At 44.9% G+C, this 71,765-nt stretch overlaps 1 protein-coding gene across 1 annotated transcript; it reads right to left on the bottom strand.

Moving 5' to 3' along the window:
- Positions 1–38,141: 38,141 nt before the first annotated feature.
- Positions 38,142–58,710, bottom strand: SCNN1G (sodium channel epithelial 1 subunit gamma). The gene is made up of 12 exons (XM_039234459.1): positions 58,369–58,710; positions 56,355–56,664; positions 54,518–54,708; positions 53,399–53,502; positions 50,432–50,595; positions 43,544–43,642; positions 41,794–41,911; positions 40,975–41,053; positions 40,835–40,892; positions 40,591–40,652; positions 38,792–38,867; positions 38,142–38,504 (listed from the first exon to the last, which is right to left on the bottom strand). The coding sequence occupies exons 1-12, from the start codon at positions 58,683–58,685 to the stop codon at positions 38,142–38,144; spliced, it is 1,941 nt and encodes a 646-aa protein (XP_039090390.1). The 5' UTR covers positions 58,686–58,710.
- Positions 58,711–71,765: the final 13,055 nt, after the last annotated feature.

Raw genomic sequence — 71,765 nt, 5'->3', positions numbered from 1 at the left:
CCTGCTGTTTCCAGGACTTGTGATAGAGTAAAATCTGTTTTCCCAAGCTTCTCCTGTGTTCCCTCTTGTGGCCACACCGGACTGACCCTCACGTAAGAGCTTTCTCCACGGGAGTGCATGCTCTAGTGCATGAGACGGATGTTGATAAGATAGGAATATGCCTGTAAATGTGAAATGATAGCCATGGTGCTCAGAGCAGTTCAACAGGGAGATCTGATCTAGGCCTGGGTGGGTCAGAGAAGGTCTCCTTGGGGAAGATCTGAAAGGATGATCAGTAGGAATTAACCAGAGGGAACAGCATGTATAGAGGCATAAGAGGACCTGGTGCGTAGGGTGACCAGCCATCTCACTTGTCTGAGATTGAGTGCGTTGGGGTGGGTTCTGGGCACCATATTTTCACTTTGAAAACTGGGACAGTTCTGGGCAAAGCATTCTAAGTCCCCAGAGATGGGGGGTGAGAGGTAAGGGAGGAAAGGTAGTTCCTGGAACACAGGACCCTCATAAGTGATACTGGGAAATCTGTGGGCAAACCAGGATGAGTTTATCACCTTGCAATGCACCTTCCAGAAACTTAAGAAGGTTCTTAGAGGGATTGCCCTCAGAAGCAGACCCTGAGAAGAGGAATCAGGTGCAAGTAGTTTATTTGGGAGGTGGAAGAGTAGGGGAATGGGGAAATGAGACAGGGGAGGGAAGGCAGCCAGTAAAGGATATACTCTTGTATCAATATTGTCCAGAGAAATGCAATCCGTAGGAAATAGATATATGGATACGTGACAGATAGATAGATAAGGAGATGGATAAGGAGGTGGGTATAGATGTACACAAAGGTATTCATTTCAAGGAATTTATTCAACACAAATATGAGACTAGCAAGTCCTAACTGTGTAGACTGGCAGGCTGCAGACTCAGGAAGGAACTCCTAGAGTCTTGAGGCCGAATTTCTCCTTTGGGAAACCTCAGTTTTGCCTTTTAGACCTTTAACTGATGAAAGCCCATTCATTATCATTGAGAACAACCTCCTTTCCTTGAAGTCAACTGATTGTAGATGTTAATCATACCTACCAAATACCTTCATAGCCACACTTCATTGTTTGATTGAATAACTGAGTACTACCACACAGGAAATTAACCATCACAACTCTCAAGCCAGTGACTCAATCCAGAGGTGGGCAACGGGTTTAATTCTGCTGGCACACATTGGGGGAACACACCTCAGAATATCCACCCAGGTGGGGACCTTGAGCATTTACACCCTGGCTCTCACCAGCCACTGTCTGAGGGCTTCTGGGGGTGGGAGACAGGTAGGCAAGCAGTATGAGAGACCCAGAGGAGGCACTCAGGCAACAAAAGAGCAAGCCCGTGGTTCAAAGTCAGCAGACACATGCTAGAGTGGGGAGGATGAGGGGAAGGATGGAGCATGTGCCACAGGACAGCCTCCCTGCATGAAGCACAGAGCACAAAGGAGAAACTCAACCATAAAGAGTCTTCCAGGCCATATGAAGACTTATGTTAAGCACCACTGAGGGCAGCTGGGTAGCTCGGTTGGTTGAGCATCCAGTTCTTGATTTCGGCTCAGGTCATAATCTCACAGTTCAAGAGGTTGAGCCCTGCATCGGGCTCTGTGCTGACAGTGTGGAACCTGCTTGGGATTGTCTCTCTCTCCCTCCATCTCTACACCTCCCCCTCATTGTGCATGCACACATACTCGCCATGCTCTCTCTCTCTCTCTCAAAATAAATAAATAAATATTAAATAAATAAATAAATAAATAAACATTTAAAACAAATAACAGTGGAAAGGCATTATATTGGGGAGGGGAAGGCCCATGAGCAGCTTTGTGTTTTGTGAAAACAATAGCAGTTGGAAAAGGGCGAAAAGGACGCCAGGATATTGGCTGGGAGGATCTTGCTGGAGTCCAGGTAGGATGGGGGTATCTGGGGGTAGGTGGACCATGGAGAGAAGACAAATGTAGGGCCATTTAGGCAACTAAAGCAGCAGGTCTTGGTTCCAGATCTAAAGTATTGGCAGTGGGGTAAAGGAGTGCATCAAAGCCAGTCCTGCTCTGGGATTTTTTTTTTTTTAATTTAAAAAACTTTACTTGTTTACTTACTCATTTTGATAGCTGGGGCTCCAGTGTGGACCAAACAGCCCGGAATTTGTCTGCAACCAGTTTGCTTATGAAAATGGCCTTAAGCTGACCTCACCTGCTTTCTGAGCTGTTTCCACATCCTAAGATGCTTATTGCACAACCAGAAACCTCCTGTTGAAAATACAGCTGGAAGCCAGTGTAAATGGAGGGTAACCGTGGCAAACATTCCTCTGGTCCCTCAGCGTGAGGGCACATCCCGTAATGAGACCAGTGGTGGCCTGAGAATGAGAAATCAGACACCCAGAGCCTGCCACCTTGAAATAGGTACCCTTAACCCTCTCACCTTCGTTGTCCCAAACACTGGATGTTCCTTAAAAACCACCGGTTTTCTGTGTCCTATTTTGTTTTGTCCACTGTGCAGAACAAAGGATGGATTTACCCACTCTCTGGTGGGGGAGTGGATGGGATGGGAAGAGCAATGTCACATTGGGACTTTCCCAGCTGTCCTTGGTTTTGTTCTGTTTTCTCATGTTTATTTAATGTTTTGAGAGAGAGACAGTGCAAGTGGGGAGGGACAGAGTGAGAGGGGGACAGAGAATCCAAAGCAGGCTCTGCGCCAACAGCTTTGGTGCTGACGGCAGTGAGCCCAATGTGGGGCTCAAACTCACAAACTGTGAGATCACCACCTGAGGCAAAGTCAGATGCTCAACTGACTGAGCCACCAGGTGCTCCCAGGTGTCCTTGGTTTTAAGATGGCAGGCATAATGAGAAAGCACCAGACGGTGGTGATGTAGTTGTCTGAAACTGGAACCCCTCCACTCCTATGTCTCGTGCCATGAAAATCTTCCTCTGGACAGGACCTTGGCCTAGCCAGCAAACAAGAGGATGGGATCAGAGAGCATTGTGAGCAGACCATACAAATTTCTAGAAAATGAAACTGAGCTTTAATTTCCATTGGCATCTGATCCAAGGACTGTAGTGTTTCTCATATCACCTCCAACCAAGGGGCTCAAGCTGGAAATCCAAGGGTGTGTGTGTAGAAGTCTCCCTATGATCCACACCTCCTGGTATTCATGTCCTAAAGTAGTCCTTTCCCACGTTGTACCATGATTGGTCTATAGACAGAACATGGCTTCCAAAGAGTTCATGTCTTCATCCCTGGGACCTGTGATTATGTTATGTGGCAAGGGGGAATTAAGGTTGAGGATCGAATTAAGGTTGCCAGTCAATTGCGGGAAACTGTAGAGTCAGAACCAGAGAGACCGCTTCATTGGAAAGATTCTACTGGCATGGCTGGCTTTGAACATGGAAGAAGGCATGAACCAAAAGATTCAGGCAGCCTCCAGAAGCTGGAAAGACAAGGAAATGGATTCTCCTCTCCACCTCCAGAATGAACACAGCCCTGCCCACACCTTGGCATTAGCTTGTTGAAACCTATTTCAGACTTATGACTTCAAAACTGTAAAATGATAAATCTCTGTTGTTTTAAGCCACCAAGTTTATGGTAATTTGTTACAGGAGCAACATATAACTTGGGAAAAGGAATAAAAATATACAGTGCATTCAATAAATATTTGTGAAACTGAATGAACGAAAAGTCTCCACTACATCCCCTGCTCTGTTTCACCTTAAGGTGAGTCAAAACCCCTTTAGGACCCTCATGACCCTTAGCCCACCATTCCAGCCTCATCAGCTCCCCCACTCCTGCAAGAATTCATTTGGATACCTTGCTTCACTCCAACTTGGCCACGCCCTTCTTGCGCTTGTGTGCATTTAAGTTTTCATATGCTGTTCCCTCTTCCGGGATCCTCACCCCCCCCACCCCCACACGCACTTGGGAACACCTCCTTACCCTTTAAGATTCAGTTCAAATGTCACCTCCAGATGACCTTCCCTAGCTACTCAGGTCAGAATTAGCACCCACCGTAACTTTCTGTATTATCTGTGTCCTGACATTCATTATCTTGTGCTGCATTAAGCATCCTGCCCATCTGTCTCCAACCACCTCATAGATGAAAACTCCACAGGTAGGGCTCGTATCCTAGTCACACTTGCATGTACTTGGGATAAGGAATCTAGGGACAGAACCACACTTTCAAAGACTACAATCCAGCCCAAGTATCCTCGTATTTCCTCCTTTGAACTCTCTCCCAGAGATTCAATTCATCCCTGAATCACTTTAAAAAAAAAAAAAAAGACAAATGTAAACAACATTTGCTTGATTATAATAGTAGTACCTGATCATTGTCTAGTGCTTAGGAATCACAGAAATCTACCCAGAGGAAGATAAATTCCCACTCAGACCACCACCATCATCCGTAAACCCGTCACCCATCAAAATGCATAGCTGATTTTTCTCTAGTTCTTACCATGCTGCCGGGCACCAGGCTGAGCACTCTGATGGGGAGGTTCCATCATCAACTCCATGTACAGATGAAGAAACTGAGGCTGGGGACATTCAGAAGGAGATTCCCAGTATATGTGCTTTACTCCTTCAGAGTCAGCACCTGATGTCATTAACAGGCACCAGGGGACTCTCTCTTTGTTATCCATACACTACATGTGGGGACTTTCATCCCTAATCATCAAGAGCTCCTAGCTCTGAAATTAGAAGCTTGAAAAGCAAAGATAAAGACTTGAAAGGAAGATTTATGTCACAGAAAGCAAACTCAGAGGACTCCAGGGGCCAGGCACACTCCTTAATTGGGGGAACTGGGATAAATAGTTTTCCTTAGTTTATAGCTGAGCTTTTAATAATGTTATGTTGGTGGTGGTGTTTTAACCATACATAAGTCTGAATTTTTATGACATCAAATCCATGGCTTTTTTCCCCCTCTTTTATGTTTTCTGGGTTTCCTTCTGGGCTTTGCAAGCCCTTCTTCACTCCCAGATTATAAGACTGCCCTTTTCCAGTGTCCTTGAGTTGTTCCACATTTTTTTATTTTTTTTTCACATTTTTTTCTTATGTACAAAATTCTTTGTACATAAATTTCTTATGTTTTTCTTATGTACAAAATTTTTAAAAATTTTTCAACGTTTATTCACTTTTGAGAGACAGAGAAAGACAGAGCATGAGTAGGGGAGGGGCAGAGAGAGAAAGACACAGAATCTGAAGTAGGCTTCAGGCTCCAAGCTGTCAGCACAGAGCCTGACATGGGGCTCGAACCCAGGAGCTGTGAGATCATGACCTGAGCCAAAGTTAGACACTCAACCAACTGAGCCACCCAGGTGCTCCTTGTGTACAAATTTTAAAGCTAAACCAATCTTTTAAAATACTTGAGGTGAGGGATGCCTGGGTAGCTCAGTTGGCTGAGCACCTGACTCGATTTCAGCTCAGGTCATAATCCCCAGATTGTGGAATTGAGCCCCTCATCAGGCTCTGAACTTAGAGTGGAGTCTGCCTGAGATTCTCTCTCTCGCTCCCTCTGACCCTCTACTGCTTGTGCTCTCTCACTCATGTGTGCTGTCTCTCATAAAATAAAATAAAATAAAATAAAATAATAAAATATTTGAGGTGAGATCTTATTTTTCCTAAGCAAAAAGTCAATGTCTCATGCTTTTGTTAGCACGTCACCATTGATCTGAAAAGCCATGTTTTTATTCTATTTTTATTTTAAAAAAATGTTCATGTATTTATTTTGAGAGAAAGAGAAAATGTTAGCAGGAGAGGAGCAGAAAAAGAGAATCCCAAACAGGCTCTGTGCATTGTCAGTGCACTACCCACTGTACTGCTTTGCTTATTTTATTTTAAAAATTATCACATGAGTAGGGGCTCCTGGGTAGCTCAGTGGGTTAAGCATCCGACTTTGACTCAGATCATGATCTCATAGTTTGTGGGTTCAAGCCCTGCGTTGGGCTCTGTGCTGACAGCTCAGAGCCTGGAGCCTGCTTCGAGTTCCAGGTCTCCCTCTCTCTTTGCCCCTCCCCCACTCATGCTCTGTGTCTCCCTCTCAAAAATAAATAAACATTGAAAAAATTTATTAATTAGCATATTTGTAAAATTTCCCTTTTTGAGTGCACAGTTCTATGAATTTTAACATATATATGTGTGTGTATAGATATATGTATGTATATGTATGCATATATATATGCATACATATATATATATACACATATATATATATATATTCGTGTAGCCATTACCACAAGTGAAAACACTTTCTTTGCCCTGGAAAACTCCCTCGGACCACTCCTCTCTAGTCTTTCCCTCACACTCACTAAGTGGCCACTGATGCCTCCTTCATCAACATAGTTTAGTCTTTTATGGAATGTTGTATACAGAGAATCATGTGGTTTGTAATCTCTGGAGACTGGCTTGAATCACTCAGCATATTGTCTTTGAGATTCATCTAAGTTGTCGTGGTTTTCAGCAGTGTGTCCTCCGCCGTTGCTGAGGGTGTCGCACTGGATGGCTGTCCCTCACTGAGATGCTACGCCACAGTTTTAAGTGGATTTTGAAGTCTGATTTGGTGTCTGCTTGGCAAGTTACCTACCCACCAACATTGTTCCCGTATTGTTTCCTCAGCATCTTGGCTATTCTAGATACTAATTCCTAGCTCTTCTGTGGTTTTGGTTGCTATCGTGAGTGACTCCTTCAGCCATTCCATTATCCAGACTAGGAAACTCAGAGATGTTCCAGGAACAAATTTAAAAACAGTGCAAAACTATTTTGAAGAAAACTAGAAAACTATACAGTCAGAGCTGAAGAAAGACTTTAATGCAGGATAAGACACATTTCTGGATGTGAAGACTCAGCTATTGAAAAGACATCCATTTTTCCAAATTAACTGAGGTGTTTTGTAACTCTAATGGATTTCCACCTTTTTCATAACTATTTTCAAATTAATGACATATAATAAGTGATTTTTTATTTTTAATTTTTTTGAGAGAGAGAGGGCACAGGTGAGCAAGGGACAGAGAAAGAGAGGGAGAGAGAGAGAGACAAGCGGAGCTCACCTGAAGCGGGACTCATGTTTACCCAATGTGGAGCATGAGCTCAGGAACCGTGACTTGAGCTGAAGTCAGATGCTTAACCAATGGAGCCACCTAGGTGCCCAGTGACTTTTTATTATTTATTTATTTAAAGTTTATTTATCTTTTTGAGAGAGACAGAGACAGGGTGAGTGGGGGAAGGAGAGAGAGAGAGAGGGAGAGAGAGAGAATTTGAAGTAGGCTCCAGGCTCTGAGCTGTCAGCACAGAGCTTGAATTTACTAAAATGAACCAATATTCATATTAACAGAAAACATACAAATTTACGTGTCCTGCTAGATTAGGTGCCGATGTTCCCAGAAACCCTTCTCTGTGTCTTCATATTCTGGCTCTTTTCTGTGTGTCTGTGGCTCTGATCCCCTCTTGTCCCAATGTTCAGATCCAGACCCGACTCATTCACCTTCCTGACCCTGCGTGGCCCGTCCTGGATTAATCACGAAGCAGAAACTTCTACTTGGTGTCACGAATGCCAGTCCGTTAGAACCCCCTGTGTCCAGTTGTGGTTTATATGCTCACCCTCTTCCTAAAACATCTGTCTAATCACAGCCAGCCATCTTAAAATCTTACCATTTACCCAACAGGGCAGAAAACGTCTTCCCTCTCAGCTTGGCTTTCTTTAACAACTTCAGTTTCCAGAGAGCCCTCTTCCTCCCATATGCTGTGCTCCAGCCACAGCAAACTACTCTCCATTTCAAAACTAACATGTACTTTTAACTTCTCTGCTTTGGACGTGTTCTTTTGCTGGGAATACCCTCTTTCCCCTTCCTTATTCTTTAAGATCCTAAGTCATGCCCAGGAATTACGGAGTAGCTTGTCCACTTCCTCCCTGGGCTCCAGACTGCCTCTGTGCTCACACTTCTCCAAAACCTGGACAGGACTGAATCCTGTTTATTCATTCAACAAACAATTGCTCCTTTTAATTTTTAATGCTTTATTTATTTCTGAGAGAGAAAGAGAGAGACAGTGTGAGCAGGGGAGGGTCAGAGAGAGAGGGAGACACAGAATCTGAAGCAGGCTCCAGGCTCTGAGCTAGCTCTCAGCACAGAGCCCGACGCGGGGCTTGAACCCACGAACCGCGAGATCATGACGTGAGCCGAAGTCGGACGCTTAACCGACTGAGCCACCCAGGCGCCCCAACAGTTGCTCCTTCAAGACATCAGGACTGGACCCCTGAGGGCTAAGGCTTCGCCTCACCACTTCCCATGCGGTGTCTAGAGTGTAAACGGGTGTTCCCTAAACGTCTGTTGACAGAACGTGTGGATGTGGTCAGCTGTCCACACCCTTTTGATTATTCGATGTTTTTGTGCACTATAGGTTCCTATGGGGTTTCAATCCCAACAGCCAGTACCTTCATCTCTTTGTTGAAGGGCAGCCCCTGAGGCTGCCAGAGCCTGCTTTTCCTGTGAGCTCTAAAGAACCAGAAATGCCTAAAAGTTTTCATGCCCTGGGGACAGCCCTTAATCAAAGATGGTGGGTGGGGCTGTGGAGATACTCCAGCTCTTGTATCCTCAAGTGACAATTATAAGTATGACCCACACTATCTCCAAAGCTCCCCTGAAGGGTTGAGCCATCTTTCAGCTCTGTGTGACTTTACTTGATTACACACCCTTGCTTCATCTCCTTCTCCTCCCCAGCCCAGGTCTCCCTTCCCCTCCCCATTTCCTCAGTGGGGGGGTGGTGATGGTGAGGGGCACACATCCTTATAAATCACCTACACACAAATCCTGGTTTCAGGTCTCCAGATCTGCTTCTGGGGAACCCAGCTTAAGACAGACACGATGAGTCAATGAAAGAAGGAGGAGAATAATGAATTCAGAAATCAGTAACTGTGTTGATCACTACTGCACGGAGGGAATGGAAGCAGGAGAGGACTCTCCCCTCCCTGGGATGTAGCTTCTTAAGGAAACAAGATTTACATGTATACAAAGAGAACCAAGACATAAAATGAAGAGTAGGTGGTGAAGAGTAGGCACGCATACGCTCAAGAAAAGAGGGATGGCTCTAGGCCTGGTGAGGAGGGATGTCTGAGGTTGCTCAGACTTCACAGGCAGAAGTAGGACTCAGTCTGAGCCTTAGAGGAAGATTTGATGGCACCAGCAAAGGCTTAGTGAAGTCAGGAGTGTGGCAAGATTAAAATGGTGAGACTTTATTTACTTAAAATTTTTTAAATGTTTTATTTATTTCTGAGAGAGAGAGACAGCATGAGCAGGGGAGGGTCAGAGAGAGGGGGAAATACAGAATCTGAAGCAGGCTCCAGGCTCTGAGCTAGCTGTCAGCACAGAGCCCGATGCAGGGCTTGAACCCACGAACTGTGAGATCATAACCTGAGCTGAAGTCGGACACTTAATCAACTGAGCCACCCAGGCACCCCAAAAAGGGTGAGACTTTAAAGCCAAAATGTGAAGACTTGGAATCCATTCAAATGAGTTTGGACTTTATCTCATAAGGTGATTGGGAAGGGGGGGGTCAACATTAATTTATTCATTCAACAAACATTTATGGAGTATAACATGTGGCACACCCAGACAGGAACATGGTGTACTGTAGGAGGGGTGTTCTTTGACTGAACTACCTGTTCTGGACACCAGAATCTTGACTATATTTATTAGTTGGCTCCACCTATAATTTCTAGGTAGATTTTTTTTCTTACGTAATTTTATCATGTGTGTATATGTTTTCCTGATCATAAAGCAAAACTTTATCATCATAAAAAAATTAAGCGTTTGAAAGACTGTGCATGGAAGGGAAAGAAGGAGCTTCTATTCAAGGAGAGGAGTGGAAGTTTGTTTGAGTGAAGTCCTCACCCCATGGAAGCTTGTTGAAAGGAGAAAGTCCTCACATTGGGTTTGGGCTTGAGGTCCCCAGAAAAAATTATGAGGAAGGACCTCAGTGGGCAACTTCCGGGCTGTGTTTCTGATTTTCCCCAAGCATTTTTATGTTTGGTTCAATATCTTCATTATGCCTTTTTTTTTTTTAATTTTTTTTATTTTTGAGAAAGAGAGAGAGAGAGAATGAGCAGGAGAGAGAGAATCTTAAGCAGGCTCCACACTCAGTGCAGAGCCTGACATAGGGCTCAATCTTACAACCCTGAGATTGTGAACTGGATCAAAATCAAGAGTTGAATGCTCAACCAACTGAGCTACTCTGGCGCCTCCCTTCACTGTGCTTTGAAAGAAGGTCGAAGTTAAGGTTAAGCCTGTGTCAGATTAAAATGGTGTGAGGACTACAAAACAGATGACCGAAGGTGAACTGTGAAGTCTTGAGTAGCAGCAGTTCACAGCAAGAGGAGCTGGGGGAAGTGGCCGGGGACATGGAGAGGAAGCTTCTAAGCATTCCTCGGAGACCTGGGATGGAGGTGAGGGAAGACTGCCCTTTCTGCTATCTGGGAGAGCCAGGGATTGTAGTTATCATATTATGAACATTTTCTAAATGTGACTTGATTTGGTAGGCATGGGTAAGTGATGTCTGGAGCACTCTTTCTTGTATAAGTTTTAAATTTTATTAGAATGTTCCACATAAGTTGTGTCTGTTTACAGAACCACCAACAGACAATCAGACCACTTGTTTCTCTACACCGTGGTTTTACCAGATTTTATTCTTTGCCAGTTCAATAGGTGAAATTGAACAAAATTATTGTCTTAACTTAAACCTATTCATTAAGGTTGAACATCTTTGGTATATTTTTTCATTTTTATTCCTTCTGGAACACCCTTATTTGTTTATACATTTCTTATTGATTTGTAAGAACTCTGTGTATAAATGATATTATCTACTTTGACTTATCTCGCAAGTGATGTTCCTAGTTGAATAGAAATTAAATAATTATCGTGAGGATGTTTCTTTCAAGATTCATAACAATAACTGTACTTTTCTTGGTAGTTATAATTATTAAGTCCTTACCTTTCATTCTCTTTAGACTTGGTTCTATGTTCATTCTCCACGCATTTGTTCTTCATTTTGGTTTATCTTCCAGTTGGCTGCATTTTGTGTCCTCAAGTAAATTTTTCCAGAATGAGTCACAGTATTCTAAGACCTGAGTTCTTCCATATCTGAAAATGTCTCTTGTTTTTATTTCCACATGAATAATATTCCAATGGGATATAGGATTTAAGACTCTGTTGATGTTGCTCTTGGCGTTCCAGGTAAAGGAGAAAAAGTGGGATTGAGTAAGGAGAATGGAGGATAGAAGGAGTGAATTATGTGAACCAGAAATGAACAAAAGATGGAGTTTGAGAGAGGCTGTAGCCAGCTTTTGAAGGCCCTTCAAAGCCAGGAGAGAGTGCACTGAAGGCATCTGATGGGAGGGAGAACACCCACACAGTCTGATTTTAAAAAGATTAACCAGGAAGAGATAATGGAAGGATTAGAGGGGGAGACAAAGGACTGTTTTGTTATGGGTTAGGGATAAATGTGGCTACAAGTCACAGAAAGTGATAAGTAGAAGTTGATTTACATCACATAACAAGGGGTCCAGAAGAGCAGAGACTAGTGGCGGTTTAGTTGCTCACTGATGTGGGGCTGAGGTCATTGCAGTTCTCTTGGCCTTTTCCTCATGGTGCCAAGATGCTGTTACAGCTCCCGTTTTCATTCAAGGCACAAGAGGGAGGGAAGAGGAGGTACAGTCACACCTGACTCATTTTATTAGAAAAGCAAAAACTTCCCAGAACACTCCCCCTCTCAGCAGATGTTTATATCCCAATGGCCAGAGCTCTGTCATTTGTTCATCTTATCTGCAAGGAAGGCTGAGAAGGGAAGTTTTTTAGCTGGGCTCATTTTACCAGAAAGATGGGGAATGGGTATTTACAAGTAACTGAAAAGGTCTGCCAGAACACAGAAAGTACCACCACCATCCCACCCACCACCCCCCCCGTCAATTTTAAAAACCAAATAAATAAATTGGACTACATTAAAACTAAAAACTTCTGTCTGTTCATCAAATCACATAAAGAGAGTGAAAAGGCAAACAACACTGGGAAAAAAACATACTGACAAAGGAACTGTAGTCAGAATACACAAAGATCTACAGATCGATAATAAAAAGACAGACAACCCAATAAAGAACAACAAGGCAATAGAAAAAAGTCATTTCACAAAAGAGAGCATCTGAATGGTCTATAAATATTAAAAAATGTGCTATCATTCGTTATCTGGAAAATAGCCATTAAAAACACAGTGAATTACCATCATACAGCCACCAGTATGGTTTAAATGAAAGATACAAATTACCAATTGTGGATGAGGATACCGACTCTCATACCCTACTGGCAGGAGTAAAGATTGGTGCAATTACTATGAAAGTCACTTCAGTCTACTAAAACTGGTCTTATATATACTCTATGACCCAGCAATTCTACTTTCAACAGAAATAGACAGCAAAAGGAAAACATGTACATATAAATAGAGGTATGTGTATTTACTTACTTAGTTAATGAGGGATGTGTGCTAGAATATTTATAGCAGCACCATTTGTAATTACTCCAAACTACTGCATGCCTATTAGCAGTAGAACGCATAAATAAACTGTAGTATATTCATCCATGGGGATACTATCAACAATGATCATGGACCCCCTACAAATGCATTCAATGACATATATGACCTTGAACCTGATGCTGAGCAAAGAGGTCATATAGTATATACTGTGTATTTGTATATATGTAATTTTCAGAAACAGGAGAAACCAGACTATGATGTTAAAAGTCAGGACAGTAGTGGGGCGCCTGGGTGGCTCAGTCAGTTAAGCGTCCGACATCGGCTCAGGTCATGATCACCTGGTTTGTGGGTTCGAGCCCTGTGTCGGGCTCTGTGCTGACAGCTAGCTCAGACCCTGGAGCCTGCTTCAGATTCTGTGTCTCCCTCTCTCTCTGACCCTTCCCTGTTCATGCTGTTTCTCTCTCTCTCTTTCTCTCTCTCTCGAATAAATAAAAAATATTTAAAAAAAAGTCAGGACAGTAGTTACTCTTGGTGGAGAAGGGTGGCAAAGGCAGAGTATTAGTGACCAAGAGAGGACAGAAAGGCAGGTTTGTGGTGGGTACTGGTGATGTTCTCTTTGAACAATTGTCCTACAGTTGTGTTCCACGTGTGACAATTCGTCATGATACATATTTATGCCATGTGTGCTTTTCTTTTCCTGTGTGTAGGTTATACTTCAATGAAGAAAACTAAAATTTTTAAAAAGTAACTGCCACACCAGGTGTGAGATTAAGAGACGAAGTCTCCTGCATGGTCTCCCCTAACTGTGGAAGGCTCAGCCCACTGTGCCTGGACTCTTCGGATCTATTATTCTAATGTAACTATTCAGCGCTACCAGCACCACCCCTGCCCTAAGTCAACCAAACCAGCTCCTAGTTCAACCGATAGAGCAGATGTCAGTTACTCAATAATTGTTATTTAGTGCAGGGTCCCACAGTCACATGCCAATAGGAGCCAAGCAGGTTACATAAATAAATGAGATGGCCAGTAATCACAAAAAGAAGTAGTGGGGTGGGGGGCGCCTGGTGGCTCAGTCGGTTAAGCCTTTGACTCTTGATTTAGACTCGGGTCAAGACTCGGCTTGTGAGATCAAGCCTCACATCAGGCTCTGTGCTGACAGTGAAGAGCCTGCTTGTGATTCTCTCTCTCCCTCTCTGTCTGCCCCCAACCCCCAAAAAGTAAATGAACATTTTTTATTTTAAAGAAGTGGTGGGGATTGCGAGGAACTGGCTTCTAGGGTAGGTATTTGATAGGAGCTCTTACTGATTAATGAGTTCCAGAATGTGGCCCAGGCAAGTCAGATTTTCCAGAATTTTTTTAAGTTTATTGATTTATTTTTGAGAGAAAGGGAGGGAGAGAGAGAGAACCAAAGGGGAAAAGAGAGAGAGGGAGAGGGAAAGAATCCCAAGCAGACTCCATGCTGACAGCACACAGAGCCTCATGTGGGGGCTCAAACTCACAAACTGTGAGATCATGACCTGAGCTGAAGTGGGATGCTCAACTGACTGAGCCACCCAGGCTCTCCTAAAATATTTTTTAAAAGAAGCCAGAAATCTAGTTTCCTCTATGAAACATTTCAATTTTCACAGTTTGGCAATTTCTTCGAATGAAATGGGCCAATCAAAATAGCCCTTGGATCAGATTTGGCCCACAGGCCTGTTTGCGATGTCTGGGTTAGTGGTTGAATGAATCACTCTGAAGCGCTGTCTACAGAGCTGTAATAATAAACACAATAGTTCCTCTTTATTGGACACTTATTGGAACCTTTACTTACCATAGTTCCTTGCTTCTCAGATGCCACCCACACCGTTTATATAACAACAGCTTTCCAGGAAAAGAAGGGGGGGAAAAGAAAAGGGAACATTACCATAGTAAATGTATTCATCTATTAAAAGACACACCTAGAAACCTTAAAATGTAAAACAAACAAACAGAAGGAAGATATGCTGAAGAAATGAAACACGTGAGACGCTTTCTCCAGTAATTCTTACAAAACCTTCATGTGGTAGACATGGTTGTTAGATCCATTTTACAGTGTGAGGCTCAGTGAGGCTAGTTCCCCGGCCCGAGTTCACATATCCGGTGAACAGCAGGGCAAGGTATTAAAACCAGATCTATCCCACATCTAATGCCCCGTTTGTTTGTTTTTTGTTTTTTTTAATGTTTATTTATTTTTGAGAAGAGAGTAACAGAGCACAAGTGGGGGAGGGGCAGAAAGAGAGGAAGAAGCAGCATCTGAAGCAGGTTCCAGGCTTTGGGCTGTCAGCACAGAGCCAGTCGCGGGGCTCAAATCCGTGAACCGTGAGATCATGACCTAGGCTGAAGTCAGTAGCTCTACCGATTGAGCCACCCAGGCGCCTCTCCAATGTCTCGCTCTTAACTACTGTGATGAGTTACTTCTCTTTGTGCAATGAGCATCATCGAGAGCAAAGGTTGTAGGTTTCGGTGTGATAGCGGGCTACATAGCAAACAAACAGACCCAGACATGTGATAGTACCCATGAAATACAAATGCATGTCTTGTTTGTTTGTTTGATTGTCTTGGTTGCTGTGCAGGGGTTGGGTCAACTCTTTCGTTCAGTCCTTCAGACTCTGTCACCTTCAACATGTGGCTTCACCAGCTCGCTGGGTTGGAAGGGGAAGGAGCAAGAAAGAGGCACCTTCAGATTCAAAGATCTTCAGAAAGTGGCACCCGCTCACATTCTACTCAGAAAAACCCAGGCCACCCTAAATCCCAAGAGGGGCTAAGACGGCCATCCCTTATTGCTATAGAAGATAAAAATAAATTTTGATGAAAAGTCACCAGTCTCTTTCACAAAGTGGCTTATCAGCATCAAACAATATTGAATCACTGAGAAAAAAACATCTCAGTTTGGTGCTAGTAGGTATTTAACACTTCTCTGTTTGCCAGCCTCTTTTGTATCGAAGAGAGCAGACGATGGTGTTTATTAGCACTTACTAACACCATTTATTTTTATTATATTCTACAGTTACCTTTTCTTTTTTGCAATGGATGCTGGGTAGGGATGTAAAGTTTCCTTTTATAATTAATATGTTTAAATTGAAAATAGTAAAGAAGATGTGGTATATATATACAATGGAATACTACTCATGGATGAAAAGGAATGAAATCTTGCCATTTGCAACTACGTGGATGGAACTAGAGCGTGTTATGCTAAGTGAAATAAGTCAGTTAGAGAAAGACAGATGATTTCAGATCATACATGGAAAATCATATGATTTCCCTCATACGTGGAATTTGAGAAACACAACAGACAAACCTAGGGGAAGGGAAGGAAAAATAAGATAAAAACAGAGAGGGAGGCAAACCATAAGAGGCTCTGAAACACAGAGAACAAACTGAGGGTTAATGGGAGTGGGGAGGTGGCGGAGGTGGGGGGGATGGGTGTACAGGTGACGGGCATTAAGGAGGGCACTTGTGATGAGCACTGGGTGTCATATGTAAGTGATGAATCACTAGGTCTGCTCCTGAAACCACTATTACAATATATGTTAACTAACTTGAATTTAAGTGAAAAAAAAAGAAAATAGTCAGTAGATGTTAAAAACAATTGTACAGTGGCATGTGGGTATGAAAATTGGGACGGCATTTTGCAAATGACTTTATGGTGATAGAGAGTGTGTCCTACTGCAGACGCCTGACGTGTTCCTGAAGCTGTGGAAAGAAGTCAACATGGGGGGCGCCATCTTGGTAGCCAGTGTAGTGGGAGCCAGGCTGAGGGCAGACACGCTCCGGGCCTGGTTCTGGGGGTCCCATGAGAACAGTCCAGCTGATGGAAATCTGAGGCCAGTTCCCTTTTCCCACTGGCCAGGTCCTCAGAGCATAAGGGAGGGGCATGTAGGCCCTGACAGGTACCTGATGTTTACACTGGGAAGCTTGCCAATGTCTCTTCCCTCCCTAGTCCCCTTTACACCCCTGGGCCACCCTCCAGAGGGCAGAATTCTTGGGTGTTTTTTTGTGGAAGACTCTGTACCCTGGCTATGTGCCTGGCTGGCTGCCGCCACACTTCCTGAGCGGAAGGGAAGGGGTGGCACCAGCCCCCAGTCCTGGAACTGAATGAGTCCAGACTTCAGTCAGAGGCCTGCATCCTCCCTGGAAATGGCTGTTGGCTGAGCCCTTCTGTGTATTCTATCGGGTCAGTGGCAAAGAACAGATTTTGTCTGGGGAATGGAGGATCATGTGATATCCCTTGGGAGGTGAAGGTCCTTGAAAGTGATTCAATGAGCAATATGTTTAGTGGTGGCCCAGGCTCCCATCCCAAGTGTGCTTCCCGAATGCTGGGAGAGGATGGCCAGATGGCGGGAAGCTCTGGGTGGACATGCTCGCTGGTTATCAGGAAATGCAAATTCGAACAATGGGATTCTCTTCCCTCTTCAGAGTGGCACAGCCTTTGAAAGTCTGACAGTATCAGTGATGCAGGGGAAATGGGACTCTCTGACACTGAGTGGGAGAAAGTCTGGGGTTATTGACTTTGGAGAACAAATGAGCACTCTCTAGAAAAATTTTAGTGCCTGCTGCCTAAAAAGCTCTTACACACATGCATAAGGAAGCATATACAGTTCTCTTCATTGAGGCACCATTTGTAATGGCAAAAAGCAAAACAAAAGAAAACAACAGCTGGAAACAACCTATATACCCAGCAGTAAGAGAATGGATGAATAAGATGTGGTTGTGGCAATTAAAATAAATAACCCTCACTATATGCATCAATGTGGCTAAAGCTGAAAAACACAATACTGAATGAAAAAAGTATGTTGCAGGATGATGAGTATTTAGTTATCTATTGCCATGGGACAAATTATCCCCAAACTTAGTGGCTTGAAACCACCACACACATTTATTATCTTCCTTGTTCGAGTGAATCATGAATTTAAGTGGGAGGTCCCCATTCAGGGTTTGTTATGAAGTTAAAGCCAAGATATCATCCGGGGATACAATCACCTAAAGACTTAGCTGGGGCGGAGCATCCATTTCTAGGGAGGCTTATTCACATGGCTGCCAAGTTCATGCTGATTGCTTATGACGGGCCTGAGTTCCTGCCCTTGTAAACCTCTCCATGGGGCTCCTTGAGGCTCACTGCTATGAGCGTAGGAGCCCACTTTGGACCCTCTGTTCCCCCCTCTCTCTCTCTCTGTCCCTTTCTCCCTCCATCTCTCTCTCTCTCTCTCTCTCTCTCTCTCAAAAATAAATAAACAGGGGCGCCTGGGTGGCTCAGTCGGTTGAGCGTCCGACTTCGGCTCAGGTCACGATCTCACAGTCTGTGGGTTCGAGCCCCACATCGGGCTCTGTGCTGACAGCTCAGAGCCTGGAGCCTGCTTCAGATTCTGTGTCTCCCTCTCTCTCTGCCCCTTCCCTGCTCATGCTGTGTCTCTCGCTGTCTCAGAAATAAATGAAACATTTAAAAATAAATAAATAAATAAACAAACAAACAAACATTAGGGGTGCCTGTGTGGCTCAGTCTTTTAAGAGTCCAACTTCAGCTCAGGTCATGATCTCACAGTTCATGAGTTTGAGCCCCACAGCAGGCTCTATGCTGACATCTCAGAGCCTGGAGCCTGCTTTGGATTCTGTGTCTCCCTCTCTCCTTGTCCCTCCCCTGCTCACACACTGTCTCTTCCTCTCTCTCTCTCAGAAATGAATAAACATTTTTTTTAAAAAATTCAAATGCTACCAAGCCACTAAGTTTTAGAGTAATTTGTTAGGTGGCAATAGATAACAAATGAGATTTTGAATCATGATCGGTGTTTTTAAAATTCCCTGACCTTTTTTTAGATCCACACTGCTTATCTCTCTTTCCTGATGTGTTTTTTTTGCCATTCCTGTTCCTGGGAGTTTTATTTGGTATTGTTCCTTAGGCTAGAGAAATTCGTTATGAAATTTGTTTTGGAAGGGTGCGTGGGTGGTATCTTTTCTGAACTTCTGCAAACCAGATTTTTTTTTTTCTGTTTCACTTGTATATAAATGGATCACAATCTTATCTGCCAAAAATCTTGCCTGTTTCTCTAACACTGTCGTGTCTGAACCTTAGAAGTCTGCCGACAACCTTACTCAGACGTAACATGGTTTTTCTGCCTGGGATCTGGCAGGAATTTCTCCGCATGTATGAGATTTTTTTAAATGTCACCAAAATTTTTTAAAATATATGGATTTTGGAAGTTTTTTCATTGATTGCTTTTTACTGATTTTAACTAATTTTCAAAGAATCATTTTCCTCCTTGTTCCATGACAACTTCTGTTATTCCCTTGAGTCTTTTTCTCTGTTCGGTTCTTCTAGGGATTTAATCAGATGCACATTTATCCCTTGAATCTCTTCTTCTTTCTGCCTATCTTTTTTCCCTTCATTTTTTTCTCTCTGAATTTTAGAATCCTCTAATCTGATCTTCAGATTCAATGACTTGATTTTATGCAGCATCCAATCTTCTGTTAACTAACTGCCTCTAAGTCCCTTAAAATTTGTTAGATATATTTTTCATCTCCAGAATAGTTTTATAGCCTAGGGTTATTTTCTTATTAACAATTGTTTGAGAGGGGCACTGGGTGGCTCAGTCTGTTAAGTGTCTGACTCTTGATTTCAGCTCAGGTCATGATCTCAGGGTTATGAGATGGAGCCCTGAGCTCTGCGCTGACAGTGCAGAACTTGCCTGGGATTCTCTCTTTCTGCCCCTTCCCTGCTCTTGCTCTCTCTCAAAATAAATACATAAACATTAAAAAAAAAAGAGAGAGAGAGAGAATTGCTTGAGAGATTCAACAGCTTCTAATCTTTAAGACTACAAATTGGCTCATTTTCTCCTTTACATTTTGTCCCCTGGGCCATCAGGGTGACTTATCCTGGGACATTTGCCCTAATCTCTCATATCAGCATCCTTTTGACCTATTAGATCTCTGTATATGTGCAGTCATGATTCCCTATTTGCTCATTCTTAGGAAAGGAGGCCTCTGTTTGTTCAACACTGGGCGTTAAGATGGGTTACATGGTCTGTTGAATGTTTTTGGTCTGGACACAGAGAGGAGGGAAAAGTTTATATTTGCTGTACCTTTACTTTGTCCTGTTAAAGAGTCAGCAACCTGCAGAGATAGGGAGGGAGCTTCAGCCCAGAACAGATGCACTGAACATTTCACCTTTGTGCCGAGTGGCCTTTTTTATCTTCAGATTTAACCAGAGCCATGACACCCTCTTAAGCAAGCCCAGCTGGCCTTACTGAGGGCCATGTATGGGGTCACCCTGTTTAATCTAGCATATCCCTTGGACATTGTTGGATATGTTAGCAGAATCAAATTCTGTTTCCCCGCCCCCACCCCCACCATCATCCTCACTGATTGCAGCCACTGCTGTCCCCAGCTGGTGTACTTAGAGGTAGCAAGATCGTGGGGGATCTTTTGGCCCCTTCCACTTACTCCTGGAAGGTTTTTTTATTGTCTGGAATAAATCAGTGGCATGGCAGTCACTGCTCTCAATCTGGTTGAAGCTCAGTGTATCTTATGGAAGGAAATTCCTGCATGTTTTGGGCCTGACATATTTTCCACCTGGGGGGTGGGGTTTTTCCTCATGATAAACCTTATTCTCACTTTGCCTCATCCTCCTTTACTTGGCTGAACAAGCCATGCCTCAGGCCTCAGCTTAAACCCCACTTCCTCTAGGAAATGTTCCGGGAAGTTCCCCCAAGTAGATACCCTGTGTTGTGTTCTTAGAAATTCTTATATTCTGCCTGTCACAGGACTCACCACCTGGGGTTATATCTCTGTTTACTGATCTGTCTTCCCCTGTAGCATGTAGCCTACAGAGTTTGCCAGCACCTATTCATTCATTCATTCACTCATTCATTCATTCACTCATTCATTCAAAAAACATTTATGAGGAGCCAGTTATATATGAGCCACAGTGCTAGGCACTGTTTTTGTCCCCTGTCCAGTGCATGTCACAGATTGCTTAGTAAATATTCACTGTAAGAATATATGGCCAGCTTCAGGGAAACAAAGATGGCAGCTGGTGATCCCCAAGAAGGTTGGAACACTGGCGGATGGGGTGTCATTGCAGCTTAGGGAGCAAAGTAAGTCCTCGCGTAGAGAGAGCTGAGCTCTCCTAGCCTCGGCTAGTGCCCTGAGGTCTGGGGGCCTGTGGTGGGAACTGCCTGACAGTGGCAAGGAGTGAGCCAGGGCTGAAAACTGGGCAGACCTTCTGATGTTGTACAAGAAACATCAGGTGGCCAAAGGAAATCTGTATGCCTGTGGCTGAGTCCTCCACGTCTGGGGTTCTGCACCCATGAGCCACTATCCTGGAGTGTGGGAAATATTAAACTTACGAACTTTGTAGTCAAAGAAAGTTACTTCAGTTCTCAGAGCCTCAGTTTCCTTTTCTGTAAAATGGGAATTCATGGGCTACTGTTGGGATTCAGTAAGGCTATGAGTATAGCACAACAGCCTAGTGTCTGGTATACAGCAAAAGTTTTACCAATTGTTAACGATTATCATCTAGGTTTGCTTTTACTATCTGTAGTGCATTTGGGGAAGATACAAGGAGCAAAACTTTTGGCCCAGTCTGGAGCTATATCCTCAACTCTCTCTTGTAGCCATGGGTATGCGCCAGCCTGTGGCAAGTGAAAGGTCCCTTTCTGGGCCTGTGCCTTCCCAAACTTTCTGTGGCTAAGTTGTAGCACAGAATAATTAGGTTTTCCTTAATATGCTGTATCTATAGATAAGATCCAAGGCTGCCATGAGAAAGTAAAAATCTCAATGCTCCCTAACTCCACCTAATCACAATAATATCCAAGATAAAAGGTGTTACCCAGATATCAAGGAAAAAGCTAAATGAAAAGGCTATCCTAGGACCACACAGAGAGGAGTATAGGCCAAAGAAGGTTTTAAAGAGCTTCTGGTGAAGACCTCTGTCCCCAGATTTTGAAGTGTAAATTATGGCTCTGGTCCAGTGTGTTGAGGCAACTCTCTTTTTAATAAAGCCAGCCCATCATTTAGGGTTTGGTGACTGATTGGATTGGGGGTAGGACAGAGTGACTTCCAGGTATGATTGCCTGAATAACTGGGTAGATGGAAGGGCCACCAGCTGACATTTTGGGAAGACAAACATATTTTGTGGGGGAGAAGAGACCAAGTTCAGTTTTGGACATAGAAAATTTTGGGATGTTTGATGGGTGTTGATGTAGATATGGCTAGAAGGGAACTGAAAATGTGGATCTGGAGCTCCCAGAGAGTTATATAAAGATATAGAATTAGGGCCACCTGGGTGGCTCAGTCGGCTAAGCATCCAACTCTTGATCTTGGCTCAGGCCATGATCTCATGATTTGTGAGATCAAGCCCCATGTCAGGCTCCATGTTGACAGTGTAGAGCTGGCTTGAGATTCTTTCTCTCTGCCCCTCTCCCGCTCACATGTGCTCTCTCTCTCTCTCTCTCAAAGTAAATTAATAAATAAATATCTTTTTTTTTAAGATATAGAATTAGAACTGCAAATAAGGAGAAGTAAGGACTGTTGCTAAGGATCAAGAACAAGCTAGTCCAGGAGTATAAAGTAAAATGAGAAGAGAAGCAAAGAGAAAGCCATGGAGAACCCCTAGGAGAGGGAAAATGGCAGAAGGAAAGCCATCAAAGAAGACAGGGAAGAGGGAAAGATCAGAGAAGTAAGAGCAAAACCAGGAACTGGATGGGATACCACCAGGCATTTTAAGAAGAATTTTTATTCACTGGAAAAGAAATGCAATTGAATTCTCGAGACATGGAAACACACTTAGCCTCACTCATAAAGAAATGCACGATTAAACAGTGAAGAGACACCATTTTGAACAAATCTACCAGGTCAGCAAGAATGCGAAAGTTTCACACTGTGTTGAGAGAGGATGTGGGAAAAGAGGCATGCTAAAAGAGTAAGGGCAGACACTCTTTGGCCCAATGATTCCACTTCTAGGAATCCTTGGATGGATATGCTTATACAGACAAGCAGAGAGGTACATACAAGGATACTGACTGCAGCATTATTTGTTGTAGCAAAGGTTGGAAACAAGGGTCCATCAATGGGGGAGTTGTCCAATCAATAATGACACATTATTTCAGTGTAAGGTATGGGGTTGTTAAAATAAATAAGGGAGGTCAAAAGTACTAATGTTGAACAATAGCCCAGATATCTGAAGTAGAAAAAAGCCAGCAGAATACAACAAGATGTGCTATGATTTATATAAAAATGAGTAAGAGTGTGGCTTTGGAGTCAGATTGCCTTGGTTTAAATCCAAGATCCACCACTTTCTGGCTTTGTGACTGGAGGAAAGTTCCCCTTACAGGGTGATCAGTGATATGGAAGAGATTTACTTTTCCCTTTCTTACTTTTTGAGTTTTTTTTAAAACCTTGAGCATGTGTTACCAATTTTTTTATTAAAAATGTTAACCGAAGAAGATACCTGAGTAGCAAATAACATGTGGAAAAGATGCTCAAGTTCTTTAGCCATTAGGGAAATGCACGTTAAAAGCACAATGAAATGTCACTTTATACTTATTAGTGTGGCAGCAGTTGCAAAGACGGGCAATTCTAAGTGCGGTGAAGATGCGGAACAACAGGAACTCTCGCACACTGCTGGTGGGAATGTAAGATGGTCCAGCCACTCTGGAAAATAGACTGGCAGTTTCTTATAAAGTTAAGTATAGCCCTACATAGTGCGCCAGTGCTTCCTCTCCTAAGAATTCGCTGAAGTGAAATGAAAAACTTATGTTTTTTTTTAAAATTTATTTATTTATTTTGAGAGAGTGTGTCCCAGTGTGATCACAGGGGAGGGGCAGAAAGAATGGGAGAGAGAGAATCCTAAGCAGGCTCCATGCTGTCAGTACAGAGCCCGACTTGGGTCCCAGTCTCACGACTGTGAGATCATGACTTGAGCTGAAGCCAAGAATTGAACACTTAACCAACTGAACCATCCAGGTGCCCTTGAAAAACTTATGTTGACAGAAAAACATGTATTTGAATGTTCTTAAAAGTTTTTTTTTTAATTTTAAAGCTTATTTACTTATTTTGAGAGAGAGAGAGAGCACAAGTGAGGTAAGGCCAGAGAGAGGGGAGAGAGAGTGAATCGCAATAGGCTCTGCACTGTCAGTGCAAAGCCCAATGTGGGACTCAAACTGACAAACCATAAGATCATGACCTGAGCTGAAGTCAAGAGTTGGAAACCTAACCAACTGAGCCACCCAGTTGGTCCTAAAAATTTCTTCAAAATAGCCCCATGGGCAACAGTCTGGCTCAGTCAGAAGAGCATGTGACTCTTGACCTCAGGGTCATGGGTTCAAGCCCTACATTGGGTGTAGAGATTACTAAAAAAATTAATAAATAGGCTTTAAAAAATAACCCCAAAAAGGAAAGAATCCAAAAGCCCATCAAGCTGGAAATGGATAAACAAGGGTGGTATATCCATACAATGAAGTACAAAGGAATGAACTGCTGATACTCATACAACATTGATGAATCTTAAAAGCATTATGCTAAGTGAAAAAATATCCAGAAACAAAAACCCAAAGAGGATTTGATTCCTATGTAAATCTACCTATATAAAATTCAAGAAAAGGCAAAACTATGTGACAAAAAGCAAATTTTTGGTTTCCAGGGACTGGGGGAGGGGAAGAATTGACTAGAAAGAAGCACAAGGGGACTTTTGGAATGATGGAAATATTCTATATTATGATAGTGGTGATGATTGCATGACTGTATGATTGTCAAAACTTGAATTAAATACATAAAATTGTGAATTTGGTAAACAAAGCTAGATTAAAAAAAAAAAAAACGCACTCGGGGTGCCTGGGTGGCTCAGTGGGTTGAGTATGCAACTCTTGATTTTGGCTCAGGTCATGATCCCAGTGTTGTGGGTTCAAGTCCTGTACCAGGCTCCACGCTCAGTGTGGAGCCTACTTAAGATCCCCACACACACACCCGCCCCCACCTCTGTCCCTCTCCTATTCATATTCAGTCTCTCTCTCTCTCAAATAAAATTAAAAAACAAAACAAAACAGGCTCAATAACCACAGTAGTAGCTATTGTTGTTTTAAAGGATGGTCTAGCCTATACTATTCAGTATAGTATATATACTATATTCAGTGACAAAGGGAAATTAAACAGGATGAGGCAGGGAAGGGTCCATTCAGTTGGGTGCTGCTGTGGCCAACTATCCTGGAGCATCAAGGTGTGGGAGAGATGGAGCTGGATCCTAGACTGTCAGGAGTTCAAGAGTTAAGGAGGAGTGAAGAAGTGGAGGCAGCCATCTGAGGTCATCTTAAAAAACACATTTGTACCTAGATACCTAATAAATACAACCCAACTGTCTGGTTACAAAAGATTAAAACAATACCGCTGTGACCCATCTGATTGGTACAGTCTGATAGCCTAGGTAGGCCTTGGTGTAGGGAAGTGGTATATAATCTTTATAGAAGGCAATTTGAAATCAAAAGACCTTCCCACTTCCCAAAGTGTCAACTTTTTGACCTGGCCCCTCCACTAGGAATTTATCCTAAGAAAACAATTAGACTACTGGGCAACAGTGGAGTTATAAGGTTGTTAAATCCAAGTGTCACTTATAACGTAAACCAGTGGAAATAGCCTACATAACAAGCAATAAAGGATTAACTAGGTAAAATAATGGCATATTCATCCCAGAATTTGCTTGCAGTCTTCAACATTTTGTGATCTACACTATAATCTGGGTAGGAAAGGACTGGGTGAGGGAGAAATGAGACATCTTTATTTTTGCTAAACACTTTTTTCTACCTTTAGAACTTTGAATCAATTACCTATCAAAAAGTTTAAAGAAAAATTTGAATAAAATAAAAGTTATGATCTGGAGTTATAATCACTAATATGGAAGGACATTTATAATACAATGTTTAGTGGGAAAAGTACATTGAAGGGTAGGGTGAACATATTTGTGTAGAAAACAGAACAAAACAAAACCAGATCTATATGGATAAAGCATTGTAGGGGAAGAACATAATGTTAGCTGTAGTTGTGTCTAGATAGTGGTTGGGATGACTCTGATTTTTTCTCTTTTTATATTTGTACTTTCTGATTTTTAAAAGAATGATAGGCCTTGTCTAACTAAGAATGTACTGGTTTTGGACACGGGTGGAAAAACTTGAGAAAGAGAAAACAATTTGTTGTTTAGTTCATAGCAATGTGCCAATGTCAATTTCTCAGTTTTGACAAGTGTGTCATGGTTCTGTAAGATGCTAATATTAGGTGAAGCTCGATGACAGGTATATGGGAACTCTTCTGTACTATATTTGTGACTCATGTATAAATCTAAAATGATTTTAAAATAAATATTTTCCTTAAAATGTTTTGTTACAAAATTTGCTGACAAAAATATCACTTTTTAAATGATAGCATTGTAGGATATAGATAAACATGACACCGCCCCCTCCCCCACCCCTATTAAAAATCTTGGTGGTAAAGGGAGGAGGAAGATAGGGTATGAATAGAGAGAGATTTTAGGACAGGAGCATTTTCACAGGCAGAGAAGGGGTCAGGAGAACCTCCAAGAAGCAAGAAGGAAGGCTGTGATGGAGCAAGGTGGCTGAGGCAGGCAGCTGGGATGGGCCAAGAAGGACAAGGTGCCTCTTTCTCCAAGACTGGAAAAGAACAAAGACAAAGGGAGTTGTAACTAAAGCTTATTGGCAGAAGAGTTTATGCCTACCCACCCACCTGGGTTTTCGCTGGGAGGTAAGGGCCAACTCACCTGCTGATGGTGAGGGGGGTGGGGAAGGTGTGGAGCCTGTGGAGAACAGAGAAGTTCTGGAAGTCAAAATGAGTCATTCAACCCAAATAACCATGATACAGCAGTATTTCCCAATCATCCCAGGAGATAAGAGTCACTTGGAATGTGTTAAAATCACAGAGTCCCTAGGCCTTCAATTCATACCTACTTAATCAGAAATTCCAGAGGAGGGACTTGGTGATCTTTATATTTAACAAATGCCGCAGGAGGTTCTTCCCCAGAGGGAAGTAGGAGGGACACCAAAGTAAAAAGTGTGCTTTGAGAACCAGCAGCAGTGGCCTCACCTGGGAGCTGGTTAGGACTGCACACTTCACTCCAGACCTAAGAAATCTGCATCTGCGTTTTCAGTTTGATCCTTAACTGAACTGCATACACACCAACATTTTAGAAATGTTATGTTAGGTAATCCCCATTGGTATGCATATATACAAATGACACAATTACATGACTCTCCCCGGTGATGAGCTCACAGGGACGGAAGAAGGAAATCCCATTTGGACTGAATAGGGTGAGGAGGGTGGAAAGAGTAAGATGATGGTGGTTGAAAGGTTTCAGCTTGGGGTCTAGGGTGGAAAGAAGGTAAAGGGGAGGGCTGATGAGCTGGGAGTTTAGGGAAAGCTGAGAAGTTCTAGAGATTTGGATTGGGTCAAGAAGCTGGGTCTTCTTTCCCAAAGAAGACCTCAGATTGGGTCAAGAAGTTAGGGTAGAGGGAGCACGGGGTAGGAAGGGTGGAGGGGTGGGAAGGAAGTTCATATCCAAGGAGTTGCCTTGAGTGAGTGGCTACAGAGCAATTGGAGTGGAGGCACTCATGGAGGTGGGCGGTCTCCTGATTGAGTGGGTCATTCACAGTTTAAGATCCAGTTGTTCAAGATGAGGATCTATGCTTGTTTGTTCAGCCACCATTCTTTGGGGATCCTGGTGATTTGGGTGGAACTCACTCTTACAGGGATGGGTATGTGACCTAGACATGGCTCACTAGAGTGCTTCATTATCTGGTCACAGTGACTGACTTAGAACTAAACATGTCACCCAAATAGGACCAATCAGAATCTCTTGGTGAGTTTGATCTATGTTAAGCTGGGCAAGTAAAAATTCATTTCCTTTGACTTGAATGAGTCAAAGCAATAACGGCTTATGGGGGTGGTGATGGATGTCAGAGGCCATCTTCTTGCTGAATGGAGGAAAATAATCTTGGGAATAAAGGCAAGGACATAACGGAAATGGGGGACAGGGATGGATGAAGCCGGATGACTGACCGAACACCTGGATGCATCCATACCTAAGGCTAGATGCATCTGCTCGTCTCATTCAAGTGAGTGAGAATATTCAGTTCCTTTGTAGAAGGCAGCATAAGCTGGAGTATCTGTCTCAAGTGAAAAAGCATGACTATGAGAAGAAAATAAGGCAGCAAGGGCTGACATCGTCGGAGGATGTCAACAGAGCCCTTGGGTGATGATGGGTGATATGCACAAGGATGAATGAGGATAGTATGTCAGATGCCAGGAACCTCGAAGGAGGGCAACAAGGAATGGCATGGAAATAGAGAGGGTCCAGGAGAATGTCAAGAACACCTCAAGAAATGCCTGCTGGCAAGGGAGCAGCCTCCACTAAAAGCCTGATAAGCAAAGCCTGGTCACTAACTGGGCCTGGCCGTCATCTGGATTGAACCTTGATCTTGACCACAGATTGACTTCTGACCCTGACTATGGGCTGGGCCCTCCTCTGGCCATGAGTTGACCCTTGACTCAGGGCACATACCAAGCCTTGATCCTGTTGTCTTTCTCTCTTTTCAGACTCAGTGTAAAGTGTCTGGAGCAAGGTCGCTGGCTGAGGGCAACCACAGGGTCCCTTATTCCATGAACTGCATCCATCACTTGGGAAGGGTTAGGGCATTATTTCAAGATCCCAATCCTTGGCCCAGAAATCCAAATGCAGTTTTCCCTCTGGAGAACCAGCCAGTGACCTCCCAAATCTTCCCCTCTCTCTGGACATCTCTGCCTCAGGGGGAAATAATGAGGACAGCTTCTTGGCTCCTGGGGTGTTCTGTAAGCCTGTCCATGTCCATAAACTGTCGGCCAAGGGTATGAAGGGCAGGTTGGCATTGGTTCTGTCCCTGTCCTCAGATCTGCATTAAAATGTAGTTCGTCGGGGCGCCTGGGTGTCTTAGTCGGTTAAGCGTCCGACTTTCGCTTAGGTCATGATCTCACAGTTTGTGGGTTCGAGCCCCGCGTCGGGCTCTGTGCTGACTGCCAGCTCAGAGCCTGGAGCCTGTTTCAGAGTCTGTGACTCCCTCTCTCTCTGACCCTCCCCTGCTCACGCTGTCTCTCTCTCTCTCTCTCTCCTAGAAATAAATAAAAATATTAAAAAATAAATAAATAAAATAAAATAAAATGTAGTTCGCCAGTGGTCCAACTTGCTGATTTCTCAGGTGCCCAGCTGTAAGCTAAGAAGTTTAAGTCAGCAATAGCAGATCGAGGGTTCCCACAACTACCTTGAGAACCTTCAGGAATTGCAAAGCCTGAGCTGGTTTGTTGTTGTTGTTGTTTGTTTGTTTGTTTTTAAATTAGAGATCCAGAAGCTTCTTTTACCAGTAAGTCCTGAAGGACATTTCCGGTGGTCCTCACAGTTCTTTGTTGACAGAAACTGCCCTTAGGGCAGCAAAAAGTTGTAGTAAGCAGTGTTTGATCAACTTTAGCCCGTTTAGCTACCTGGCAGCCTGGATAATGTCTGATCATGAAATACCTAGAGTTGTAAAAAGAACAACAAAACCCAACACTAGCAAACTCTACCAAGGGTCTTTTGTGAGCCAGGCCCTCAGCTAAACACTCAGTATCTGCCTTATCTCATTTTATTCTCAAAATAATGTTAGACAGTAAACACTGTTATTAGCCCCTCTTTACAAATAAGGAAACTGAGACGTGGATTGGTTAAGTAACTTGCCCAAAGTCACACAGCTGGTATGTCCTCAAATCCAGGTCCCAGGATCAGTTAGTCTGACTTCAGAGCTTATTGGATAGGTGGGTGGCAGGATGGATGGATGGGTTGATGGGTGGATAAATGGACAATGGATGGGTGGGTGACTGGAGGCATTCAAGGAAGCAGAAGTTTGTTCTGAGGTGGTGGGGACCTGGGGATCGGCCGGCTGGGAGGTTGGCAAGGAACCATGGAGAGCTAGTCTACTGTCTTGCCAAAGATCTCTTTGCTTTTCTTCTCTTTCTCACGTTCTTGCTTAAATCAGTCATGTTGCTGGGTTGAATCACCCTTTGAGCTTGACTGAGTTCCCTCATGTATGAAAAGATAACCCAGAAGATCTATCAAAGAAACCTGTCACCGCAGAGTAATAGCTGGTCTTTATTTTCTTCCGCGATTTTCCAATATTCTACAACATGTAGAAGCTTTTTGCTTGTGCTGAACCAGCATACATTCTTCCTTCCTGTGATAGCAGGACCCTAGTGGCTCGTGAGCAATCTCTTCTTACCCCACTATCTTTCAATGTATTTTGTGGTGGGAAAGGAGGCTGCTCCCCCAATGCAGAAACAACCAAGTGATCCAGGTCTGGCCAATCACAGCGTTTCATCTGTTTGGCCACAGCGACTTGTTCAAGAAAAGACATGTGACCCAATTATGTCCAATGCAAACCCTAAACCCATGGGATAACTTTTTTTTTTTTTTTTAAATAGCTGTAAGAGAGAAACTCTCTTTCTTTTAGGGGTGCTGAGAGATGGGGTACATGTCTGAGGCTTCCAGCACCCATTGGCCCCATGTAAGGGGGTGTGTCTAAGAATGGAATTAACACAGAGTATAGCCTAGGGGAGAGGCAGAAAGTGAGAGTTCTGATCTTATCATTTCAGTCTCTGGATCCAGCCATACCTGAAGCTAGAGATGCATTACTGGTTATCAGAGCTGAAATTTATTTCTTTTTTCTCAATCCAACATGAGTTAGGTTTTTGACACTTGCAGACAAGGTTCCTAACACAGTATGTATCACTCTTGTATAAATACAAATGCAAATTTGTAGTTTTAATAATGTTATGAAAAGAGAACAAAAGACAACCACCAGATTTCTGAGTACATGCAGTCAGTCAACAAACAGAGCTGTCAAACAATGGTTTGTCAAACACCTGCAGGTCTGGCCAGAGAGATGAGAACAGCAGCTGGGAAGATTCCTCCAGGAGTGTTCCTGGAGGAGGGTGAGGGAATATGTGAACAATCAGTTCTGTTTCTCCTTCTCCTCCTGATCTTTCCAGTTTCCAGCTGGGCACAATGAGACTCCTTCAGTCTCTAGCCTGCAATTAAAGCACAGGTCTCAGGAATCTTGCTGATCCAGGCCCCTTCTCCACCCTGGGCTGGTCCTGCCTTAGGAGAGAAGAAGCTGAAATGGTTCTGTAGCTGGCTGGGAGGTGGCAGTAGCTGCGTGGGGAGACTGAGCCTGATGGTGACCTTCCCAGGGGAGTCATTCTGAAGGATGCCTGGACGGCCATCTCCTGGGGCTGCCTCAGTGGAGGAGGGAAGGGACAGAGCCAGAGCGATATTTGACTCTTGAGGGCATTTCCCAGAACACCATGTTGCTTTTAAGATGCTGTTAACATCCACACCATACCTATCTTACTAGCCACTTGTCATTTTCTTCCTTTACCGAGACTTTTTTTTTAAGAGAAACAGATCGTGAGGGGGGTGGGGGGAGGGAGGGGCAGGGAGAGAGAGGGAGATAGAGAATCCCAAGCAGGCTGAGTCTGATGCAGGGCTCAAACCCATGAAACTGCGAGATCATGACCCTAGCCGTCTTCTCTGAGATTTTTAAAAATTGAGCAAAATCACGCACTCTAGAGGAGCACATAAAATGCCGTGTTTGGTTAAATAAAAAACAAACAGGAAAGCAACCAGCCATGTGTGCACCGCCGTTTAAGATGAGAAATCGATCCTTGCCAGCCAGTTCTTTGCCCACCCTGTGACCCCTGACCACCTTCGCTCCCGCTCTGCAGAAGCTTCTGCTATCCTGTGATCATTACGTCTTGCTTTTCTTCGTGGTTGCACTTACCGTTTTTTTCTTTCTTTCTTTCTTTCTTTCTTTCTTTCTTTCTTTCTTTCTTTCTTNTTTGACCAACTGTCAACCAGCTTCTAATGGTTTGCCTGCTAATGAATTTGCACTGCTCACTGACATCACTTCACAGATGGTGGTTTGGAGTTGTAGTGGCTACTCTGAAGAATTTTGTCATAAATTATATTTTTCATTTTGGAGATGCCTTAGAATGAAAAGGAGGAAAGAAACCTCTTGTAAGGGGATTGTCTACCTTTTCTTTCTTTTTTTCTTTTCCTTTCCTCTCTTCCTTCCTTTCTTTCTTTCTTCTTTCTTTCTTTCTTTCTTTCTTTCTTTCTTTCTTTCTTTCTTTCTTCCTTCCTTCCTTCCTTCCTTCCTTCCTTCCTTCCTTCCTTTCTTTTCTTTCTTTCTAATTTTTAAAAATGTTTTCAATGTTTATTTTTGAGAGAGAGAGAGAGAGAGAACAAGTGGGGAGGGGCAGAGAGAGAGACACACACACACACAGAATCTGAAGCAAGCTGCAGGCTCCAAGCTGTCAACACAGAGCATGACGCAGGGCTTAAACCCATGAACCCTGAGATCATGACCTGAGCTGAACTCTGACGCTAACTGACTGAGCCACCCACCCAGGTGCTGCAAAGTTTATTGATTTTGAGACAGAGAATGTAAGCAGGGAATGAACAGAGGCAGAGAATCCCAGGCAGTCCGCACGGAGCCAGATGTGGGGCTCAATCTCACGAACAGCGAGATCATGACGAGCGCTAAACTCCAGAGTCGGATTCTTAACTGACTGAGCCACCCAGGTGGCCTGGCCATTTTTCTTTAAGGAGATTTATTTTTTGACTCTTTTTTTCCAGGCAAAATTCATATAACATAAGATTAGCCCACTTAAGGTGTACAGTTCAGTGGCATTTAGTACATTCACCTCTACCTAGTTCTGAAACATTTTCACTGTCCCCAAAAGAAACCCTGTATCCATTACAGCCATTTCCCATTCTCCCCGTCCCCTAACCTTGGCAAGTGTGAATCCACTTTGTGTCTATGCATGTGCTTATTCAGAGTATTTCTTATAAAGGGAATCATACAATATGGGGTCTTTTTTTTTTTGAGAGAGAGGGAACATGTGCAAATGAGGGAGGGGTAGAGAGAGAGAGAGAGGAAGAGAGAGAGTCCCAAGCAGGTTCCCCACTGACAGTGAAGAGCCCGACGCAAGGCTCAAACTCAACAAACCGCGAGATTATGACCTGAGCCAAAGCTGGACGCTTAACTGATTGAGCCACCCAGGCGCCCCCACAATATGTGGTCTTATGTCCTTGGCTCTTTCACTTAATTTAATGGTTCCGAGGTTCATCCATGCTATCCTTGTATGTCAATTCTTCACTCCTTTTTAAGGCTGAGTGATATTTTACTAATGAATTATAATGCTATTAAGTAAGATCATAATTACAATGTAAATAATATAGACACAAATATAGAAAATATAGAAATATATATCCTAGGAATCTAGATAAATAATAAAATAATAATAGCTAATGAAATAATTATTTTAAGAGGAAACTCTTTTATTACCCTTTTCCTCTGCCTGTAACATTCTTTTCCCAAATATATCTGCATGAAGGACTCCCTCAAGGGGCTCGGAGGATGCATTTGCAAGGTCTCCCTTGACTAAATAACACTGCGATTGGCCCCTTTGTAAACTCCTAGTCCCCCTTACCCTGCCCCACATTTTCTTTCTTCTATAGCACTTCTCTCCTTCTGACATGCTATGTGATCTATTTCTTTTATTGATCATTATTTTTTTTAATCTACCTCCACCCTAGAAGTGTGTAAGTTGCACTAGGGCAGGGGTTTGCTTGACTCACAGATGCATCCCCAGCCCCTCCACTCATCAGTACTTGTCTGCTGATGGACAAAATAACCACGTCCTGGTCTCTGGAAGCTGTGGAACTTACCTTCTTAAGGGCACAAATGGAGTCCTTGCAGATGGGATTAAGTTAAGGATCTTGAGACAGGGGAGATCATCCTAGGATACCTGGGTGCACCCTACATGTAATTAGGGTCCTTATAAAAAGGAGATTTGGGTGCCTCCGAAGAAATCAGTGTAACAACTGAAGCAAGATACTAGTCTGCTGTCTTTGAAGATGAAATAGGAGGCAGGAGCCAAGGAATGTAGTTTTAGAAGCTCATAAAGAAAAGGAAGACTTCCCTAGAGCATTTGGAGGGGGCATAAGCCTGTTGACACCTTGATTTTTGTCCCATAAGACTCTTTTCAAGTCTTGGCTTCCGGAACTGTAAGGGAATAAGTTTTTGTGGTTTTAAGCCACTGACTCTGTGGTGGTTTGCTATCGTATCCACCAGAAACTACTGCAGTGCTCGATAAACAGTTGTTGAATGAATGAACACTTGCTGAACCAGTGACCGAAGGAGACACCAGTATTGCTTGTACTGAGTAGAAGGTAACAGAAAACAAAGGCAGTGTAAACACCATGGAGCCATTAAAGTCGGGGCTGCAGGCTCTGAGGCAGCTCTCTCTCTGTTAAGCAAGAGAGTTTGGCATGTGCAGCAGAGCATTAGACAGCCATGAGCACCAAACTAGAACTCAGTGTCTTTGCACATCGGAAAGTGGAATGGTTTCCTTATTCCGTCAGTCCATGATATTTAACGCTTCCATTGGCCAGGCCAGAGAGGACAGTCAGGGAAGACTCTACAGAGATGAGGATATTTGTACCTGGTCTGGGAAGGTGAGTGGAGACAGAGAGAGGGCAGCACGTGGCATAGCCGTTGAGTTTGTATGCCAACCTGAAGTCCGCATCATAGGCTAAGTCCTGTGACTTGAGAAGTGTAGCCAAGGTGATGAGGAGCTGCCAGAAGCTTCTAAACAGGAAGTACCATCGTCCAGCCTGCCCTTTGGAGATATCCTTCTGGTTTAGCCTGGAATAGGGCTGGGAGGCAGGAGAGCTGGGAGACAGAAAGATCTGTGAGGAGGAGCTCCAGGCTTCTTCTTCTTCTCCTCCTTCTTCTGTTTAATGTTTCTTTTTGAGAGAGAGAGAGAGAGAGAGAGAGCAAGGAAATGGCAGGAAGAGAGGGAGACACAGAATCTGAAGCAGGCTCCAGGCTCTGAGCTGTCAGCACAGAGCCCGATGCGGGGCTCACACCACAAACTGTGAGATCATGACCTGAGCCGAAGTCGGACGCTTAACCGACTGAGCCGCCCAGAGCTCCTTCCCATGCTTCAGCTCTTCCTTCTTTGATGTAATCCATATCCTTGATGAAGACCCCACTGTCTGTGTCCGGCCCAGGCCTCTATACTCAGTTTGCAACCCCAACAGAGGTGGGGGTCTTTTTCCACTCTCTCTTTGAGGTGCAGGCTGCTGACTTTGAGGTGTCTCTGTCATCAGGGAGATGTTCTGTGGGGCTGTGGGACACTTGGGTCTGGAACTCCGGGGGCCCAGAAGGGAGGTCAGAAGAGCAATGAGGGGGACAGTTTGAGAACAAGGGCAAATCAAGAACAAGCATTCCTGCGACCTGCAAATAGACTCATTGTCCCTTGGAGTCAGTAACTCCTGGCCACGGTGACTGCTTATCAAAGGGGTCTGGGAATGAAGTGGTTCTTCCCCAGCCTCACATTCGTCCTGGCATGAGAGGGCCCTTCAGCTGAGCAGGCTGGGCCAGAGGCCAGAGAGAACCGGCAGGGGCTTCCTCGGGGGAAGTGAACTTGGCCTCTGGGGTAAAGCTTCCACCCGAAAGGCAGTGCACCCAGTGATAAGCACGATAAGCATGAAAGCTCTGGGGGCGGGCCCCGGCCTCTCAGTTACTAGTGGTGGGGCCAGCAGGAGAATTCTGCGCCTCAGTTTTCTTATTGGCAAGATTACCTACACTGCACATGAAGTGCTTAGCAGAATTCCTGGCAAAGAATAGGTGCTCGATAAATATTAGCCACTATTATGATTGTTATTGTTTTTATTGGCTCCATACACTTTTCCTAAATGCCATCACTGTACTCAGTCCCATCCCCATCCACCGACAAGGAGATAAGACATCCTGCCTTTGGAGAGTTCACTGTTTAGTGAGAGAGACAAATGGATAAAAATGATATCAGGGGATGAAAATTCTATAACGGAGGGAGCTCCAACTTCCAGGGGGTGGGAAAGGGAGGGTGTGGGAAGACTTCACAGAGGTGGTGACATTTGTACCTTGCCCGAGAGGGTGAGCAGGGAAGAGAGAAGGCAGCACTTGGCATCGCAGGCACACAAGCCCTGAGGTTGGGCGCTAGGCAGGAAGGAGACGCATGGAGCCATAGTGTGCGAGCTGTGCTGTGGAGGGAGGGGGCTGCGGGGAGAGGGGAGAAATGGGTGGCTGCTGACTCCAGATGCTCTTGTCTTCACCTTTGGCAAAGCCAGCAGCAACTCCAGTTTTGCTGGGAGTCTTCCTGCCTGTGACATCATGCTGAGGCCGGTCAATTCTATGCATCTGAGGACATGGTCCGCACCCCTCCTGCCTTGGAGGAGGAGGAGGAAGCTCTGTCTGGGCAACGCCTGGGCAGCCGTGCGCCACAAGGTACCTGTCAGCGCTGGCTGCGGCCACCCCAGCCCAGCATGGACAGGAGCCAGGCTTGCACCCTCTGTAACCCGATGCTTGTCTGCATCAGCCCTGGCTTCAGAACGCACACCTCAGGGGAGCTCCAGCCGGCCTGGGGTCACAGTGACCTCCTCCCTGCTGGCTGCCGTGCCTCTTTACAGCACCCGGCCCAGAGAGGTCCAGTGCAACCACTGAATGGGGCAGAGAGGGCTGCTGCAGCCACTGGCCTGGAGTCAGGTGAGACCAGGAGTCCGCTAGGGCCCAGGGAGGGGGCCCACAGCCCCTGCTCTCTCACCTCCACTAGCAACTGTCTTGGTGCGAGAAGCAGTCCTGAAATGCACGCCTCTCTGCGCTCATGGATGAAAGACCTACTTCTGCACTAGAGCCAGATATTGAGCCTTCCCTCTTTCTACCTGAACGGACATGAGACTCACCTTTAAAAGGCACAAACGCTGGAGCACCTGGGTGGCTCAGTCAGTTAAGCAGTTAAGCATCTGACTTTGTCTCAGGTCATGATCTCACGGTTTGTGATTTCGAGGGTTGCATTGGGCTCTGTGCTGACAGCTCAGAGCCTGGAGCCTGTTTCAGATTCTGTGTCTCCCTCTCTGTCCCTCACCCATTCATGCTCTGCCTTTCTCTCTCTCTCTCTCTCAAAAATAAATAAACATTAAAAGATAAGGCACAGATGCTGATTGGATGCAAAATGGTGGAGTGATAAAGTGCACAGGCTTTGGAGTCCAACAGCCAGGGTTCAAATCCCAGCTCGGCAACTTCCTAGCTGTGTCACTTGTGGTGAGTCACTTAGCCTTTCTTTGCCTCAGTTTCTTCATCCATACAATGGGATAATCAGACCTCCTTAATGTGCTACTCCAGGGATGGCAGATTTTTCTCTGTGAAGGGCCAGAGGATAAATATTTTACACTTTGCAAACCTAGGATCTCTGTTGCAACTACTCAACTCCAGCTGGCTGGTGGCTGGCACAGACAATATGCAAATACATGGGCGTGGCTGTGTTCCAATAAAACTTTATTTATGGACACTGAAAATGGAATCTTCTATCATTTTCATGAGTCACAAAACAGTCTTCTTCTGATATTTTTAATCCTTTAAAAGTGAAATAAAAAACATTCCTAGGTCATGAACACAAACAGGATTTGGCCTGTGGGTTACAGCTGCTCATCTCTAAGTGCTTAGAACAGCACACTGTTGCTGAGCTAACATTGGACATCTACTGTGTGCTTAATACATGTTAGGTATTATCACATTGACAGGTGTGACCAGCTTACTGGGTGGGGGCGGGGGGCAGGCCATGTGGGGAGAGGGGGTCTGCCTGGGAGGGAGAGAAGCTGAGGTGAGTTATCAGATGATCCTTTACACCTTGGGCCACCACTAGACAGGGGTGTTCATCCAGCAAGGCCCTTGAAGGAGCCTTTCTGTGCTTAGGTAAGGGGGCCAGGGCACTGGCTTGGCTGCCCAGAACACAGCCCCCCCCCCCCCCCCCCCCCCCCCCCCCCCCCCCCCCCCCCCCCCCCCCCCCCCCCCCCCCCCCCCCCCCCCCCCCCCCCCCCCCCCCCGCTCCAGTCACACCTCCAGACCTCCTCATCCCATTGCACTCTCCCTACTACACTCCAAGGACCTTGGGCCAGCTCCCTGCCTGAGGGCACAGAGAAGACCTTGGCCCAATGTCAACGACTAAGAACAGTTTATTCACAAACAGCACCAGCTCCAGGGCCAGTGCTTCCTCCTGGCTTTGGCACTAGGCAGTGGCTATCTGGCCTTGATACCTAAGGACGCGTCCTTGGGCCCCAGCCCAGGCTGGGGTAGCAGGTGAAACCCTGGGCTTCGGAGGAGTCTGTCTCTCTCAAGACCTAGTGAAAGCTCCGTCAGCCTTCACTTCTGGCCTTCGTCCAGGCGGGCGCCATTTCTTCGGCTTCCATCTCTCTCCGTAGCAGATGTGTGAGGGGTTTGGGCTCCCGGATCTTTCTCATCCTGGATGCCTCAGGGTTGCTGGGCAGGGCCCAAGGGGTCCCCTGCACGCATCCAGGCCCCGTGTTGTTGTTCAAAGCAGATTTTTAGTCAATGTCTCTGAAAAGCCCAGTCAGAGGGGGTACCCAGGGTCCCCTCTGTGTGCAGGAGACAGGGTCTGAGTTCTCAGACCGTGGCTGGGGGTCCTAGCTATACCTCTCTTCCCCTTCCCGCCTCAGGACTCTGCTGGCATCTGGGTGTCCGTGAGCTGGTTAGAGAAGGCCCTCTCCAAACGCAAGGTGTTGTATCTGGGAGGCGGTGTGCCAGGCACCTCGGTCCCTGGGGCTGGAGGCAGGCGCAGTGCCGAGGTGAAAGTGGGCAGGTCATCATCTATATCAAGGCCTGGGTTGTCCTGGCCCTGAGGGTCGGGAGGAGCATGCCTCCGGGCCCACCATTCCTTGGCTTTCTGCCACTGGTGGCGGGCAATGATGGAGAAGGAGTCAATGAAGAAGACCTCGATGATCTCAATGACGCAGACAACAGAGCAGCTCATCCACAGGCCCAACTGGCCACCGAAGTTGGACAGAAGCATTTCGATCTGCAAGGGAAGTCAAGCTATACCATTAAGAGGGCCCCTCCGTCCAACTAGGGACCCCAATTCCCAAGAGAGCCCCTGGCAAGTCCTGGCCCTGAATGGATTTGGAAGAGGAAGTGGGCAGGCTTCCTGTCCCCCCTCTTCCTCTGCCTTATCTGAACCAAGTCCTGGCTGGCCTATGGTGGCCCTGCTAGCTCAGCTGGATCCCTAGCATTTAACTCTGTTCCCTGAGGCGAGGCAGATGGGCACATTTGCAGACCCTGGGCAGGTCCCAGAAGGAAGCCACTCACGCTGTTGGCAGGGCTCTCCATGATGGATCTCTGGTTCAGGTCTTTGTAGAATATCAAGAGTTTAGCCAAATCCGTCCTGCAGAAATTGCAACAGGCAGGGCCCAGGTGAGTCAGGTGCCTTTGTGTCTACCAGATGACCAGCCCTTCAGCACAGCTGTCTCCCTCCTTCCTAGCCTCCAGCACAGCCTAGGCTCTGAGCTCCAGGGTAATCTTAGAACCTGGCTCCTGAGGCTCCTTCTGCACCCTAGAGCACATCTCCAGCCTGGGCCTGGTTGGTTAGACCTTTCATTCACTCAAAAATTATTTCCCAACCAGACCAAGTTAGTCCACCCAGCCATATATTCCCATAGCACACTGTTCTTCATTAAGCTCTGATATTGCAATTCTTTGATTGCAATCTCAAATATGCACAAGAGACATGCAGGTAATGTGAATGAATGAGGTAGGCTGGGCATAACGTAATAATGATAATGACCATAATAACAGCCAGCATTTATTGGACACTTCCTGTGTTGCCAAGCACCGTTCCAGGTGCCTTATGTGAATTAACTTGCTGAATGCTCACGACAACCCTATGTCGCTATGTTTTAATCATCCCCATTTTACAGATGTGGAAACTAAGACATGGATTGGTTAAGTAACCTGCCCAAGACCACACTGCTCACAAATGGCAGATCCAGTATTCAGACCTAGAGAAATCTGGCTTCAAAGTCCGTGCTGTTAGCCGCTGCATGAAACTGTGGCAAGTTGGCAAGTCCACGCTTATTCCAAAGGGGCAACTATGACTTAGCTCTTTAGTGCGACACAAGCATGGAGGTTTATTATTTCCAAAACTTCTGATCTTTCAAGGTAAGCTGGAAGTAATGGGTTGCTTTTGCAGGGCTAGATTTGGTGTAGGGGTCACTGGCTTGCAATGCTTGCTTTAAGAGTTTGCAATTGCTCGGTCAAAGTCTACCTTTATGACTAGACTATCAGCACCTTGGGGGCAGGGATCATGTCTGTTCAGTCATCATGGTACCCCCAGCACCACATAGAGCACCTGGTATCTAGTGGATATGCAATAAATGTTGGAGGCTTGACTAACCTCCACTGTGGAGATGGTAAGGGCCCAGAAAGATGTGAGGTCACGTGGTAATTCCCCCATCTTCTCCCACCTTCATCTCCATCCCCTGAGGTCCCTGAACTCTGGCCTGGCTGATTTTTGCTGAAGCTCCCTTGGAAGTGAATTTTGATGTGGAAAGTTTAAGTGGGATTAGAAGCAGCTCAGTGGACTATTATTCCAAGGAGGTCAAGATACGTCAGGAAGCCATGAAATAAATTTCCTAGGCCATGACCAAAAACTTTTGATAAAGGGAAACAGAATAGGAAATATCACATTGCAGCCACAGAGATGTTCAAACCCACTGTCAATTGATATGGGCACTAATCACTGAGAATGGCGCCATGATTGTTAGAATGGATGTAAACAGTTGGTTTGGCTATACCAGTTTACACAATCTGAAAATCAGCCCAAATGCTTTGTACACCATAAGGAAGTGCTGTTACATGAGACTTTTATCTCATTTATCTATTCAATGGGCCACAATGGAAAACTATTTTCATAACGTGGGTCACAGTCAAAATATTTGAAAGCCCCAGGACTAGAGTGGGGCCTGGCTCCTGACACAAGCTTGATCAATATTTGTTCAATAAAGGAATGAGTAGATGAAAAAAAGAAGGTTTGGCAGTGAGGAAGCAAGTAAGGAGGCTGAGACCTGGGTCCAGTGGAGGCAGAGGAAACAGGGCAGGGGTCTGCTTACTTGTTGAGTTTTTTCTTTATTTGCTGGCCTTGGTCCCAAGTGAGAACGGGCAGCAACCATTTCTGTGATGGAGAAAGGAGTGACCTGGGGAGGCCCAGAGAGGCCAGAGCCAGCCCATGTGCCTCCCCTCTCAGCCTCAGCCCCCTGACCTGGCCTCCCCTGTGCATCTCCCCTGAGGCCAGAGGGCAGGACATTGGGGTCCAGGATGAGGATGTGAGGGGAAAGACAGGGAAGAATAACTTACCTCGGAAACCGCGGAAGGCCACTGTGCCAGACTGGTGGTCAGTGTCCACTCTTTAAAGCTAAGGGGAGAAGGGCACGGAATGAGTATGGCTGGCCCGGCCTGGCCCAGCCCCTCGGGTTCCATCCTTCCAGCCCACTCACCTGCAGGCTTCCCGGCACACCGACTGGCAGCCCAGCTCCTCCCGGACAAAAGCCTGATGCAGCTGGTAGTAGCAATACACTGACGGAAAGGGCAGAGGGCAGTGTGAGTTGCGGGGCCACAGCACCCTTCCTGAGAGTCACCAATGGTGCCTCTGCAGGATTCCTTTTCATGATTTCTGTTCCCATTTGCTAATTTTTTTTAAACGTTTATTTATTTTTGAGAGAGACAGAGTGCGAGCAGGGGAGGGGCAGAGAGAGAGGGAGACACAGAATCTGAAGCAGGCTCCAGGCTCTGAGCTGTCAGCACAGACCCTGACATGGGTTTCGAACCCATGAACCCTGAGATCCTGACCTAAGCCAAAATCGGACGCTTAACCGACAGAGCCACCCAGGCGCCCCTCTGCTCCCATTTTCTACAAACACTGTTTCTCTGGAAACAAATGCTGCCTTGTTATGTTGAGAGACAGAATACTGTGGAGGTTAAGGGTTTATGTTGGGGGGGTCAGCAGCCCTTGCTTTGACTCTAGCTCTGTTACCCTAGGGCTGTGTGACCTTGGAGAAGTTGCTTAACCATTCTGAGCCTCAGTTATCTGTTCTGTGAAATAGTTCCTGTTTCTTGGAGTTGATAGAGATGGCCAACCTCTTAGCACAGGCTGGGGTACAGCATTTGGTCCTAATCGGAAAGTAGAATTCAAGCCAGGCTTGGGGACAGGAGTAAAATTCTTGCTTAATATCTCCCTCCCACAAAAGGCCAAAGCACAGGCTGGGGCTGGGGCTGGGGCTGGGCCGACTCCGCCCCCCGGGGTGGGTCTCACTCACTCCAGTTGGGGTGCTGCTGGTAGTTGCAGTAGTTGGCTGCTGGAGGTCGCGGCTGGTTATACTGGGCACACCCACATTTCTCCACCATCTTTGTTTGGAAGCACGAGTGAAGGCAGATCTGAAAGACGAAACCCAGGGATTCTAATCTCCTTGCATGTGGATGCCAGAGAGCTCCCTCCCTACATTTCCCTCATCCAGAGGGTCAGCTTCCCACAGCCTTGGCAGACTGCATTAATGTGCCCCTTGTGTCACAGCAGACTGGGCCAGGGCCGGCCTGACTCCAAAGGCACCAGGGTAGAGCAGTTATTGAGAATTCTGGTGAACTGAGATGGGGCAACAGGCTGAGCTGGAGCTGCGGCTGGGGATGGCCCCTTTCCAATCATGTGAGTAGGGGATGCCGAGAAACAGAGAGAAACACAGTACCCAACTTTTCTGTTCTCAGGCCCCATCCCTCCACTTTTGAGGATACTTGGGGATCCTAAGCTACCACAATATCCACAAAGCTTATAGCATAAAAGCTCATGGCAAAGGCTCTGAAGGTAGGCTACTCCAGCTCAAATCCCACATTCGCCATGTCCCAGCTGTGTGACCACAGGCAAGTTCCTTAACTTCTCTGATGCTCTGTTTTCTTCACTGTTAAAATAAGTAAAACAATACCAACTTCACGAGGTTGTTGTGAGCAGGAAATGAATTGATATATGTAAAGTGCTAGCACATGGTAGCGTCTCCCTAAATATTATCCAAGAGTGTCTTTCCAATGAGCTGAACTTTCCTTTCTTTTCCTTTCCTTTCCTTTCCTTACAATTCTTTTCTTTTTCTGTCTTAAATTCAGTTTGACTGTATTTCTACTATAAGCAGACATTTTCTAATAGTATCTTTTCACTTAGCATCCCTACCACCTCTCAGCTCAGCTCTGATGTAAGCTAGAGGACCCAGTATGCAGGAACACCTTCTCTTTTTATTCTACTGGATTGATTTTCATGAACTCTGAGCATCCCAGTAGGAGGAATGGCAGACTTTCAGAACGTAAGAAGGCAGAACAGATGATCGCACTAGAGGGTTGAAAACTCAAATTCTCATGGGAACCATTGATACATGTAATACAGTAGGGGCTGGTGGGGACCATGGGGGAATGAGAACACACATCTTCTTTAATGGGGCAACTCTACCCACTGCTTACACAGCAGGAATATGGGCCCAATGCAGCCAGATCTTGTTTTTCATGAGAAGCTGAGAATCCAGGTTTTCTGATGAAATTCCCTGACTTCTAAACACCATCCAGGCTGGAAAATCTAGGTGTGCAGCCTGGAAGGGGCCTGGGAGCTGCCAGTTAAGCACCCCAGATCCAATCCAACCTCCCCCTGTGATTGCTGAGGATGGTATCACTTGCCCAAGGGCATCAGCGAGTGAGGGGCATGAGTGGGCCCATAGGCCAGGTTTCTTACCCCCTCAGCCAATGCCTCTCCCAGACCGTGTCTCTCCTGCCCCTCACCTGCCAAGGCTTATTTAGGAAGCAGGCCTGTCTCATCTGTACATTGTGTTCCATGCAAATCTCAAGCAATCAATTCAGCTCTGGTTACAGACGGACTGAAGAGAACTAGATCCAGCTGGCATCATTTGTTCTTGAGATCTTTGGATGAACCCCAGGAATTATCACTAGAGTTTCTGGTCTGAGACACACCCTAGATATATATAACTGTCTCCTGTGTCCGGCCACAACCCAGGGCTGAGTGCCCTCTCCCGCCCATACCTGGAGGGAGTATGCAGCATTGTAGATATTACTGATTGGCACGTCACTTCCATCCTCTGTGCACTGGCTGTAGGGTTCGCTCAGCTTGAAGGACTCCGTCTGCAATCACAATAGCACACATTCAGCCCTACCCTGCCCCAGGACCCAGACAGGGGCACCCCTGGGGGCTGAGCGAGCATGTAGTCATTCATTTAGTAAATACTTATTGAGCATCCACTAGGTGCCTGGGACTATTCTAGGCCCTGCGGCTCAACAATGATCAAAGTAGACGTACTCCCTGCCCTCACAGAACTTACTTCCTAGTGGGGTAGACAGATGGTCAAAAGGAATAAATGCTTAATATAACTTTGGACAATTGTGGCTAGTGATCAGTGAAACTGGGAAGAGAGACTGGAGGGCTTGGGAAGGAAGGGTACAGTCTTTCCAAGAGTGATTGGGGAAGATGTCCTCAAGAAAGGGACCTGTTGGCTCAACAAGGAATGGCAAGAAAGAGCTGGATTTGCTACGAAGTGGGAGAGGGGGGATAAGGCAGAAGAAGCAGTAAGTCTTTTGGGAGGGGGTAGGGCAAGGGCAAGGTGGCTGGAATGCAGCACAAGAAAGATGAAACCAGAGAGAGCGGCCAAGGTCAACCCATGGCAGCCTCCTATGCCATGCTGGGAAATCGGGATTTGGATTTGGTTTTCAAAATGGTAGTGAGCCATTGGAGAATCCACTGGGAGGGCGCAGGAGGTTGGGGGTGGAGGGAGACAAGCAAGGACTGTGTGCTACACGGGATTCTCCTCCCAGTGAGGGACCCATTTCCTACCTTCTTGTCTTCTAGTCCCAGAAGTTGACTTGGAAAAACTGACTTTCTTAGAGAGAGCCAAGGAATGCCCAAGAGAGTAGAATGATACCCTGGTCCGAGGAGGTAAGAGAATTATAACTCTCGGTTCAAAAACTTCATTAAATTATGTCTTCTTGTGCCTTACTAAGTTTGGCTCTAGCTTAATATTTATCACTGCAAATAAACAATCCAGACAAGCCCATTAAAAAAAAAAGATAATGTCTCCCAAGGGGAAATGATAATTGAATATAAATTGCAACCAGCTTATAGCCAGGTTTCTTGTTTGTTTGTTCGTTTACTGGGAGCGGGAGAAAAGGGGAAATGGATCGCAAATTTGTGAGAGGGTAAAAAAATCTTTTCTCTTTTAAGAGTAGTCAGATAGAAAGATAACTGGGGGTGGAGGAGGGAAGAATCAAGAAGTTTGACATAGGTAGAAAACACAGTAGCAATAAACTCTTTGTATTGTAACCCATCTGCTTGCTGACCATTAGTCTCCCTCAATTAGCTACAGGTACCTCAAGGGCAATTAACAGTGCCCATTTTAAAACATTTAAACAACAGAAGCACAGAGGGGAAAGTGATGGGCTGGTCTCCTCTCTTCTCTAGGAGAGGAGCAGAGCTGAGCTCAGGTATACAGACAGACAGGCAGACAGGCAGACATACACTCACACATTCCCTGTGCCCTGCAATCTCCCCTTCTCACTAACAACAAAGAGTGGGCATCTTTCTGTGTCAGTACAAAAGAAACAGACTCACTTCATTCCTCCAAATAACTTGGGTGGCTAACAGATTCAGAGCCTCTAGGACATGTCGGGGGTGGGTGGGCAGGCCCTGGGGTACATAGATGCTAACAGTGGCTTCCCTCAAGGGCACCTCAACTCAATGCCACCCCCTGAGCTTCCTGAAGTAGGAGGCTTTCTGGGCTGATGTTTCTTCAAGACTCTGGGTCCTGCTGAGCTGTCCACAGAGCCCAGGTTGGCATGTAGGCATGATTAAGTGTACGTGAATATATGTGTGGGCAACGGCCCATTTTTATCAAACCAGACCTTTTATGCTTCTTTCTTAGAATCCTGGGGGAGGCAGGCATCTGCACAGGAGCCCTCAGCTCATCTCTTTAAAGGTATGAACTGTGCCAGAGAAAAGCCCAAGTGGCAGTATGATACCCTACATGGAATTAAGTATGGTTTAACTTTCTTTTTGCTTTTGTTCAGTTTTTATACTGTAATAGATTCTAAAATTTATTTTTGTGTAGCAAGTTTATACTTTTAATCAATGGAGAAAAAAATAATTACTCAATATATGAAGTTAGGACTACCGTTATCTCTTTGGAGGAAGTAGTGAATTCTATCTCTACTTACATCCTACAGAAAAAACATTCTAGTGGGTTAAAGCATCAAATGAAATAATAAAATAACTAGAAGGTAACTCAGCTCAGTATCTGATCTCAAAGAGGGAAAATCCTCAATAAACATAATGACCAATGAAGAAAACAAAGATTTTGACTATGTAAACATTTGTTGTGTTTGCATGTGAAACAGTAGATAAAGAGAATTAAAAGGCAAGCACAAACCAGGAAAGATATTTCCAACACAAGTGGCAAGTAATGAGTACTCTTTCTATACAGATGGAAGAGATCAACATCTCATAAAGAAGGAAAGTGTCACTAAAAACAAGAAAAACCATTCTAACGTCTCTTTTTGCTCCAAACTTATGTTTCCTTCCCTTCATACCTTTTTTCTTAAAAAAAAAAAAGTACAGTAATAGCTGACATTTTTAGAGCACTTCCTACATATGAAGCACTGTTTCAAGTATTTCACATGAATCAACTTGTTGAATTCTCACTGGCCTATAAAGTAATATTATTATTATCATCCTCATTTCACAGATGAAGTAACTGAAACATTGAGACTAGGCAACTAAAGTGCAAAGCTGGACAGTTTTTTGTTTTGTTTTGTTTTAGTTTTTATTTATTTTTGAGAGAGAGACACACGTATGGCAGGGTAGGGGCAGAGAAAGAGGGAGAGAGAGACATAATCCCAAGCAGGCTCCACAATGTCAGCACAGAGTCTGACATGGGACTTAAACTTACGAACCATGAGATCATGACCTGAACTGAAATCAAGAGTTGAACACTTAATGAACTGAGCCACCCAGGCTCCCCACAAAGCTGGGCACTTAATCGCTGTTACACATATGCTTGTGAAAAGAAGTGTGCATGTGTTTTATGATAAAAATGCACAGTAGGGTTTGCAATGACAGTGAAGTCTCCCCTCTCTCCAGGACCTGGCTTCACGCCACCCCAGGTAAGTTGTCTACCCTTGTCCACTTCCTCATCTCCCATTCATGATCTAGCTCATTGTACTTTGGTTTCTGTTCCACTCCTTCTGATGAAAACTGCTTTGGCAAAGAATACCCATGATCTCTTGGTTGCCAAACCTAGAGAGCACCTTTTGCCCTTTATGTTGATTGACCTCTCAACTGTATTTGGTGGTTTGGTTCACACCTTCCTTGAAACTCTCTTCTTCGATGTATCTGACACCAATTCTTTCTGGCCTCCATTCCTCATTCACTGCCTCTATTTCTCCATTTTTGTTCTGCTAGCCCTTAAACATTTACATTTTGTTACTTTTTGGGTGATGGTATTTATTTCCAAGGCTGGAATTACACTAGATACCCACCTCGCCCCCCACTGCAGTTTTTCTTCTGAGCTCTAGGTTCATAGCATCTATGGAGACTTTCACCTTGATTTCCCAAAGGCACAAACTTGGGTGTGTCCCAAACTGAAGTGGTCATCTTCACCCACTAGCTTATCCCTCCTCTTGCATTCCTTATTTCTTAGCCTGGCACCTCTCTCTAGCCCAATGCCCAAGCCAAACCCTAAATATCAATCTAACTTCCCCTGTACTTTCCTTACTGCCCTTGGTTGTCAAGTCCTGTTGCTTCCAATGCTGTAGTATCTCAAATCCATTTACTTATGCTCATCCCCACAGCCAATGTCTCAGTTAAGGTCCTCATCATTTCTTTCTGGAATTACTGTAAATGTGTTCCTTTCAGTATCTTGATTACACTAGCCAAAGAGACTTCTCAAAAAGTTTCACTACTCAGCTTAAAATCCTTCCTGTGATCCCTTTGTAATTGCTTTGCCCTTCCAGAAACTATTTGCCTGACATTTGTCCTTCAAGAATCCATCCACTAGGAAGTCTTCATCAACAGCTGCTATCTGGGCTCCCATTCATCTGTACATTCATCCATCCATCCGTCTATCCACCTACCATTATTTACTGGGTATCTATGTTTTAAGAACTGGGCCTGATAACAAGACAGAGAATGTCTTTGTTCCCACAGAGCTGGGAACTGTATTACAAAGCTGTGTTGTCTTAAAGGTAAGATCTTTTGAAGGTAGATACTTTGTTGTATTCAACTCTGAATTTCCAGTGCTTTGGACACACAGCCCTTCCATGAATGATGGTAAACTTTTTAACCAACTGCCTAACCAACTGACTGAGTCTACCAGCTTAACATGCCTATTCAACAAGATAAGTAAACAAGTAAGAAAGGAAGTCTAGTCTGTTTGGACTTATTCTTAGTGACCCCCTGCTGACCTCCTAATAATCCGTAAGATCACTTTTTATTGTTCCAAATGCTCATAAATCAGCAAGAGAGCTGACTGACCCTGCTCTGTGGCTTTGATTTTATACATCTCAAATTACGTGTAGCAAAAAACCCACCCATGTCTTTGTTTGCTCACCATTGTTAAAGAAAACATTGGTTTAACGAGATAGTGGGTATTTCTAAGCTCAGAGAAGAAAATCAGAAAGCAAGGGTGCCTGGGTGGCTCAGTTGGTTAAATGTCCAATTCTTGATTTCAGCTCAGGTCACGGTTTGTGAGTTCAAGCCCTGCATCGGGCTCCGTGCTGGCAGTGTGGAGTCCACTTGGGATTCTCTCTCCCTCTCTGCCCCTCCCCTGCTTGTGCTCTCTCTCTCTCTCTCTCTCAACATATATAAATAAACTTTAAAAAGAATATATATATACATTTATATATATATGTGTGTGTGTGTGTGTGTGTGTGTGTGTATATATATATACACACATGTATAGAAAATCAGAGGGCAGAATTCTTTAGATTTTGTACTTTTCCAAGCTCTCCATCCTCTCCTCCAAGTCTGCAGACACTGTGAGGGACAGAAGGGAAGGAGAAGGCAAAAGGATAGGTAATAAACATGGTTTAAAGGATCACATGTAATGCAAATCCCAAGTTCTTATTCAGGGTGCAGATAAAACTGCTTGGGAAATTTTAGGTGAAAATGTCCACTGTTCTGATTAGGGGGTTTTGCAATCCCAGTAAATAAAGGAATCAATGACCCAGACTCTTAAGGAATACCCTCAAGTCTTTTCAAGCCACAGTTTTGTAGGTTGGGCTCGAAATTTTTTTGGGGATAGGGGAGAGGCGATCAGTATGCACACAGTTTGAGTTGGTACTCAACCCTTCTCATGTTGGAACAAACTTCTCCCGTTGGAACAAAGCCCCTAAACAACATGGCTCTTGAGAGCACTCAGGTTCCAGGAAATCATCCTGATAGGTTTTGGGTTTTTTGTTTTGTTTTTTCAGTTTTTTTTTTTTCCCCAGGATTTTCCCTTTTATGGGGCACTAAAGCCACAGATTTCATCTGGAGTATCACCATGCCAGTTCATCATCTCGGCTGTCTCAACTTAAATATTGCTTCCCCAAGAAATCACCCCTTGAACTCCCCATGTCCGCCCATTAAACCAAAGCCCTAGGTAAGCCATCCCCATGATATGTTCTCATGCATCCCGCATTTCTCCTTGTTAGTACTGATGATGATTATAATTAATCATTTGTCCAATTTTTTGTTTGTTATTGATCCTCTCTGCTGGACTCTAAGCTCTAACAGGATAGCGACATCGCCTTCCACTCTGATGTGGCCCCAGTGTCCAGCACGTCAAGGCATGCAGAAAATGCTTGTTGAATGGACAAGTGATGGATGAATATACAAGCCCCAGTGCCCACTATATCACTTGATAACCCAGGATGAAGCCATCATTTATGGCTGTGTTAAAGCTTTTGTCATTCTAGCTTCACTCTCACTTAGGAAGACACACTTTTCTTCTCCTCTCGTGTTGAACTACTCAGCTTCCTAAAGCTGAGGTTCCTGAGTTTGGTGCCTCTTGGAATAATCACTGGAGTTTGGTAAACACAGAGGTCTTGGGCTTATCTTTCAGAGATTCTGAGTCAGTGAATTTGAGTCTGATGATCAATCAGGTTTGGATACCACTACTCTGGAGGACAGATTTACAAGGAATGAAGACAAAAGGTGGAGAGCTTACTGGCATAGAAAGACCCCAGCCCTGCAAACAAGAAAACTGCATAAGTAGTGGAGTGGCTGGGGGCATTGGAGCACACTCCTTGCCTTGCCCTTCTGCTCCCATTGGGCATGGTTTACTTGGCATTGGAGTCTGCAGCCCAGATGTGCTTCTGTTGACAAGTTTGAGTGTTCTTGGCACCCAGTGAGGTCAGAGAGGGTCAAAGACTTGAGGGAAAGGGGGGTTGTTGGTAAATAAAGTGAAACTGATGGCTAAATATTGGTTAACTAGAGCTTTGATGGCCTAGTGATTTCCCATTAGTCCTTAAGGAGTGGTTTACATGTCTCATAGACCTTTAAGTGACCCAGAAAGAAAGGTGTTAATCTGCTCTATTTATACTAATGACAAACATAGTTAGTGTCTGATGCTTTGCTTCCCACACAGTTCCGATAAATAAATGCTAATGTCTGTTTTTGCCATAAAGAAGTTCCTTCAACTCTTCCTGAAAATGGCATCCTATGTCCTCCTTCATCTACACAGAAGATACAAAGACAGCCTTTAGTATAACTACTGGAATGATCATTGCAGGAACTATTAGAAAATACAAGACGATGCTTCCTTTTGAAACTAACATGTTGTTTCACAAGCCGCACCTTATTGGTTTTCTCTGAGGCAAAAAAAAAAGAAAGAAAGAAAGATGTTCTCCTTTGATTCCTCTACAGAAACCGGAATATTCTCTTACCAGATGCATGCCTATGGAGGTGGCCATTGCCGTCTCAATCTCCGTTCCCACGTCCTCGATGAAGGGGTACTCATCCTGCCGATGCACAATCACCTTCGCCCCAGTGGAGGACACCAGGAAGGGATTGTACTCCTCTTCATTGATGTACAAGATCACCTGCAGCCCTGAGAGGAGAAGAGGCTGCTGTGGTCAAAGGCTCGTTCAACACTCCCTGTTGGTAGCCTACTTCTCCCGCTGCTTTGGGAGTCTCAAAACCAAGATGCAGGTATTTCCAACAAAGTGAAAGGTAGATAGGGCTAGACTGGAAGCTTCATGGAGAAGGGAGGTGGGGGTGCCTGACTTGCTCACTGCTGTGTCCCCCCAAAACAGTGTCACTGCTGCAGTCCTGCTGAGCAATAAAGGAACTGCTACTCAGTCCAAAAACATGCATCTTTTTTTTAAATTTTTTTTAATGTTTTTATTTATTTTCAGGAGAGAGAGAGAGACAGCGTGAGCAGGGGAGGGTCAGAGAGAGAGGGAGTCACAGACTGAAACAGGCTCCAGGCTCTGAGCTGCCAGTCAGCACAGAGCCCGACGCAGGGCCTGAACCCATGAACCGCGAGATCATGACCTAAGCGAAAGTTGGACACTTAACCGACTAAGCCACCCAGGCGCCCCTCAGTCCAAAAACATGCATCTTGACATGATCCTTTGAGATGGGGGGTTTTTCAGAGCACCCAAATGGACATGCCGTGCTGTGGCTGCTTAAGCCCTTAGAGAAAATCAGTAATAGAGTGTCTGATCCCCATTCTAACTCCTCTCCATACTTCACCTCCTACACTGGCAAGCAATTCTGCACCCAGCAGGCAGAGAGATCTTTTAAAATTGTAAATCAGATCAGGTCACTCCCTTGTCTAAAACTCTTCAGCAACATCTCACTGGATACATGGGACATGTCACAGAATAAAATCCGTAAACTTCACTGTGGCTGTCATGTCTATGATGATGCAGCCCTGCCTGTGTTTCCCTCCTCATCCCCCTCCCTGCTCTCTCAAGAAGCTCCAAGCACACTGGACTTCTTTCTGCTTCTAGAGCACATCAAATTCATTTCCTTCACGGGGTTTATTGTACTTGCTATTGCCCTGAATGCTCTTCGGCGGACCTTATACAGATCTCACCTCTAACGAACTCTTCCCATGGATGACTTTCTGGCCCCTTATTTGAAATAAAACTCCCATTCTGGCCCCAGCACCCCCTTACCCTTCACTATTTTATTTTCCTCATAGTCCTCATTCGGATTTATAATCAGATAATGTCTATGTGCTTGTTCATTCATTTGTTGTCTGTCTCCCCACTATTATTCAAACTTCCTGGAAGCAGAGAAGGTGTCTGTTCACCTTAGGGTCTCTGACACCTGGAAGAGAACCCAGCATACAACAGGCACTCAATAAAAGTTTGGTGAATGGCAGAGCAAATGAGCTCCTGGCCTACATGGATTGACAGAAGAAAACTTTGAGAGGTCATTCTGACTTCTTCCATTTGTAAATGAAGGGATGGAAGCCCAGGGCAGCCGAGTGATTTGTTCAAGGTCACACAGCACATATGCAGCAGAGCCTGAACTCTGCAACTCTTTGCTGCCCGTTCCCAGACTACTTCTTTCCACTAAAGTATGTGCCCTGGATTACGGTTTCTTACAGACTTGGTAAGAATACAGACTACACAGTAGCAAAGTCTAGGAGTCCATATGGGGTTTTCCTGCCTTTCTTTGTGGGAGGATATTTGTATATCAACTTAAGTTTAATTTGTTTAGGACTTTCCCAGGCCCATCTGTTTCCTGCCTTGCCTACAAAAGTCACCACAGTAAGAGCAGTGGTAATAGTACTGGAGGTTGTAACAGTACTATTGGTGGTAGTGGTGGTGGGAGTAGTAATGGTACCAATAGTAGTAATGACAACACACAACTAATATTTATTGTGTGTTTCATGTGTGTTAAGTGCTGAATTGTGTTCCCCTCCTAATCCATATGTTGAAATCCTATTCTATAATGTGACAGTATTGGAGATAGGACCTTTAGGGAGGTAATAAAGGTTAAATGAAGTCATAAGGAGGGCCCCAATCCCATAGGGCTGGTGTCCTTATAAGAGGAGGAGATACCAGACCTCTCTCTCTCTCTCTCTCTCTCTGTCTCTCTCTCTCTCTCTTTCTGTCTCTCTCTCTCTCTTTCTGTGTCTCTCTCTCTCTCTCACTTTCTCTTTCTTTGCCACAGAGGAAAGATCAGGCGAAGACACAACAGGAAGGCAGCCAACTGCAAGCCAGGGAGAGAGATCTCACCAGAAACCAAGTTTGCCAGCATCTTGACCCTGGATTCCAGAATGGAAACTAAATAAATGTCTGTTGTTTAGGCTACTCTGTCTGCGTTATTTTGTTATGCAGCCTGAGCAGACTAATACAGCATGTGCCAGGATTTATTCTAAGCACTTTGCATATATAAAGTCCTCTCAATAATCCTATAGCAGAGACACTGTCATGATTCCCACTGTGTATATGAAGTGTAATAACTTGCACAGGGTCACACAGTGAGTGGCAGAGCCGTGAATTTTGGCTCCAGAATCTGTTATCTTAACCAAGATAAAGGTATGTTTGCCTCCCTAATCTCCTGGTCAGCATATCTGGGTTCAAGACCATCTGAAAGCTGCCTGCCCTGCATTACTCATTCCAGCTGCAAGCCTGAGCCAGAGTGGTTTTCCAGGAGAAGAAACCCCAGTGACATCACTGTTGTTCTCTCAAAAGTAAAGAGGAGACATTAAAAAGGAAAACAGACACCAAAAAAAAGGAAGAGCCAACATGGAAGCTGATAGAAACAGCACAGCAAAAGGGGAAGGGGAGTCCTGGTTTCTGGCCAGGTGGAGGGACCCCACATTTCTGGAATGCTCAGGCACCCCACTGTTCTCCTGTCAGGATGCTCACTGTTCATGCAGATTTCCTTACCGTACTCACTGCCCCCCATGGAGGTGCTGAGGATAGTCTCATTTTCTCTGTTGTTGAATGTGTAGCAATTCCCATACATTGGGTGGTGGAAAAGCGTGAAGTTTCTATGAAGAAGAATATGGGTCAGAAAGAGCTTTGGTGGGAACTCCCCTCATGCATCTGAGCTAAAGGCTGGATGGGAAGGGCTTGTGGGGTCAACTCTCTTTTGTGGACACTGGTTAATAGACATGACTTAATTTCTCCACCTTCCGTCTGATAAACCACAAACAGAGCCCCTCACCCAGGGTGACACACGTTGATGTAGGACTATTCTCTGCTTTGCTCCCCATCTTAATCCTCCCAGCTCTGTCTCCATCCTGATGTGGCTCTCCCTGTGCCCTATGTCTGCCCCAGATTCCTCTACTCGTGAATTTCTCAGCCAACAGTTGACATTTTTCATTCCAACACCAGGAAATGATCCCCAGAGAAGGAACCCTCCATGGAGGGACCCCAAGGACACATCAGATGTGTCCTTACACTGACTTTAGAACCCAACCTCAGGCAGATATGATTCCAATCACTCAGTTTCATAAAGACCAATATATCTACTAACATATAGAAAGGCTTAGTGTTTAAAAAAACGAAGGCTTTTGTATCCAGTAAGGCTTTTGGATAGGCAGGAACACTCTAGAATGTCCCATCACTGCTCAGTCACCGCCAGGGATCTGAGTGTTATCTTAAAGACAGAAACGTTTGAGAGCTCACCCATCTGTATATAAGATCTTTCTTCCTCTTTCTTTCCCACCTTCCCTTCCCTCATTTCTTCCTCTGTGCTTGATCAGTAGTTCTCAATCATTGGTGTGCATGCTGGTAGCATACAAGGCTATACATATACCATCAACCACTCTGTTTTTATGAGTAACTTAATGAGTTCAAAGATATTTTGACTCTATGCCATCTCTATCTTCCTCAGTGACTCTAGAGCCTAGATCCCATGTAAGTTGTTTTCCAAAGGGCAGGGTCAATGAGAAGAGCATCTTTCACTCCCAAGCCCCGTAGCCGAGCTGCAGGTGCAGGGTAGGGGCTAGGGGCTCAGAGCCACTGGTCTTCAGAGCTAAGAGGGCAGCTTCCTTTCCTGACCTGGCATCACAGGACACGCCATCAAAGAAGCAGGTGACCAGCAGCTCCTCAGCAGAGTAGCTCATGTTGATTTTCTTCTCCAGAGGGACCTGTGCCATGATGTTCATGTAGTGCAGCTTATACCACTCCTGGATGGCATTGACCCCCGAGCTGAAGGTGTAGACGGCACATTTGGATGTGTCATTTGAACACTGTGAATAAGAGGAGACAGTAGGCTGAAGCCACTGGCACTAACACTGGCCTTGAGAAGCACAGTAAGGATGAGGACATGAGACTCTAGACCACACACTCAGAAGAACAGGAGGGACACATGAAGCAAGGATAGGCTTCCGCTTACTTCCAAGGGTTGAGAGAGATCAGCCTCAGGGGCCAGGAAGGGGCTGAGAGGACACAGAGTCCCACTGTCATGGCTCCCTGTGACTGCTTACCAGGTAAGAAGAAAAATCAGCTTCTATAGGGTCTCCAGATATCCAGGCTTTGGTTTATTATTGCTACTGACTTCCTACCCACCTCTAGCCATTTTCTACTGGATCAGCAGTCTAGAAATCTGGATGCTCATCCAGACTTCAGTATATTTCAGCGGAATCTTGAGCAAGACATGACATCTCCATTATTTCACCCACCAAATGTTGACCAAAATGCCATCCTTAGTTGGGAAAATATGTAATAACGTGAGCCTTAGAGGGAGATTATAGTACGCTCCAGGTGTTTTTTTTTTAATTTTTAATGTTTTTATTTATTTCTGAGAGAGAGAGAGAGGGAGAGAGAGAGAGAGAGAGAGATAGCGTGAGCAGGGGAGGGTCAGAGAGAGAGGGAGATAGAGAATCTGAAACAGGCTCCAGGCTCTGAGCTGTCAGCACAGAGTCCATGTTCCAGATGTTTTTATCACACAGGGTTTGGAATCTCTCTCAAAAGGACAGACATTGAAGGATAGATTTTGCTCTCAAGGATAGCCAAGAGAGTATCTCATAAAAGACCCAGGAAGACTTTGAAGAGTCTCCATGATTAAGGGACAGGGCCATTTCTTCAGGATTTGTAACTGGCGCTCCAAGGTCTCACAATTGGCAAGCCAAGTATAATGTATAGAAGAGATGTCTCATCCTACAGCGATGTCTGGGGCATGGAGAGGTAAGGTGATTGATTGCCTTAACCCAGGACACTATTGGAATTCAATTTTGGTGACTGGCTCCTTCTTTAGAGCCCCTTAAATGGGATGAAGAAGGAGAGATGAAAAGTCAGACCACAGCACCTCACAAAGGCAAGTACTGCAGAGAACATTGGGTGTTTCTGCTGCTTATTATCTATTTTCTTCCTTCTGGTGTCTGTACCCTAATTTTGGTTTGGTGGAACGTCTTTTCCCCTGTTGGATAGAGTCTGATGAGACTGTCCATCATGACGCCTCACCCTTTGTTAGGTGACCCGATCCAAACGTGGCCCATCAGATAGTCCCAAGATGGGATCTGAATTTGTCCTTCTGGATGGATTAACAAAAAGCCTGAAAATAGTAAAAGCCTATTGAATCTAGCAGCCATATCTGAAATGACTTTTCACCATTTCTTGCCACCTAGATCCCTGACCTTCCCTAATTTCTGTCCTTTGACAGGTCTCCATGAGCTTCTGGTTCCTTTCTAAGGCAAGGCTTTTTGTTTTTTGGTTTGTTTGTTTTTTTCTGCTTAATATATTGCCTGAATCAGTTTTAGTTGCTTGCAGAATCTTCACCCTTAACTGGGTGTATTTCTTTGAGTGGGACCATAGGGACAGTGGCTAAGGAGAAACCATCCTGGACCCACCATCTCTAGCCCATCCGTGACCCCAGCTGTGAGGACACGCATCTCACCAGTCGGAATCCCACCACCTCCTTGGACTCGTGGACATGCATGACATCTGATGCCTTGTGAATGATGCTCCCACTGACTTTCCTCTTCCGCCCTGTGAGGAAGTCCCTGGCCTTGTTGGTCTCATCCTGACTGAAAGCCAGCAGTGGGACCAGTTTGAGGAATTTGGGACGTGTGCCCTCCCAAGCCGAGGTCCAAGACTCTGCCTCTCGGCGTTTTCGAGACTTATTCTCTGGAAAGCCATACAGGTTCTTCAAGGCCATTCTGGTCTCCTGTTCCAAGTCGGCTAGAAGGTCCCGCACTGCACTGTACCTGCCAAATGGGGAAAGAGGAGTCAGGGAGAGGGGAAGCTCCCCTGACAGAGAGCTCATACTTCTTCCCTCTGCTTTCCATTAGTGTGTGTCAGCCTCGGGCCCACTTCTCCCCCACCTCCTTTCATGATTTGCCCCATCCAAAGTGATTATCAGTTTGAATAAATGGTGACAGGCTCCCATGTGACCCTTGTATGACTTCTCATGGCTTCATTTCTGACACCACCATCTGCCTGCTCTTGGGGTGTGTTGGTAAGTTTGCCCCAACCAGCATTTCTGGAGTGGTGACTGTCAGGTACCTCCCATAAACCAGCCACGGTGAGGAAAATTACAGTGAAGACAATAACTGCTAACTGGAAGTGGGTCCAGGGGACCAGCTCCATCTCTACCCAGCACAGTTGCCCCTGCACACTGCTTCCCCTGCAGTCAGTCCTGGGACAGAAACGTTATGACTGCCTCCTCGATAACCCCCAGGAACGCAGAAGATTGATACATGAATTGACCACATGAAGCACAGTCTCATCTTCAAATCTCCATAATACCAAGTAGTCGTGGCTTCTCTCCCAACTGCCCTCCTCTCTCCTCTCTCTGCCCCTTGCTCCCCGCATAGACGACACAGCATCATGATTGAGTGTATAAACTCCAGAGTCAAACTACCTCAGGTCCCGTTCCCATCTTTTGTGTCTCAGTTTTCTCATCTGTAAAATGAGATCACCAGAAAGATTCGGTGAGTTTATCATGTGTGTGTAAACAGTCACTATTAATTTTATTAGTGTGATTATATTTGCTAATATTTCACTCCTCCACTATAACTCAACTCTACTAGGACCAGTTCTGTGTTGGGCTGTTCAGTTCTATGCCCCAGACTCTAGCACAGTGCATGCCAGCTTGTAGACACTGAGTAAATGATTATGGCACAAGTGATAGATGGAAGAAAGGGGGGGGGGACAAAAAAGACTCTGAGGTGGAGAATGAGGCTTAGGCCTGATTTTGATTTTGACCAGTTTCCTTTGACACTCTTCCTCCCCTGCTCCTCCCTTCTCCCCACGCCCACACCTGCTCAGACGAATTCTGCCAGATTCTGACCTGCCTCACAGATCAGTTTTCAATAATCCTGAGCACAACTCCAGTGACCCATTTAGAACAGGCCCTGTAGCAGACAATAGGGCAGTACCGAGGGCTGATCCTGCCCAGAGCCCAGTGATCTCAATTAGTGGGGCTGGGTTCACTCAGCTGAGGGTTTGGGGCAGCTGAGATGCTTCTGGAAGTCACCTGGGTGTCACGTCTGAGTCAGCCTCCAGCTCATGTTTCGGGGACAGCAAGGGTGTGAGTTTAGAGGGCTGGGGAGGGGGGGAATGGCTAAGCTAGGCTGTCTGTGCATGTGTGCATGTGTGCGTGTGTGCATTCACACGTGCCTGGGGTGGGAGGTGGTGTGAACACATTCCAGGCCCCACCTCCCCGGTGAAACTGACCCTTGCCAACTCCCGCCCCTGCATGGCCTGAGCTCCTCCAGCCTCAGAAGCAGCTGATAGATTGACAACTTGGGACAGATTTAGAACCTGGGGGAGGGAGTTTACCAATGTTGGCAGCAAATTCAGATTTCTAAAAATCCTCCCTATGGGCTGGCGTGTGTCGGTCTTTGAGTGGGGCCCCGGACTCTGGAGGGGGAGGGGGGCCACTCCATATCCCTGCTCCTGGCTCTTACTTGTAAGGGTTGATGTTGCAGATGGTGACGGCAGGAAAATCCAGCTTCTGGAAGTGGACCTTGATGGAGACAGAGACGGTGTAGAAGGAGGAGATGAGGAGGGCACATTGCCAGAAAATAAGGGCCACGGCCGTCAGCGTGAAGAGAACCCAGAGCAGGCGCCGCAGGCGGCCGCGGGACACCACGATGCGGCGGCAGCCATGGGTGTTGGTGTTGAGGCAGTACCACCGCATCAGCTCTTTGATGGTAGGCGCCTGGGGCCCCGTCACGGGCAGATTCTTCTTGATTTTGGCTTTGATCTTCTCTCCGGGAGCCATGGCGAGGATGGGACTTGGAGGGCCAGGCAAGCTGGAGGAGCAGAGAAGAAAAGTGGGTGACCTCACGCTCCCTGGCCTCCAGGGACAGGCCAGACTCTGGGGAAACACCAGCCCATATGCCCTCAGAGGCCGCCTTTCTCTTTCCCTGTGCAGGCTGGACAGTCTGCATTCTAAGGTCCCAGCCCCTTTCTCCAGGATATTTGGTTTTTTGGCCACTGCAGCTGCCCAAGGGCTGCTTTCTCCTCATGCAGCCCCCAGGCTGCCCAGCTGTGTAGGGGCTGGGTGGGGTTTAACCCACAAATCACTGGTTTGAAGGACCTTTCCCCTGGGTGCCTGAAGCAGGAGCCCTCCACACCTCAGCCTCTACACGTCTCTTATCTTGCTCTGCCTTATTTAGAATACGGCCACCTGCGCCTTATCGCTTCCTCCCACCTGGCCCTCTGGAGGGCAGTATTCCTATCTCACTGACCCCCTCGTGCCTAGCTTAGTGTCTGGCACTGAGCAAACACACCGCAAGTCTTTTCTGACAGATGCAATCTGCCAAGAGAATTTCTCGGCAGTCAACTTAGATCCTGTTCCGTCCACTCTTAGCCACGTTTTCCAGGCTTTTCCCCTCCGCTTTCCCTGCAAGTGGGGTTTCTGTTTCACTTCTATTTAACTTCTTCTCTTACAGTCAAGCATTTGTTGTTTCTAGAGAACCTTATAAACAGTAGCCCACAACTGTTGGCCACTTAATATTTGCCAGGTACAGTACCCTCTTTCCTTGGTTCTAAGGTATCACTAATTGGGGGAATACACTTTGATGAGATAAAAGTTTTGTTTGGGGGAGTGCTGGAAAGCAAATTATCACATTCATCAGCGTACATGATGCATTCTTTTTAGAAAGGAACTAATATATGTGTATTGTATATTCTATATATTGTATATATGAAGAGTCACCTCAGGGTTATAAAAAGTTTCATCAGTCTCATATATATACATATATAGTCTCTCTATATACATATAATCCACATATATTTCATTTTGTGTTTCAATAAACCACTACTATTACCTTCATGTTATAGAGGAGGAGAATAAGCTCAGAGAGGTGGGGTCATTTGTGCAAGACCACACAGCTAGTAAGTGGAAGGACTGGATTGGTACCTTGCAGCCTTTACCACCATGGTATAGGCTTTTGAGGGGCCTGGTATTGCGCTGGGTGCTTTCCCCTCCCCAAAGAAGAAGGAAAGAGACGGATCCTGTGCTATTTCCCCAGGAAACTCTATGCCTTCTATGCCTGCCATTGGTGACAGAGGCAAAGTAGGGTATACCTTAACTTGGATATGCAAGTTGGTCCCCAACCCCCCAGAGGGCCTGTGTCTGGGACAAGGGCTTTAGTTCGTCCCATCAAGTTCTTCAGGCAGGATTCTGGACTTCAGGAGTTATGTCCACCCTGACCCCCATGGGATACTGTCTAAAACTGGAAGTTGAGGGGAGCCTGGGTGGCTCAGTTGGTTAAGCGTCCACTTCAGCTCAGGTCATGATCTCATGGTTTGTGGGTTCGAGCCCCGCATCGGGCTCTGTGCTGACAGCCAGCTCAGAGCCTGGAGGCTGCTTCAGATTCAGTGTCTCCCTTTCTCTCGGACCCTCCCCTGCTCACGCTGTCTCTCTCTCTCTCTCTCTCTCTCTCTCTCTCTCTCTCTCAGAAATAAGTAAAACATTTAAAAAAATTAAAATTGGAAGTTGAGGCAAAGCTGGGAGGCTTTCAAGTTTATGATGCTAGTGGGTTTCAGGTTTATGATGTAAAAAAATAAGAGTGCTGGGGGGTGCAAGTGAGATATCCAGAGGCAGCCACCTCCCTCCAATCTTCACCCCCTACAGACACATATGACCTTACCAGGATGGAGAAAACCTCGACCTTCAAGATTATCCTGTTAGTCTCTTGGCAAGAGGGAAGTAATGTATTTTGTTTTATCATTTAAAGTATTTCCCATCCTCACCTCTTCTCTCACTACAGTTCAAGAGCAAAAAACTTAGCAAGAGTTTGTTTAAAAATCTGGGTCCAGGTTTAATTTCCTGTCAAAGAAAACGGCCACACAAGGAAGGTTTTCTCCTCTGTGAATGTGCAGAATCGCAGATTCTGGACATCCCTATTTTGAATTCTCCTTCTTCTCGCTGACAACAACCCCTAGGGTCTCTCTGCTGCATCAGCTCTTTCTCCAGGACTGACCCGGACTCCAATGGATCAGCCCCCAATGTCAGTGAAGCCACAGGTGAGAGAAGGGAACCCATCTGGCTCATCACAACACAGATAAATGTGCACAGAAAGAGTGTTTCAACTTCAGAAAGGAGCAGGGTTGTGCTGCTTGATCAAACAGGATGCTTTTGTGGAAGAAGCCATAGCTGACATGGAGCACTCACTCTTTAAAGTACTTTACAGGTATTAACTCATTTCATTTCCACAACAGATTTCTGAGGTAGGGACCTTCATTTTCCCCATGACACAAATGAAATGGAGACACTGAGAGGTTAAGTAGTTTGTCCAAGGTCACACTGGAAAGTGGCCCAGCTGGGATTTGAACTCAGAAGTTCATGCTGTGCTGCTCTGCCAACAGTAATAAATAATGACAATGGTAGCATTAGCAGCAATAATCACAGCTATCATTTATTGATCCCTTCGTACTCCCCGTCATCCTGCTCAGCTCTTTTTACATATTACCTTATTTAATACTCCCTATAATTAGATGAGGTATTAGTACAGTCCCCATTTCACAGAGAGGGAAACTGAGGTGCAGAGTGATTAGATAACTTGCCCAAGACCACACAGATAGCAAGCATTCAAAGGAGTTGTTCAAATTCCAGGGCTGCTCATGGCAGCGATTCTCTACTGCACCCCACCACCCCTGAGCTTGCCTATCCCCCATGCCAGAGAAAGGGACCCTAAGCCTCAGGCTCTGGGAGTGGGGCTCGAACTCCTCCCGGGCGACCTGACAGCCCCTGCCAACCCTGGCACAGAGCGATCGCACGCTGTGCTGTGGCAGAAGTCATGTCTGCTGAAGCCGCCAGAGAGAATCCAACCACCCCGATTCAAGTGTTTGCTTCTTTCTGCAACCCCAGTCACCCCAGAGAAAACATTCCAGCGGGTGAAAGGAACAATCGCGGTCAAGTCTCACCAAGGCCTGAACAGATCCTGGGCGGGGAGACGAGGCGAGGCACTGCCCTGGACCCCCAGAGTCCCGGACACTGAATAGCCCAGAAACGCCTGTCGCCCCAGCTCTGCGTCCCGGGCCACGGCGTGGGCAGATGCCAGAGATCTGGCTGGACCCGGATTGACCTGGGAAGGTGTCCCAGCATCCCAGCCACCGGGAGGCAGCCCCGGGCTGATGCCAGCACCGACCGCGAGGACGGTGTCCGAGAAGCCACTCGGCCTCGCGGCCGCTCCGGTACCCGAAACTCCCAAGCTAGTGCGACCCGACCTGCTGGGCTCACCTCGCTCAGTTCCGAAGAGTCTGGGGCTCGGGTGTGCGCGATCCGGTGCGCTCTGTCCTGCTCCCCGTACAGCGAGAGCATCCCGCAGCCGCAGCCGCCTCTGGCTCTTGTGGGCCGTACCTGGGCCCCGCCCCTGGAACCCCGCCCCCCTCGGGGCCGCCCCCACCTGCCCAGGTGTGTTCCCTGGCAGCCCGGGACGAGCGGGCCACGACTCCGCAGCGCCCCCTGCCTCCCTGAGGCAGCTCTGCACCGCCCGGGTGCGTCCTGCAAGGTGCCTTGCTGTGTGTGACAAGGTGCAGTGCCTGCCGCCTCCCCGAGGCCACCCAGCACCCTGCATTCCCCCTGAATCTGTGCGCCACCTTCCACCAGCACCTCACAGCGCCTCCTGTCGCCCTGTTACTGCCCGACACCTTCCTCTCTGGTCCAATTGGACACCCTTCCGCCCCTGTACCAGGAGAAATCCCAGACAACATTGTACCCAGGGCTCCCTTCTGACCTGGATCAGGAAGCTGCTTCAGTGCCCACCTGTGTCTGCCTGTGGGCGGCGGGAGCTTTGCAGCCAGGCTTCTCTTATCCTTTGGTCTCTTCAGCTGCCTTTTTATAGTGACTCACGCAAATAATGGTAAGAAATGAGCTTAGAAAAATTGCAACTGGAAGGGACCATAGAGACACCTCGATTACAGCCCCTTAGAGTAGGCAAGAAACAGGCCCAGAGAAAGGAAGCGGTCTTTTCTCCTGCAGAACTTCTCAGACTTTAAAGTGCATACCATCACTGTGGACCTCTAATTCAGCAGGCGTGGGGTGGGATTTGAGAACCTGCGTTTCTAACTTTCCAGGTGATTCTTCTGTTGCTGGTCTAAGAACCACACGTTGAGTACAAGGGCCACTTGCCCAAGTGAGTGGAAACAGGTTCAGTATTTTTAGAGAGCTATTTAAAGAAAAACCTCTAACCTCCTAAGAAAAACCTCAACCGTTATTCTAACAATACAGGCTCATTGTAAAGAATTCACATGTTGAAGAGAAAAGGAAGTCTCTCCTTAATCCGTGATCCCTGCTAAATACGCATGATTATATATGCACAAATATATTGAAATATATTTAAAATATATAAATTATATATACCAAATAATAACTAAATATAGGTTATATATAATAAGATTATATATGAAATGGGATTATGAAATACAGTGTTTGTTAATTTCTTTTTTGTTCGTTAATTTCTCAGCCTTGTTTTATTTTTTACAGACTTTTAAATTTATTTATTTATTTTAACATTTTTTAATTTATTTCTGAGAGAGAGAGAGAGAGACAGTGTGAGCAGGGGAGGGTCAGAGAGAGAGGAAGACACTGAATCTGAAGCAGGCTCCAGGCTCTGAGCTGTCAGCACAGCGCGCATCACGGGGCTCAAACCCATGAACTGTGAGATCATGACCTGAGCCGAAGTCGGATGCCTATCCGACTGAGTCACCCAGGTGTCCCTTAAATTTATTTTTTATGTTTTTATTTTTAAGTACTCTCTACATTCAACACAGGGCTCAAACTCACAACCCCAAGATCAATATTCACATGCTCTACCTACTGAGACAGCCAGGCATCCCTCTTAACTTTGTTTAATGCCAATATATTATACAGTTATACTCTCATTGCAAAATAAAGCCAGTAAAGGGAAATATTTCACTTTGTGTTATATTGTGGGTAACTTTCCTTGCCACTGTATACATTTACCTAATTATGCTATTCACATAACTTATTTAATCAATGTATTGATATATTTTAAAATTGCCTATAATTTTTCCCTAATTTAATTATTCCATAAGATACGTTCATGCACATCTTTGATTATTTCCTTGGGACAAATTCTTACTAGCGGGATATTTTTTCTGTCAGTGTAATTACCCAGTTTAGTTGGCACAACAAAAAGAAGAGTTAAGAGAAAAGAGTAGGCTACAAAACAATGTATAGAATAATAGAAGATATATTAAAATGTTAAAAAAGAAGTTATCTCTCAGGGTAAGTTTACAAGTGCTTTTTACTTATCTGTGCTTTCTTACTTCATGCTCCTTCTCTATATACATAGATAGAGATAGAGACATTATGGATATATATTAAATATATATAATCACCTGTGAAATAAAAATAAGAATGTTTTTAATTTTTAAAGTTTATTTATTTTAAGAGAGAGAGAGAGCACGAGTGGCTTAGGGGCAGAGAGAGAGGGAGAAAGAATTCTCAGCAGGCTCTGCACTATCAGCCCAGAGCCTGACATGGGGCTAGAACTCATGAACCATGAGACCATGACCTGAACCAAAATCAACAGTAGGATGCTTACGAACTGGGACACCCAGGTGCCTCATAATAATAATGTTTTTCTCTTCATCTTCTGGGACCCCTATGATTCTGATGTTGTTCCTTTTGAATGAGTCACTGATTTCTCTAATTCTTTTTTTTTTTTTTTAATATTTTATAGTTTATTTATTTTTGAGACAGAGACAGAGCATGAGAGGGGTAGGGGCAGAGAGAGAGGGAGAAAGAATTCTCAGCAGGCTCTGCACTATCAGCCCAGAGCCTGACATGGGGCTAGAACTCATGAACCATGAGACCATGACCTGAACCAAAATCAACAGTAGGATGCTTACGAACTGGGACACCCAGGTGCCTCATAATAATAATGTTTTTCTCTTCATCTTCTGGGACCCCTATGATTCTGATGTTGTTCCTTTTGAATGAGTCACTGATTTCTCTAATTCTTTTTTTTTTTTTTTAATATTTTATAGTTTATTTATTTTTGAGACAGAGACAGAGCATGAGAGGGGTAGGGGCAGAGAGAGAGGGAGACACGGAGTCAGAAACAGGCTCCAGGCTCTGAGCTGCTTTCACAGAGCCTGACGCGGGGCTCGAACCCACGAATCGCGAGATCATGACCTGAGCCAAAGTCAGCCGCTTAACCGACTGAGCCACCCAGGTGCCCCTGATTTCTCTAATTCTTAAATCACGCTCTTTTGCCTTAGTCTCCCTCTTTTTCTGCTTCATTGTTCTCCATAAGTTTGTCCTCTATATTGCTGATTCACTGCTCTGCCTCATCTATCCTTGCCACTGTGGCATTATTCAAGATTGCAGCTCAATTATAGCATTTTTTATTTCATCCTGACTAGCTTTTATTTCTTTTAGCTCCTTAGAAAAGGATTCTAATCTATTTTTGACCCCAGCTAGTATTCTTATTATTGTGATTCTAAATTCTGGTTCAGACATCTTGTTTGTGTTGGTTAAGTCACTGACTGTCGTTCCTTCTTGCTCTTTCTTTTGGGGTGAATTCTTTTGTTTCATCATTTTGAAGAAATAAAAGGAATTGATGAGGTAAAAAATTTTTAATTAAGAAATTAAAAACCGCACACACACACACACACACACACACAAATCAAATAAATGATGCTAGATCCTAGGTGTGTTTTGGTCTGGGTGTTGAAAGAGGCTTATAGATTAGAGAAAAAAGGAGGAAAAGAAAAAAAGGAAAATGTTTGAAAAAATGAATACAATGAAATAGAATAAAATGAAAAGATGCAAGTAAAGTAGAATTTGAAAAATTTACAAAAAGTAAAAAATATAGTAGAAAATTTTTTAAGAAAAATATTTTAATAAAAATTGAAAGGTCCATCCATGTTGCTACACATGGCCAGATTTCATTGTTTCTCATTGCCATGTAGTATTCCATGGTATAGATAAACCACATCTTCTTGATCCATTCATCTGTTGATGGACACTTAGGCTCTTTCCATGTTTTAGCTATTGTGGAGAGTGCTGCTATGAACATTGGGGTACATGTGCTCCTATGCCTCAGCATTTCTGTATCCCTTGGGTAAATTCCTAGCAGTGCTAGTGCTGGGTCCTAGAGGAGTTCTATTGTTATTTTCTGAGGAACCTCCACACTGTTTTCCAGAGGGGCTGTACCCGTTTACATTCCCACCAACAGTGTAGGAGGGTGCCGGTTTCTCCACATACCTGCTAGCATCTAGAGTCCTCTGATTTGCTCATTTTAGCCACTCTGACCAGCATGAGGTTGTATCTCAGTGTGGTTTTGACTTATATTTCCTTCACGAGGAGGGACGCTGAGCATCGTTTCATGTGTCTGTTGGCCATCTGGATGTCCTCTTTGGAGATGTGTCTGTTCATATCTTCTGCCCATTTCTTCACTGGATTGTTTGTTTTTCAGGTGTGGAGTTTGGTGAGTTGCTTATAGATTTTGGATACTAGCCTTTTATCTGATATGTCATTTGCAACTATCTTTTCCCATTCCATCAGTTGCCTATTAGTTTTATGAATTGTTTCCTTTGCCGCGCAGAAGCTTTTAATCTTGATGAGGTCCCAATAGTTCATTTTTGCTCTTGATTCCCTTGCCTTTGGGGATGTGTCAAGTAAGAAATTGCTGCGGTGGAGGTCAAGGAGGTTGTTTCCTGCTTTCTCCTCTAGGATTTTGATGGTTTCCGGTCTCACATTCAGGTCCTTTATCCATTTTGAGTTTATTTTGGTGTATGGTGTGAGAAAATGATCTAGTTTCATTCTTCTGCATGTTGCTGTCCAGTTCTCCCAACACCATCTATTAAAGAGACTGTCTTTTTTCCATTGGATACTCTTTCCTGCTTTGTCAACGGTTAGTTGGCTGTACACTTTTGGGTCCAATTCTGAGTTCTCCATTCTTTTCCATTAGTCTATGTGTCTCTTTTTGTGCCAATACCATACTGTCTTGATGATGACAGCTTTGTAGTAGAGGCTAAAGTCTGGGAGGGTGATGCCTCCCGTTTTGGTTTTCTTCTTCGAATTACTTTGGCTATTTGGGGTCTTTTGTGGTTCCATACAAATTTAAGGATAGTTTGTTCTAGTTTTGAGAAGAATGCTGGTGCAATTTTGATTGGGAGTGTATTGAATTGTAGATTGCTTTGGGTAATAATGATATTTTAACTGTATTTATTCTTCCGACCCATGAGCATGGAATGTTTTTCCACTTCTTTGTGTCTTCTTCAATTTCCTTCATAAGTTTTCTATAGTTTCCATCAGACAGATCTCTTATATCTTTAGTTAGGTTTATTCCTAGGTATTTTATGGTTTTTTGAGCAATTGTGAATGGGATCAGTTTCTTGATTTCTCTTTCTGTTCCTTCATTGTTGGTGTATAAAAATGCAACCATTTTCTGTATGGTGATTTTGTATCCTGCAACTTTGCTGAATTCATGGATCAGTTCTAGTAGGCTTCTGGTGGAATCTGTCGGGTTTTCTATGTAGAGTATCATGTCGTCTGTGAAAGCGAAAGTTTGACTTCTTCTTTGCCAATTCTGATGCCTTTTTTTTTCCTTTTGTGGTCTGATGGCTGATGCTAGGTCTTCCAGCACTATGTTCAACAACAGTGGTGAGACTGATGGGTGTGGTAAGGGAGGGGGGAGATTGGCATGAAGGAGGGCACTTGTGGGGATGAGCACTGGGTGCTATATGGAAACCAACTTGACAATGAACTATCTGTAAAAAAATAAAATGACACTAAAAAAATAAAAAATAAAAAAATTAACAGTTGCCCAAATATAAAAAAAGAAACAAAAACAAAAAACGGTGGTGACAGTGGACATCCCTGTCATGTTCCTGATCTCAGGGGGAAAGCTCTCAGTTTTTCCCCATTGAGGATGATGTTAGCCGAGGGCTTCTCATAGATGGCTTTTATGATGTTTCAATAAGTTCCTTCTATCTCGACTTTCTCGATGGTCTTTATTAAGAAGGGATGCCGTATTTTGTCAAATGCTTTTTCTGCATCTATCAACAGGATCAAATGGTTTTTATCTTTTCTTTTGTTGATGTGATGTATCACATTGATTGATTTGTGAATATTGAACCAGTCCTGTAAGCCAGGAATGAATCCCACTTGATCTTGGTAGATAATTCTTTTTATGTGCTTTTGGATTCAATTTGCAAGTATCTTGTTGAGGATTTTTGCATCTGTATTCATGAAGGATATTGGCCTGTATTTCTTTTTTTTTGCTAGGCCTCTGTCTGGCTTGGGAATCAAAGTGATGCTGGCTTCGTAAAATGAGTCTGGAAGTTTTCCTTCAATTTCTATTTTTTGGAATAGCTTGAGAAGAATGGGTATTAATTCTGTTTTAAATTTCTGGTAGAATTCCCCAGGGAAGCCATCTGGCCCAGGGCTCTTATTTGTTGGGATATTTTTGATAACTGATTCGATTTCTTCACTAGTTATGGGTCTTTTCAGATTTTCTATCTCTTCCCGTGTGAATTTTGGTAGTGAGTGTGTGTTTATGAATTTGTCCATTTCTTCTAAGTTGTCCAGTGTGTTGGCATATAATTTTTCATAGTATTACCTGGTAGTTGCTTGTATTTCTGAGGGATTGGTTGTAATCAGTCCATTTTCATTCATGATTTTGTCTATTTGAGTGCTCTCTCATTTCTTTTTGAGAAGCCTGGCTAGAGGTTTATCAATTTTGTTTATTTTTTCAAGAAACCAACTCTTGGTTTCATTGATCTGTTCAATTGTTTCTTTGGTTTCTATATTGTTTATTTCTGCCCTGACTTTTATTATTCCTCTTCTCCTACTGGGTTTAGGGTGCTCCTGTTGCCATCCCTCTAGTTCCTTTAGGTGCACTGTTAGATTTTGCACTTGCACTTTTTCTAATTTCTTGAAGTAGGCCTGGAGTGCAATGTACTTTCCTCTTAGGACTGCCTTCACCACATCCCATAGAGTTTGGATTGTTGTGTTTTCATTTTCATTTGTTTCCATATATTTTTAAATTTTTTCTCTAATTTCCTGATTGGCCCATTCATTCTTTAGTAGGGTGTTCTTTAACCTCCATCTTTTTGGAGGTTTTCCAGACTTTTTCCTGTGATTGATTTCAAGTTTCATAGCATTGTGATCTGAAAGTGTGCATGGTATGATCTCAGTTCTTTTATATTTATTGAGGGCCGCTTTATGTCCCAGTATGGGATCTATCCTGGAGAATGTGCCATGCGCACTTGAGAAGAAAGTGAATTCCATGACCTGAGGATGTAAAGTTCTAAATATATCTGTCAGATCTATCTGGTCCAATGTGTCATTCAAGTCCATTTTGTCTTTAGTGATTTTCTGTCTAGTTGATCTATCTATTGCTGTAAGTGGAGTATTAAAGTCCCCTGCTATTAGCACATTCTTATGCATAAGAGTGTTTCTATTTGTGATTGTTTTATATATTTAGGTGCTCCCATATTTGGTGCATAGACATTTATAATTGTTAGCTTTTCCTGATGGATAGACCCTATAATTATTATATAATGCCCTTCTTCATCCCTTGTTACTGTCTTTACTTTAAAGTCCAGTTTGCCTGATATAAGTATAGCTGCTCCAGCTTTCTGTTGACTTCCAGTAGCATGATAGATATTTCTCCATCCCCTTACTTTCAATTTGAAGGTGTCCTCCTGTCTAAAATGAGTTTCTTGTAGACAGCAAATAGATGGATTTTTTTTTAATCCATTCTGCTATCCTATGTCTTTTGATTGGGGCATTTAGTCCATTTACATGAAGTGTTATTATTGAAAAGTATGGGATTAGAGTCATCGTGTCCTTTGTGGGATTTATGCTTGTGGTGGTGTCTCTGGTATCTTGCATTCCTTGCAACATTTCCCTCAGAGAGTCCCCCTCAGGATTTCTTGTAGGGCTGGCTTAGTGGTGACAAATTCTTTCAATTTTTGTTTATTTGGGAAGACTTTATCTCTCCTTCTATTCTGAATGACAGGCTTGCTGGATAGAGTAGTCTTGGCTGCATATTTTTTCTGTTCATCACATTGAAGATCTCCTGCCATTCCTTTCTGGCCTGCCAAGTTTCAGTAGATAGGTCTGTCACCACTCTGATAGGTTTCCCTTTGTATGATAGGGCCCTTTTCTCCCTAGCTGCTTTCAAAATTCTCTCTTTGTCCTTATATTTTGCCATTTTCACTATGATATGTTGTGCAGAAGATCGATTCAAGTTACATCTGAGGGGAGTTCTCTGTGCCTATTGGATTTCAATGTCTGTTTCCTTCCCCATATTGGGGAAGTTCTCTGCTATAATTTGTTCAAGGATTCCTTGGGCACCTGAAATATTATTTAAATTACATCATTTTCCCCTAGAAGTCAGAGTATGAAGCACTTTATAGTCTGTAAACTGAGCAAGTGGAGAGCCTTGTGTTCCTGAAGAGCAAGGTTGACCCAGTTGGGCGGGGCTTAGTGTAACAGCTCTATTCTCCACTAGATGGTGCTGCTGAGCTTACTGGGGTGGGTTGTTTTAGTGCCTGTAGGTGTGTATGGGCATCTGTGTGAAGAGTGAAATGGTGTCACCCAGCCACCTATTCTCTAGTATCAAAACTCTGTGTTCTCCCTGAGTAGCAATCACTCACACCTCCTTTGTCTCTGGTTTCTGTCCACTCCCCACTTTTACACTGTCCATGACCAAGCCCTCAGGTTGCCAGGCGCACTTCCATCTGGAGTTTTATCTCAAATGTGGCTGTTTTTCCCAAACCCTCACTTCTGAGGGACTGCAACTTTGACATGTTCTGCCCCTCTGTGGGAAGGTCTCACTGAGCAATGGCTGGGTGCTGGCTGCATCAGGAAGGTTCTCAGAACATCAGTCTCTGCTGATGCCCAGAGACTGTGGCTAGGTGCCAGTCCACCCCAGAAAAAGTTCATTCATTCCTGTAGCAGCAGCGTTTCAGGGATTATGGTAAGTCACAACACACATCTGGCAGCAGGCTTCACCCTTAATGACCATGTTCCAGCACCAGCGAATGTGGTTGTTCTCCGGAGCCCACCAGCCTTTGCCTGGGGGTGGGGGCCACACAGCTTCTACCAAATGTTCTCTCAGCAGGGGAACCACCTCTCCCCATGTGACCCAAGGACCCCCAGACTCCACTCTGCTGCTGGGGATTTGCCCTTCCCACCAGAGCACTGCCAGGTAAGGAGCTGCAGAGTTTCAGACTCTGTGATCCCCCTGTTTATAGACTCTTAATAGAACTTAACTCTCCTTTCTCCCTTTTTAGTTCAGTTTCTGTGACTGTTTCTTCTTTTCCACTTTCTCTCCAGCTGCTTTGGGGGGGGGTGCTTTTCCCATACTCTCACCCCCATCTCTATCCTCTCTCCACAAGCAAATACAGCTCCCTTCCCTCCACGGCTTCTCTCTCCCCCAGTTCACATCTCTGTGCTGCATACCTGCTGAACTCAGTGGTTCACGTTGTGCACATTGTTGTGTTAATCCTCAAATCAGTTTTCTAGATGTGCAGGATGGTTTAGTGTTGATCTGGATGTCCATAATAAGGAAGTTTTTATTTTTTTTTATTTTTTATTTTTTACAAATAGTTTATTGTCAAATTAGTTTCCATATAAATTAAGGAAGTTTTTAAAGGATGGCAAGCTAGTTGAAGTCAGGGATAACACTTGAAATCAGGCCTATGTCACTATAGGACAGAATAAATTAAGGCTGAATTGGCTTCTTTTTCAAAATGAAGTTAGGGCGCCTGGGTGGCTCAGTTGGTTAAGCATCTGACTTCATCTCAGGTCATGATCTCGTGGCTTGTGAGTTCAAGCCCTGCTTTGGGCTATATGTTGACAGCTCAG

Source organism: Hyaena hyaena, unplaced genomic scaffold, assembly GCF_003009895.1.
Source record: "Hyaena hyaena isolate Hyena2069 unplaced genomic scaffold, ASM300989v1 scaffold_88, whole genome shotgun sequence".
NCBI lineage: Eukaryota > Metazoa > Chordata > Mammalia > Carnivora > Hyaenidae > Hyaena > Hyaena hyaena.
This window is presented reverse-complemented; position numbering and strand designations above follow the sequence as displayed.

Coding starts and splice junctions, on each gene's coding strand:
- SCNN1G (XM_039234459.1), bottom strand. CDS start 58,685: ATGGCTCCCGGAGAGAAGATCAAAGCCAAAATCAAGAAGAATCTGCCC. Junction 40,653..40,834: donor GGCCTTCCGCGGTTTCCGAG/GTAAGTTATTCT, acceptor TCTCCATCACAG/AAATGGTTGCTGCCCGTTCT. Junction 38,868..40,590: donor ATAAAGAAAAAACTCAACAA/GTAAGCAGACCC, acceptor CAATTTCTGCAG/GACGGATTTGGCTAAACTCT.